The 69,714-nt window shown below is 51.2% G+C and overlaps 3 protein-coding genes across 5 annotated transcripts; all 3 read right to left on the reverse strand.

Moving 5' to 3' along the window:
• Window positions 1-19,121: 19,121 nt before the first annotated feature.
• On the reverse strand, window positions 19,122-22,065 carry LOC120394255 (protein S100-A16-like). Of its 3 annotated transcripts, none has more exons than XM_039518492.1 (4): window positions 22,036-22,065; window positions 21,209-21,281; window positions 20,320-20,489; window positions 19,122-19,661 (listed from the first exon to the last, which is right to left on the reverse strand). In XM_039518492.1, exons 1-4 carry the CDS (start codon window positions 22,048-22,050, stop codon window positions 19,521-19,523), a joined length of 399 nt encoding a protein of 132 aa, XP_039374426.1. In that variant the 5' UTR covers window positions 22,051-22,065; the 3' UTR covers window positions 19,122-19,520. The 3 variants fall into 3 exon arrangements, with proteins under 3 accessions (XP_039374426.1, XP_039374427.1, XP_039374428.1); XM_039518493.1 differs by lacking the exon at window positions 22,036-22,065 and adding an exon at window positions 21,530-21,589; XM_039518494.1 differs by lacking the exon at window positions 22,036-22,065 and adding an exon at window positions 21,530-21,556 and having other exon boundaries at window positions 21,209-21,362.
• A 5,277-nt stretch (window positions 22,066-27,342) lies between these two features.
• LOC120394257 (protein S100-A16-like) lies at window positions 27,343-30,670 on the reverse strand. The gene is made up of 4 exons (XM_039518495.1): window positions 30,614-30,670; window positions 29,624-29,696; window positions 28,678-28,847; window positions 27,343-27,997 (listed from the first exon to the last, which is right to left on the reverse strand). Exons 2-4 carry the CDS (start codon window positions 29,664-29,666, stop codon window positions 27,857-27,859), a joined length of 354 nt encoding a protein of 117 aa, XP_039374429.1. The 5' UTR covers window positions 29,667-29,696; window positions 30,614-30,670; the 3' UTR covers window positions 27,343-27,856.
• Window positions 30,671-36,015: 5,345 nt separating this feature from the next.
• On the reverse strand, window positions 36,016-45,398 carry LOC120394246 (C-type lectin domain family 2 member D-like). The gene is made up of 5 exons (XM_039518483.1): window positions 45,302-45,398; window positions 44,540-44,635; window positions 39,602-39,789; window positions 38,322-38,425; window positions 36,016-36,205 (listed from the first exon to the last, which is right to left on the reverse strand). The coding sequence occupies exons 1-5, from the start codon at window positions 45,396-45,398 to the stop codon at window positions 36,016-36,018; spliced, it is 675 nt and encodes a 224-aa protein (XP_039374417.1).
• Between the last annotated feature and the right edge of the window lie 24,316 nt (window positions 45,399-69,714).

Raw genomic sequence — 69,714 nt, forward strand, 5'->3', positions numbered from 1 at the left:
GCAGATGCTCAGGTTGCTCCTCTCTTCACCCTCTTCAATCTCCACACCCAGGTGGCCGGCAACGGTGCCGCTCAATGCCCTGCCAGCAGGGCAAGGGTAGACACCAGATATCGAAACTGGCTGTGAAAACAATACAATGCCACTAGCGGAACGTTCCTGGGACACTCCATAGCTGTACCCGGGCCACCTCCATTTGGGCCCAGAAGGTGCCTCAGGGTCAGCTAGGGAGCTGGGGTCTTCCTCCTCCTCCAGAAAGCCAGAGCTGGGAAGTGCCAGCAGGACTCGATTCCCAGTCTCCCTGGCTCTGAGTGGGACCTGTTGTAGTGATTGACGGATTTGCTCCTTGTTCCCCATCCAAAGCCAATAACACATCTCTGGGTTGGCAGTCATGAGTTAGACCCTCTCAGCACCCTTCTGTCTCCTGCAGCCCTCAGCTGTTCCTTGGATTGCGGTGGCTTGGACGGTAACAGGAGTGGATATTGTTACTGGCTCACTGGGTGGTTCTAGCCAATGAGGGTCTCAGTCTAGCCTCAGAGGCCCACACCCCCAGACACTACAGGTCAGGGTGGATTGATTTCATTCCAAATGTTTTGTACTTGTATTTTTGAGTTATTTTCCTAATGAGGGATTGATTCTCATGAAATTCTTAGTGGTGGCCGATGACAGAACACGGAGCAATGGTCTCAAGTTGCACTGTGGAAGGCTTAGCTTGGCTATTAGGAAACACTAGTTCACTAGGAGGGTGGTGAAGCCCTGGAATGGGTTCCCTAGGGAGGTGGTGGAATCTCCATCCTTACAAGTTTTTAAAAGGTCAGCTTGACAAAGCCCTGGCTGGGATGATGAAGTTAGTTGGTCCTGCCTGCAGCAGGGGTTGGACTAGATACCTCCTCAGGTCTGTTCCAGCCCTAGTCTTCTATGATGCTAGGAATAGGGATCCATTCAAACATGTTGACTTGCTGGTTTTGCAGGATACAGAAAAACAAAAAGGTTGACTCAACCATTTGGTTTCATTTCAAACAAACTGAGGTAAAGAAGTATCTCTAGTTCGTGCCCTGAACTGATTGTTCCTGCTCATAATGTCCTTCCAGATTTTAGAAGTAGTAGCTCACACCTCCTCCTCTCTAGCCTTTATTCATATTTTACAAGGGGAAAAGAAGCCTTCATCCTTTTCGAACTCCCAATCAGTTTCTTACATTTGAATGAAGTAGCTGCATCAACTGGAATGAAGAAAATATTCTTTCTGCACCCGCAGAAGAGGCTAGTGCTGCCAAAATCTGGCTGAGTGTTTCAATAACTTCTGGATGCCCAGGTGCTTAGGCAATGACTTCCAACAGTTCAGTGCTTTGACTTCCTCTGACACTTGGCAGCAAACATGGACTTCTTCATATATGTACTTATTTAAATTACTTTAATAGGCTGGAGCAACTAGAGGCCTTAACATCACTTGTCATCATTTCAAATTTTCAATATAAATTTAAAACACCCAGTTTAAATAAAAATAAAATCTCTTTTGGGGGGATTGGGGTTGGGCTGTGAAAAAGCCACTGATTGGTCTTGCCCTTGATTTTAAAAGAACTACTTCATCTGCGAGAATCAGAAACTGCTTGTATTCTAGTCAAGGAGAGGAGGCAGCAAAATTCATCCTAGCAGTAATCTGTTGGGCCTTATTTGCTCAGCCTCAAACAAACAAGCGTGCAAAACTCTAGCTAGTCTCTTTTATGTAGGCCCAGCTAAGAGGTGGTGGGAGGGGCAGGAATGCTGTCTCCGTCCCGGATCCAGTAGCAATTGCACAGGATATTGCCTCAAAACCTACATTTTACTGCCAAACTCTCTAAGCCATTCCTCTCCTGCGCTTCCTGGTTTCTAAGTTTCAAATCCACAAAACCTTCCCCTTGACAGTCACTGCCCAGGTGGTGCAGCAGGCAGAGGAACCTGAGCAGTAACATTGTGACACCAGAGGTAACTCAGCCACCTGTCGCTCCCTGACTCCACTAACCCGGAGCATAAACCCGAAGCCTGAGCCCTGCCTTGGGCATCGCTCCCACGGAAACCTGCAGGCTCATTTACTGACTTATGCAAATCACCTGTGGAGAGTTAGCACTGACTGGCTGAATTCACTCTCAAGTCACAATGCCCTTCAGCTTACAGCACTAATGGAAGGGGCACAGGGTGGAAATCAGGCTTTTCTGGTGACCCGTTTTCCAATTGAGAAGAAGGGACAAGAGGGAAGGAGGAAGAGGGAAGCAAAATGGCCACATTCCAAACGCCCCCAGCGAGTCACAGATTAATTCCAAACCCAGAGGAAACCACTGTCGTCTGACTTTCTGTTTCACTTCGGCCATAGAATGTGCCTCAAAATAATTCCCATAGGAATTAGAACAGGTTTTTAGTAAAACACCCACGCTTGATTTTAAAAGAGGCCAGTTGTGGAAAATCCAGCACAACCCTCAGTGAATTGCTCCAAACTCTGATGTTAAAAATGCTCCTCGCCTTATTTCCAGTGTGTATTGGTCTAGCTTCAACTTCCAGCCATTGTCTGCTCATAACCTTTAACTGGTAAAGGGAAGATGGAGGCTTGCTGCAGCAAGGCTCCAGGGCTCTGCGAGGTTCCCCCTGCCCCGCATCCCTGTCCTGCCTGGCTGTTGGCAAGGGAGCTCTGTGAGGTCACAGATGCCTCACTCATAGAATCATACCTCAGGAGGTATCTAGTCCAACCCCCTGCTCAAAGCAGGACCAATTCCCAACTAATTGTCTTTGCTCAATGGGCTGAGTTCCTGCCAAAAGCTTTTGTGAAGTCACTGCCACACCCACCTTTCCCTGGCAGGCCTGACCTCTGCCCCTGGCCAGCCCAGCTGGATGTTTGAGCTGCACCCTGGATCACCCCACTTGCTCATTATTGATTCTGGGGAGCAAGCAGGCCACCCAGTAAAACAGCAGAGTCTGTTCCGCACCCCACGCTGAGTTTTTCATAGAGGCATCGGTTGTGAAACAATTCAGTCTCCTGATGTGGCCTCTATTTCACGGGCTATGAAATTTCACACTCTTAGCACCCTATTGAGCCCAATTGCTTGTAATTCACTAAAAGGCACCTTCCCAACCAGTTATGATGGTAGGACACCAGGAAACAGAGACTCCACCTCTCCCCAGGGTAATTTCTTCCAGTGGCTAGTCTCCCTCACTGTCATAATTATATTGGAAATTGACAACCTCTGATAAGGGCCCAATTTATGACAATCTTTTAAATAATTTAAATAGAAGAGAAAAAATAACATTCAGTAGAACATGTTCACTGCCAAGCTTTTCAGACAGTCGCACCACTGATGTGATAGCTAAGGCCCCGGAAGCAAAGTAGCTGAAATGCTAACCCAGCTTTGGGCAGCAGTAGCTTCCTTGAAAGGTGCAGAAAATATTGTCTTCCTTTCAGTTTATTCAAATCGTTCAGTTCAATCAACTAGTTTGTTGAAATTCAAGGAAACCATTGGGAATTCACAAAACAGGCAAACTTGTTTTCCTCCCTCAATCTAGGGATAAAAACTAGGGGATAGATCTACTGGTTCATCAATCTAGAAACTCGTGGAGACAAGAATGTATCATTTCACTTCACTAACCACACATCAAATTGCCTTTGTTTAAGAAATTTGTTAGTTTGAAATGCAAAACATTTTGATACAACTTCTTTCTTATGCTTCTCTTTCTAGCTCTGGCATGCCCTTGCTGTGTGACCAGAGAGGTCACTTCTTTCTCTTTCCTCGGTATCATGGGGGATGGAGAAAATTCTCTCAGCCCTAGCAGGAGAGAGATTTGAGCAAGTCAGGCGCGTTAGGGTCCTCGTGCTCTAAAGGACAATGGGCGATTGTTGTTTGGGGCAAGAATCCCAACAGATTTGTTACTTGTCCCCCAACCAAAGCCAATAACACATCTTTGTATTTTCAGTCATGAGTTAGACATTCTGTCTCCCTCAGCCCTCAGCTGTTCCTTGGATTAGGGAGGCTTGGATGGTAAGAGAACTGGAATTATTTTACTGGCTTCTTGGGTGTTACTAGCCCATGAGGGTCTCAGTCTGGCCCCCAAGGCCCACACTCCCAGACACTAAAGATCAGGAGGGGTTGATTTCACTCAAAGTGTTTTGTATTTGCGTTTTTGAATTATTTTCCTAATGAAAGATTGATTCTCACGAAATCTTAGAGCTGGCAGATGACAGAACAAGGAGCAATGCTCTCAAGTTGCAGGGTGGAAAGCTCAGATATTAGCACAAACTTTTTCCCTAGGAGGGTGGTGATGCCTTTGAATCTGCTAGGATAGAGTCCCCTATCTTGTATTTAGAGCCTGTATTTTTTCTTACCTTCTACACAGATGACAATATCTTTGTGGTTCTCCTGGCTGAGGGGAATGAGAAATGAGAAACACACAGAAATGAGAAACACACGCACAGACTCTCTCCTACAGCAACTGTCTCTGAGAGACCACGAGATGGAGGCTTGCTGCAGCAAGGCTACAGGGCTCTGCGAGGTTCCCCCTGCCCCGCATCCCTGTCCTGCCTGGCTGTTGGCAAGGGAGCTCTGTGAGGTCACAGACGCCTCATCATCTTTGCCCAATAGGCTGAGTTCCTGCCAAAGGCCTTTGTGAAGTCACTGCCGCACCCACCTTTCCCTGGCAGGCCTGATGTCTGCCCCTGGCCAGCCCAGCTGGATGTTTGAGCTGCAGCCTGGATCACCCCACTTGCTCATTATTGATTCTGGGGACCAGCCAGGTCACCCAGCAAAACAGCAGAGTCTGTTCCGCACCCCACACTGAGCTTTTCATAGAGGTTATGAAACAATTCAGTCTCCTAATGTGGCCTCTATTTCACCGGCTATGAAATTTCACGCACTTTGCACCATATGAAGCCCAATTGCTTGTAAGTCACTAAAAGGCACCTTCCAGAATGACAGGCAGTTTTGACGACAAGACACCAGGAAACAGAGACTCCACCTCTCCCTGGGTAATTTGTTCCAGTGGCTAGTCTCCCTCACTGTCAAAACTGTGTGCCTACATCTCATTTGAATTTCTCTGGCTTCAGCTGGCAGCTGTTGGTTCTTGTTGTGCCTTTTTTGGCTAGATCGAATTAGCCCTGCCCTGTGAAATCCGATCTCCCCGTCCTGCTGGACCCCTCAGCCAGGAGAACCCAGTAGGGGCCTCTTAGCTGTTTCTCTGCCCGGCTGGGGACAGGACTTCCTCTCCGTGGGGATATCAGACGCACCTGCAGAGGCAATGCAGAAGTGAGTGCGCTGCATCAGCCCGGCGTTGGGCTCAGGGCTTTGCTCTTGGCAGTTCTGCTCCACTCACGTCTCTGGGTGCCCGGACTCAGAGCTTCTGGCCCCCTGTGGCTGCAGCCAGTGCTGGGGCACCGGGCTCAGGACTTTCATGCCCTCCCCACTCCTGCTGGCGCCTAGGTGCCTGGGCTCGGGCTTCTGCCTGGCCTCTGCAGTGAGTGCTCAGGGCTTCCCTTGCAGTTCTTTCTGGGGCTCAAGGGTCCATTTCTCTGGATGCCCCGAAAATGGTAGGAGCCAAGGTGCTCCCAAGTAGTCGGTAGGAGCTGAGGTGCTGCCAACAGCAGGGCCCCACCTGCACATGTGGGAACCTCCTCTAGCTTCAGAAAGGTTGCTGGCTGCTGCCCTTGGAGCCCAGGTCTGAAGGCAGCACAGAAGTGAGGGTGGCAATGCTGTGACCCCACCACAACAACCTCTGAACTCCCCCATTCTCCCAGGTTGATGGGACCCCCATGGTTACAATACCATGAAATGTCAGGTGGAAACATCGAAATGGTGACGTTGGTCAATTTCAAGGCCAGAGGTTTGTAAACTAGTCAAAGTGAGCCCTGAATTTGGTAGGGACCTGGCTATTATGAAGGCCTGAGCAGGTTTGCACTCCCAGTTCTCCTGAAAGGCCATGGAGAATTCCTGCTGCCTGAGAAACTTTCCAGAATAAGTTACCAGGACTGGGAGAGAAATGAAGGAAACCAACCAAAGCCTGAGCTAGGATGGAGAGCATTGACCCAAGCCGTGTTTGAACCTCCACCCCCACCTGCCTGCCTGCGGTGAAACGGACCGAGGGGCACTGATTTCTAGTTGTGAACTTGTTACCGACCGTGGGCTTCAGCACAAGCCGTACAGCCCATACTCTGAACTCTTGGATAAACAGCAAAGCTGGCTTTTCCGAAACCTTTCCACCCCAGTGCCCTGCATCCACTTGGGATTGTGCCCAGCAGAGGCTGGTGGAGGGGAGGGGAAGGGAGAGGAGGCCATGCAAATGTTGTGGCATCTGCACAACCCCCCAGACACACACAGCAATGAAGGGCATAATATCCAGGACAGTAACTGATTTGGCCATAACCTACCAAATCCTCAGTGTTGAAAGTCCAATTTCTCTAGAGAACAATGGGAGGGAGGGGTTAGAGAGCTGCAGTAACCACGTGGACTTCCGGTCTCTGGCCAGGCACATCCCCCTCTGCAGAGTTTTCACTGCTATTGTCTCCAAACTGGTCCTCCTGATCTGATGTGAGGTCACATCCTGGCCTTTAGGCCATTGGCAGGATCTTCCCTGTTCCCAGCTGCAGCATCACCCTCATTATCCTGCCTGATAAGGATCCCACCAGGGCTCAGCTAAATGGCATGTGGCATGACAGGCTCTTTGCTGGGGGCCTTGGCAGCACTCAATCGAGATCTGAATCGGACGGGCACGGGCAGGTGTGTTAGGTAAAAAGCAAGTTTTACTTACCTCTTTAGCACCCGAGTTCGTGCGGAGTTGGTATAGGGCTCAGAAATCTGTCAGAGACCAGACAACAACTCGTTGATCAACGGGCTTACACAATCCTTAGCTTAAAAGCAAAGCTTCGGAGTAAGTGTGGCAAGTTTATTAGGGGTGAGCATCAATGTTTATACACAGAAGTAAACAAAGTGATTAACAGATTATAATGGTTATGCATAATCAATCAAGATTCTACAGGATAAAACAGGTTAAAATGTAAATTGGAGAAGACAAAAGAGGAGATGGCTACTTATGGCTACTTATTGGGAGGAGGGTCATGAGTAGTTCGCAGGTCAGAGCTTTTGATTAAAAGTTTCAGATAGAGACATGAAGTCTGAGTTAAGTTTCAGTTCATAAAAGTTCAGACTCAACAGGTGCATTTCCTGACTTTTACTGGAGTCCTGGACCCTCTCATGCTGCTGCTGCAAATGTTCCTTCTCGCTCAGCGCTCAGCAGCAGAATGCTCCTTGCCCTTTGGCTGTGCAACATCCAGACGTCTAGTCCTGCTGCTCTGAAAGAAACCGTCTTCACAGCTCTAATCCTGGCAGATATTGATTAAAATCTTGCCGTGCTCCTCTAAGTGTATTTGTGATTGGACGTGCTTCTTGCTAGGGGGGATTTTCAGATACATGAACTGCATAAAACAGAGGGAAAGACAAAAGGAAGCATCAACATGTCTAAGAACTTGAACAATATTTGAAGACCATATATTGGTGTCTAACTACCTCCTGCTGCCAGGAAATGCAACTGGTATTTTAACGACACACTCACTCCGCTTGTGCCTGACTTGTGATTCAGAGCTCTGAGGAATTCTGTCCCCTGGTGTTGGCAGAACAAATAAACCCCACCTCCCATTACACAATCCATTTGAGTTCAAGAGAGCGAGATCTCTATCTTGCAACAAGCTTTAACATTACGGGGCAAAGACTAAGATGAGAGGTCAATTTTTCTTGCAGTTCTAATACCCGAGGAAAACTCCAAAATCCATTCTGTCAACCAAGAGAAAAGATTGTTTTTCTGTTCTCAAAGTGCTGATGCTTTTGACCCCAAAATGTTGTCTTCGTTTTCTTTCACAAAATAACTTGCAGTGAAATGGGACCAACTGCCTAAACTATCCTGAACGCTGCATGTCAGAGTTTGGGAATATCAGGACAGATCATCACCTGGCATCAGTTGTCACGGATCCATCAGCATCAGCAGAGCTATGGTGATTTATACCAACCGCATGTCTGGTCCATTGTGCTGGAACGAGTTAAAAGATTTCATACGCTGTGCATATGAAGATGAAAATGTAGGGTGGAAGGGACCTCATGTAGTCGAGTCAGGCTCCGCATGCTGGGGCAAGACCCCTTGGTTTCAAAGAATCTTGTTTAATGGAGGGTTTTTCTTCTTTTTTCTTTCTAAAAAGGTGCTTCATTTATTTGAATATCAAACATTTTCATTTAAAATTTCCCAGAGTAAGTTTTGTGCTGGTGAAATATTCCCAGTTGACAGCTCTGGAGAGAGAATATTGTGAATAAAGACAGTACAGAATGGACTGCGCTTCCCCAGTGCACCATTCTCTGCCCCCATGGAAGGTCTCATGGGTTCGGGGTGGATACACACCAACAATGGAATGAAATCTCTCTTGCATAGTTGAGTTTTCTTCTTAGTTTGAAGCGGAGAAGGAACAGGATCATCAGGACCCACCTAGCTTCCAAGGGAATCATCTTTCTTGATGCTGTTTGACCTGCAATTCATTGTGGCCCATTAGGTGGAGATTCTCTAGGAAGTTGCTTTATGACTCTGCTAATGAACTATCTTCTGAGAAGGACAGACTGGTCCTGCCACTGTCTCCAGTCACTCACAGTAAATTATAGAGATTTGTAGCCATAGGTTGTACAGGATGATAAGATACTGCATGTGAGCACGGGAGAGAGGGAGATGTTTTACTTGGTATTCATTAGGGTCCTTTTCTTTGGAGGCGGAAGCTTTTCCAAACTCACTTGCTGTCTCTGCTTCCCCACTGCAGAACTCCAGTTTTAGGCTGTGCAAGAAGCCAGAGTAGGCATGAGGGTCTCACCCATAGTTTTAATTCAGCTCCTGCTGCTTAACTTGGCTCTTCATTCATATCTCTTCAGTTAATATACAGTGAACCAGTGTGAACATAATCTTACTGATTTCAACAAGAATGCTGATTATTGAACTTATCAGCGTTTATTCCTAGTTTGTGGTTTTAATTGACTTCTTATACGTAGCATAGCTCCTGCTTTAATTATGAAAAGGTGATAGACAGGTAGAGACTAGACAGACGGATGTTTTTCTATGGGGATAGATAGACAGAGACATGGTTATGTCTGGGGTTAGATAGACAGAAACACGTCATTAGACACACACAGGAGAAAGGAAGGATGGTCCAGAGGTTATGGCACTCATCTAAGACTTGAGGGGTCTGAGTTTAAATTCCGCCTCCACTGCAGACTTCCTTTGTGATCTTGAGCAAATCACTTAGGGCCAGATTTTTTAAAGGGATTTCAGTTCCTAATTCCCATTGAAACCAATGGGATTTATGTGGCCTAAATACCTTTTAAAAACCTGGGGTTAGTCTCCCTCTGTTTGCCACTTGTAATATGGAGGCAAGAGAAGGAACGTTGTAAGCAAGACACAAGAAGTGATTCTTCTGCCCTTACTCCGCACTGATTAGGCCTCAGCTGGAGTCTAGTGTCCAGTTCTGGGCACCACTTTTCAGGAAAGATGTGGCCCAATTGCAGAGAGTCCAGATAAGAGCGACAAAAACGCGAGTGCCATGTCTCCGTGTGGCTCACAGAAGCAGCAGCACATCCCCAATCCGGCTTCTATGCATAGGGAAAGCCAGGAGGCTCCACACGCTGCCTGTGTCCTAAGCACCGCCCCTGCAGCTCCCATTGGTGGGAACCACAGCCAATGGGAGCTCCAGGTGCGGCGCCTGCAGACAGGGCAGTTTGCCCACCCCTGGGCTAAGGGCACACAGTGTCCGCAGTTGCATGGCCCATGATGCTAACCCCCATCACGCCCTGGTTAAATCTTCAAACAAGCCCCTTCGTGCTTCCTCCCATTCTGCCCCCCACACTCGGGAGGAGCTCCCTGTAAACGTCAGCAAAACGACCTCCTCAACCCAGGGACTGTTTGACTCTTTAATTATTGCCTGTCCAGCAGGCTTGCCATCTCCTTCTGAACTTGCTGTTGCTCCTGGTTACCTCGGGGTCTACAACCGCCCGAACGCCCACAACGATTGGATCCAGGAGAACGTGCCTGGTGTGACTTTCAAGGTGGTGAACTTCACTACCACTGTCAGTCCGAATGGTGCCAGTCTGTCTGCCACCGTTCCCAGCGTCCTTCTCCTTGTTGTGTTTCTGCGACTGGTCATCTGAACCCTGTCCCCCCGCCTCCTAGACTGGCTCCCCATCACACCCCAGTTCTTCCTCATCTTTGGTGCCGACAGACCATGTGTGCAGTGACACTAGACCCCAGGATTCACACCCTACACACGACTGTAACAATCTTTGTGCAAAATACACATTGTGAGGTATCATTTGAAAACTGATAACTCTCTGACCATTCATATCCCTGTGGGATATATGTACGTGATGGGTGCTAAGAGTTATGGACATACACTGGAATGGTCACTACAATGAGTTCAAACTCCATATGCCGGGGGAGTTGTTAAACAGATTGATCCTAAGTGAAGGACTGTGTGTTTACCTCAGTTTACATTCAAGCCGCACACAGACCCATCAAAGCTCACACTGAGAAGCGGGGGACAAGACAGCCTGGTGTCTACGCCCAGCAGGAGAGAGAAGCTCTTCTGGGTTTTATTTTTCAGAAGGGTCCATTGCAAAGATTTACTGGTCTGAACTTCATGTGATAATCAACTGAATCAACTGACTGGATACAATAGTGCTGTGTTATACGAGAGTACGGGGTGAGGTTTTTCTGAAAACAAATGACCCCCTGGTGCTTAATATCATTGTGAAATGTCTGTATAAACACTATATGAGGAAATGTGGATACTTTATGATAGGCTTTAAAGTCTGCAGCCAAACAGGGAGACACAGGTTCTCTTACAGACTGCGGGGGAGGGAGGCGCTAGGTACCTGTCTCCCAGGGCCGGCTTTAGGAAGTGCGGGGCCTAATTCGAACAGTTTTGACGGGGCCCCGGCAGGGATGACTTAAAAAAAAAACACTTAAAAAAACCCACCTTTCATTTCTTACATGTATTATTTACTTTCCATGACTAGATACATAACAAAATGATATATTACTACATAATATTGTATATGGCTCTTTTCTTACTCCCACTTGGGTACTTTCTACCAATATCTCTTGATCTCTTGCCCATATTGATAGAAGTCACCACATTCTAAAAGAATATTAATTATAGATTTTCACTTTCATATTAGGAAAATAATTTGTTTTGATAGTTGTACAACTGATTTTCTTCAATAATGTTTATTTTATGCCCCCTCCTTCCCCCCAGCACTGCCCAGCCCCGTGGAAACACTGCCCCCACCAGCGCTGCTCGCCTCGCAGAAACAAACCCTCCTTCCTCAGCGCCACCCCATCAAAACAGCTGTGGGCCAAAGAGGAAGGTTTGAGGGGGAGGGGGGAGAAACGGCACCCATAGGCAAAAAGAAGTATTCCATTCTATGCATCCGAAGAAGTGGGCTGTAGCCCATGAAAGCTCATGCTGAAATAAATTTGTTAGTCTCTAAGGTGCCACAAGTACTCCTGTTCTTTTTGCAGATACAGACTAACACGGCTGCTACTCTGAAACCTGGCACACATAGGGTGACCAGATCACAGCAGTAAAATAGGACCCACCCCCTCCCCGCTCGGCCCCACCATCACACTCCTCTTCACCCCCTAGTCCCCCACTGACTTGCTGCGTCCCTCCTAGTCAGTCCCCCACCCACCACTCGCCTCCTTTCACTTTCTCCCTTCCCTGCCAGAAACCCCCATGCCCGCCCCTAAACCCCCTGCTGGCTCACTGCTCACCTCTGTGCCCACCTGCCACTTGCCCCCCCGCCGCCCCGACTCGCTGCTGCACCCCGCCCCCCAGTATATAGTCTTATTCAAAGACCCAGGGGTCACTATATTACTGCACACAGCAGTCAATCAATGGAGTTGTAGATAAATCGCTGCATTATGCATTTTTGTATAACTTTTACATGACTTTGTATTGAACCTTAGTAATATGTTATAGCAGGCCCCTAAGGAAGTGTAATTAAGGTAAAAGAAAAATGTCTTTTGCTAGAAGTAGAATAAGATCTTCTCTCCACTTTGTAATCAATTGCCCTATTGAATGAATGAGGTGTGAATGAGGAAGGTGTGGAAGGCAGCACCTCCAGACAGCTGCAACCCTTGGAGAGGGGCTGGGAGCCAGACCAAGGAGCTTTGCCCAGGGCTGAGTGGGACGGAGTTTGGGTGCTGGGTGCAGGCTCCGGGCTGGGGCACGGGGTGGGGTGCAGGAAGGGTGGAGGGGTGCAGGCTCTGGGAGGGCATGCAGAGGGGTGAGTGCAGGCTTTGGGACAGAGTTTGGGGGCTGGAAGGGGGTGCTGGGGGGAAGGGACTGCCATGTGGCTTCCTTCCTCCTGTCCCTCACCATAGCCTCAGTGGGGGATGGAGCTGCCCCTTGCTCAGTGTTTGCAGGAGTGGTGGCTGGGGGGAAACCCAGTCAAACTCTGGTTTTACTCTTTCGCTGATGGGTCACTTAAACCCCTTACAAACTCCTTCCTGCCTCTCTAACTCCCCTTTTCTACTGGGCTTGTTTGATCTTTTTGGTGGAGCCAGATGAAAACCACAAACCCCAGTGAGAGCAACAGGCAGGAAGACTAGACTGAACCCACCACCCAGCCTAGTCCATCCCAGAGCCCAGGACTGAGGGCAAATGTCCCCCACCCCCAGGGCACCTGCTTCCACTCCTGGCCTCCCAGCGCTGCCAATGATTCTGTGTGGCTGCATCGGGTGGGATTTCAAGCAGACCCCACAAACCCCGCTAAATTCACCCCTGTTTTGCGACCACTCTCCACCAAAAGCACCTACCTTCCCTGCCCTAAAGCTGCTGGATGGCTAGAAAGCTGAGCTGGGCATTTGATTGAATTTGATCTAGAATATTATCATGTCCCCCCCCACAAAAAAACCTTAATATCCACAAAGCTTTAGTGGGGGGGGCTATTCCCCCCCATCAAGCTGGTCTATTTCATTGTTGTAGGGCAAACGAAGGAGCCATAATTTAATGAAAATATTCAGCCCCTACAGCGGTCTTGCAGCAGGGAAAGCAGAGTTGATGGGAAGGAACTGGTTTGATAGGAGCCCCGTCCTCCTCCTTTGCAAATAATTTGGAGAGGGGAATCTGATCACTCAGTGCCTCAGTTTCCCTCCAAGGGGGTGGGGAAGGGAGATAAAGTCTCAGCCTGCCCTGTTGCAGACCTTTCGCATTCTCCTCTGGATGTATTTGATTTCTCCTCCCTCCCTCTCTCTCTCTCACCTGGAGTTCACAGCACTAAGTCCGGCGGCACCGAGTGCCTGGCGCGAGGCTCGGGCCGCGGGGAGTGCGGGCAGGAGGCGATTGTGGGGAAGGGGCTCCGGAGAGGAGTGCGGGGGTTGGGGAGCAGGAGGAGGTGCAGGGTTGGGGATCAGGAGAGGAGTGCGGGGGTTGGGGAGCAGGGGGAGGTGCAGGGTTGGGGATCAGGAGAGGAGTGCGGGGGTTGGGGAGCAGGGGGGAGTGCAGGGTTGGGGATCAGGAGAGGAGTGCGGGGGTTGGGGAGCAGGGGGAGGTGCAGGGTGGGGGATCTGGAGAGGAGTGTGGGGTGTGGGGAGCAGGGGGGAGTGCAGGGTTGGGGATCAGGAGAGGAGTGCTGGGTTGGGGAGCAGGGGAGGTGCAGGGTTGGGGATCAGGAGAGTGTGGGGTTTGGGGAGCAGGGGGAGTGCAGGGTTGGGGATCAGGAGAGGAGTGCGGGGTTGGGGAGCAGGGGAGTGCAGGGTTGGGGAGCAGGAGAGAGGAGTGCAGGGTTGGGGAGCAGGGGAAATGCAGGGTTGGGGGAAGGGGATCAGGAAAGGAGTGCAAGGATGGAGGAATGCAGAGTTTGGGGAGCAGGGGGAAGTGTGGGGTTTGGGGGAAGGGGATCAGGAGAGGAGTGCGGGTTTGCGGAAGGGGATTAGGAGAGTTGTTCAGGGTTGGGAGAGTGTGGGGTTTGGGGAGCTGGGGGCACTGCCGGGTTGGGGTGAAGGGGATCAGGCGAGGAGTGCAGGGTTGGGGGAGTGTGAGGTTTGGGGATCAGGGGAGGAGTGCAGGGTTTGGGGAGCGGGGGGAAATGCAGGGGTGGGGGACGGGGATCCGGAGAGGAGTGCGAGGATGGAGGAGTGGAGTTTGGGGAGCAGGGGATGTGTGGGGTTTGGGGGAAGGGGATCAGGAGAGGAGTGCGGGGTTTGCGGGAAGGGTATTAGGAGAGATTTTCAGTGTTGGGAGAGTGTGGGGTTGGGGGAGCAGGGGGGACTGCAGGGTTGGGGTGAAGGGGATCAGGAGAGGAGTGCAGGGTTGGGGAGTGTGAGGTTTGGGGATCAGGGAGGAGTGCAGGGTTTGGGGAGCAGGGGAAATGCAGGGTGGGGGGACGGGGATCCGGCGCGGAGTGCAGTTTGGGGGGGACGGGGATCAGGAGAGGAGTGCGGGGTTAGGGGTGAAGGAGATACTTGAACATCAACCTAGGCAATAGAAGGTATGGGCTGCAATAGTGGGGCCCTGTGATGGAGCTTACATGGAAAACGCTAGGTGCTGTATGAATCTGTGCTGGTGGCTAGCTCAGGATGGAGCTGTTGCTCCCCAGACCCTCTGAGCATTTGCCACTGGCTCTGCTCACACTCCCTAAACTGTTTGCAGGGCTGAGCCCTGGCAGAGCAGTGTTGCCAGTTGGGGCCCAGCCCTTCCCAGCACTGGGGGAAGAGAGGACACCTGGTGTTAAGGCTCTTGTTAAAGTTGCTAATCACCAGTTGTGTGTTTGTTAATATCACTTTTCACAGCAAGTCCTGGCAAATTAAGACCTGGATGGGGTGGGGATTGAGGCAGCGGGGGGCAGGGAAGATGGATGCAGGGCTGGGGGAGGCAGCAGAGGCCAGGTGCAATGGACGGGGGGCCCCGGCTACCGCATGGTCGGGGGGTGAGGATTGGTGGCTGGGGAGTACCTGCTGCTGTGTGGTCAGGGCTGGGGATTGGCATCCACTGCCATGTAGCCGGGGGTTGGCACTCGGGGTCCACATTTGCTGCCACGTGACTGCGGAAGGGGTAGGTATCGGTGTCCAGGGCCAGCATCCGCTGGATCCCAGGGTTGGCACCTGATGCCATGTGACCAGAGCCAGGGATTGGCACCAGTGGCCAGCACCCACAGGAGCTCAGGGTCGACATCCAGGAGCAGTGTCCAGTGTCAATGGTCAGGGCTGGGGATCGGAGGCGTGGCGGGCGTTGGCACCTGGGGCCAGCAGCCACTACCAGGGATGGTGCTTGGGGTCCACACCTGTTGCTGTGCAGCCAGGGCTAGGGGTCAGGATCCAGAGCCAGCACCCGCCGGAGCCTGAGGCCAGGGATCTGCACCCAGGGCAGGCAGCCAGGGCTGGGGAGCTGCTGGAGCCCAGGGACAGCACCCAGGACCAGCGACCATGGCTGGGGTTCGGAGTGTGCTGCCAGGGATCAGCACCTGGGGACAGTGGCTGCCACCGGGATTGGGGGTTGACGCCATAGGCGAGAGCCAGGGATTGGAGCCTGCGGCTGCGCTGCCAGGGGTTGGAGCCTGAAGACCCGTGGCTGAAGGCCAGGGCTGTGAGGCCAGAGAAGAGCTGGGGGTCAGTGCCTGAGAGCCTGCTGTTGGCACCTGACGCTCCATGGCTGGAACCCTGGTCTGCAGCCAGGCCCAGGCTCCCTAAGTCCCCACCACCCAACCACACCAGGGCTAAAGCGTGAGCCCCACTAAGTCCCCCTTCATCCCAGGTAGAGAACTTACCTTGCTCCTTCAGCGTCGTTCCCCACCTGTCTCCAGAGACAATGCAGGGGGGCGCATCCAGGAGCAACAGGGAGGGAGGGAGAGGGGCTGATGCTTTGCATGCTGTCAATGCGAGAAATGCTCATTCCTTTAAAACCGTTTCACCTTTGGTATGTTCCACACCTTGCTGTAGTCATTAGTTGCAGCCACAGTGGAATGCAATGATATCACGATACCCCAGTAATACAGTGCTGGGAGCTCACCATGAGTATTTATTCAACTCACATCTGCAGTAAAGCTGTGTTTCACAGTGCTCTGTATGAGACCTTTCCTCCTGGGTTAGGCAGCCTCTCAGTTGCATCTGCTGCATAAGTATGTACCCCTCAATGGTGAGATTGTTCGCATCCAGATCTATGCCCTCTGGTCAGACCTGATTTGCCCTGGGTTCATGATTGTGTTATATAGAGTCTTGGTGTCCATGTGACCTCCTGCTTGGTTAGAAATGTGTCTCTCTTTTCCTGGCTAGTTCTGCATATACTAATAATGACAACCCGCCACTAACACAAGAACTCTGTGGTGAATGGAAACACCCCCATCATAGGTGACCATAAATGATATCACTCTCCTGAGGCTAACACAGAGAGATAAAGACCGAATGTTGTTTGAATGTGACCAAAACCCAGGACCATTCGCTGCCATGCTTTGTGCTGCAATGATTCCAGACTACTTGCTACTGGCTTGGCGTGGTAAAGTGTCCTACCGTGGAGGATGGAACAAGGCAGCCCTCCCCGGAAACCTTCTGCAAAGGCTTTCAGAGTACCTCCAGGAGAGCTTCATGGAGATGTCCCTGGAGGATTCCCGCCCATCCCCAGACACATTAACAGACTTTTCCAGTAGCTGTACTGGCTGCGAATGCATCCCAAGTCTTCAGGGCAAATCAAACATTAAACACTATTGCTTTTAAACCCTGTACTGTAGTTACAAATGAGCAGAGGTACCTTCTCCAGCTTCAGGGTTGGGGATCCCACCTTCAGAGAGTATTGGCTCCAGGGTGATGAAAAGGTCCTGGCTGCTGGGGAGAATAGATTCACCTGCTGTGCATCCTCCTCCTCCTCCTCATCCACAAAATCCTCCTCCCTCTTGCGTGAGACTTCCCCCTTGCAGATGTCCACGGACAGTGGTGGGGTAGTGGTAGGGTCCCCCCCAGAATGCTATGCAGCTGATCATAGAAACGGCATGTATGGGGCTCTGACCCAGAGAGACCGTTTGCCTCCTTTGTTTTTTTGGTAGGCTTGCCTGAGCTCCTTAACTTTCATGCGGGCACTGCTGTGTGTCCCTGTGGTAGCCTCTCTCCATCATGCCCTGTAAGATTTTGGAAAATATATTTGCATTTCTTCTTTTTGATCGGAGTTCGGCCTGCATAGATTCTTCTCCCCATACAGCAATCAGATCCAGTGTCTCCCTTTCGGTCCATGCTGGAGCTTGTTTGCGATTCTTGGGGGACTGCATGGTCACCTGTGCTGCTGAGCTCGCCACACTGACCAAACAGGAAATGAAATCCAGAAGTTCCTGGGGCTTTTCCTGTCTACCTGGCTAGTGCATCGGAGTTGAAAGTGCTGTCCAGAGGGGTCACACTGGAGCACTCTGGGATAGCTCCTGGAGACCAAATACATCAATTTGCATCCACACTACCCCAAATTCAACCCAGCAAGGTTGATTTTAGTGCTACTCCCCTCATCGGGGAGGAGAACAGAAGTCAATTTTAAGAGCCCTTTAGGTTGAAGGAACGGGGTTGGTTGTGTAGACGCAGTCATTTTAAAATTGACCTAACGTGGCTAAAACCGACCTAACCCCCTAGTGTAGACCAGGGCCTGAGGGATATGATAGAGGTCTATAAAATCATGAGTGATGTGGAGAAAGTGAATAAGGAAAAATTATGTACTTGTTCCCATTATGTAAGAACTAGGGGCCACCAAATGAAATTAATGAGCAGCAGGTTTAAAACAAATAAAAAGAAATTCTTCTTCACGCAGCGCACAGTCAAATTGTGGAACTCCTTACCTGAGGAGCTTGTGAAGGCTAGAACTATAACAGTGTTTAAAAGGGAAGTGGATAAATTCATGGAGGTTGTTAATTAATGGCTATTAGCCAGGCTGGGTAAGGAATGGTGTCCATAGCCTCTGTTTGTCAGAGGGTGGAGATGGATGGCAGGAGAGAGATCACTTGATCATTACCTGTTAGGTTCACTCCCTCTGGGGCACCTGGCCGTTGTCGGTAGACAGATACTGTGCTGGAAGGACCTTTGGTCTGACCCAGTATGTCCGTTCTTATATTCTTATGTTCTTATGTCATAGACTTGTGGATTCCAAGACCAGAAGGGATCACTGTGCTAAGCTAAAATGACCAGTATAACACAGGCCATAGGACTGCCCTGAATTAATCCCTGCTTGAACAAGAGCCGATCCTCTAGAAAAACATCCCACTTTGATTTTTAAAACTGTCAGTGTGACGGAGAGCAGGCTGTAGGGGGTGGGGAGAGATCCCAGTGACGGAGAGCTGGGTCGTAGGGGCTCCCATGCCAGAGCCAGTGGGGAGGTAGGTGACATGGAGAGCAGAGGCCAGGGCAGATCTGGGTGTACGGGTGACTCCCAGCAGTGGGGAGAGTGTGACAGATTTTTGTTACCAAGCTGCCTGAGGCGTCAGGTGATCAGGCTGAGGCTGCAGGATCGTTAGGGGAGGAGATGACGGCACACCAAGTGTCTAAGTTTTAAAGCTTTATTAATAAAACAGCAGCAGAGAGCACTGGGGGTTCCCATGTCACTCAGAGGAAGGAAGAAAGCGTTAGTGCCCCAAGCCCTAACCCCCTTTCATACTCACACCCGCACTACCTGAGGCTGGCCAAGCCGGGTGTAATGTAAGAAGAAGAGGGGAGGTGGACAGGAATTCTTGTCCCATTTACGTGTTGTCCAGGGTCTGCTGTTTTTCTCTGACTTGCTTTGGCTCTCGGGAGCGCTTTTAAGTCCTGGGTTCTTTTGGGGTGTTTCGCTCAGGGTCCTCTGTTCCTGGTGCTCTTTGTACCAGTCCAAACCGGCTTTCTGTAGCCTCCTCAGCTTTCCCAAAACACACCAGCTCCACGGATGTGAGGCTGTTTTCCCGCCGCTGACCTTGCCGCCTCGCTGCTTTTGCAATCTCTGCGGCCCTGCTCAGCTTGTCGAGTGCCTTGACCTTGGACTGAGGCCAGCATCTTCTCTTCGGAGTTGAAGTGTCGAGGTAACCTGCTCTCTGCACTCTTCCTTCCTCCCCTTTGGCCTCTCGCAACCTGCAAAGGAATCGCCCACTCCACTCACACCTTTAACCCTTCCCAAAATGCCTTGCGATGCTTGCAACAACGTTAGCAACATACAGTGCTGATCTGCCTCCCCAAGGGACCTGAGGGAGGGGGCCATTGGGTTGTGACAAGGTGGGGAGCATGTGAGCAAAGACCGAGGGGTGATCAGGGTGGGATCCAGACAAGGGGGACAGGGGCAGCTGCAGAAGCATGAGACATGCGGAACGGGGAAGGGGGTGAGGGGTCCCAGCAAGCAGACAGATTAAGGTCGCTGAGTTTAGTGGGGGTGTTTAGCAGACAGATTACGGTTTAGTGGGGGAGGTGCAGGTTTGCTTTGAGTGCATCAGGCAAAGGATTTGGGGGCATTTCCCGTTGAGGCATGTGCCTCGGTTTCCCCACCAGACACAGCTCCCCGGTCACTACTCATTATAATGGCTGCGCTGGATCACTCGGCAGATCTCTGCGATGAGATCCCAGTACTCGTCGAAGGAGATTTTCTGATCGTTGTTGGCATCCACCGTCTTAAACATGTCCAGCGCTGCCTTCCGGTCCTCTGCGTTCTAAGCTCACCAAGGAAACAGCAAGTCACTGCTGGGGACCCATCGGGCACGTGGATCAGTAACGGGCTTTACTGCCATGTGTGTGTCTGTGTGAGTGTGTGCGCGCTGCTGCCCCCTGCTGCAGGGGGTCAGACTAGCAGGGCTCCCCACACACAGGGTGTGTGTGTGTGTGTGTGTGTGTGTGTGTGTGCACGCGAAGGAGAAGTGAGATACAAGTCAAGCTTGAGGCCCATTGGCAGGGCTGTGGGGAGCCTGGTCTGGCATAGCAGGGGGGTCAGTGGGTCAGGATTTAGTGCCATTGGCAGAGCTGTGCAGAGCAGCGCTAACTCCTGGGAGAGCAGGAGGATGTGGGCCGGGACTGAGGGTCCCCAGCAGAGCGTTGTGTGTGGGGGGGAGCCAGGGCTGGGCTCATCGGGGTCTCTGGGTTGGGAGTGAGGGGCACCGCAGAGTTGTGGGGGGATCCCCGGGCTGGGACAGCAGGGGGCTGTAGGTCGGGATTGAGGGGCACCAGTAGAGCTGGCGGGGAGCCCAGGGCAGGGGCAGCAGGGCGCTGGAGGGCAGGGCTGAGGGTCACAGAGAGACTCCCCCCCACCCCCTTTGCTAGGAGCCAGTGGTTGATGTCTCCAGTTGCCTTGGGGAGCCAGTAGCCGGGTCTCACCGTGAGCTGATGGCTCAGCTCATTGCTGAGCAACGTCTGGAAAGCCGCCTGGTCCAGCTCCTTGGGTCCCTCGGAGCCCTCGGCGTATCTGTAGAAGCTGCCCACGATGGCATGGAGGCCCCTTTCCAGCTCAGAGCCCTCCTCTGCCATCTCGGCCGGCTCCCTTCCACCTCCAAAGCAAAGGCAGCTGCCGTCAGTATGGGCCCACCGGCCCCAGAGACCTCAGCTAGGAGCCCCTGTCCTGGGAAGGCTGGGGAGTACCTGCTGCTGGGGATACCAGACCTGCTGCTGTCTGTGGGAGGGAAGGATGGAGGTGTGGGGGGCTACAGAGAGAGATGTGGCCCAGCTCTGCTATGGTGATGGTTGAGCATCATTTTGTGCTAAAGGTCAGCGACTCTACGGGCTCTAAAATCTACCTATGAACTCACATTGTCTTGATATTTTCCCACCCAGCTCCACATCTGAACCTTCATCTCCTTAGGCCTCAATAACCCAGCTGTAAAACAGGGGAAACAGTCCTCCTCTTGTCTAGTTAGATTGTAAACTCCCTGGGGCAGGGACTGTCTCTCCCTGTGTGTCTGTGCAGCGCCCAGCACAACGGGGCCCTGATCTCGCTGTGTGTCTGTGCAGTGCCTGGCACAAAGAGTTGTCTAGCTGTTACTCTAATACAAATATCGTAACAGCAAGTGGTGGGTGAGTGTGGCTGCAGACGATGGGTTCTGCGTGGGTCTGACAGATTCAGAGGGGAAAGGGGGAGGTTACAGAGAGAATGTTGCATTACACTGAAGAGAGACCCTAGGACTTGGGCCATTGTTATTGGCTGATGTAGTGAAGGCTCCGTGCAGAACCAGGGCCCAGAATGGTCCGATTAGTTAACGACGCCTCTTACCGCTCCTCTCCCCGGACGGCTCCGGCTGCAAACTCTGCCCCATGGGCCCGCAGGGGAAAGTGCTCCTGGGTTGCTAGAGAGACCAGAATCGGGCATGAGTGAGCACCATGATGATTGCTCAGCAACTCTGTAAGGCTCAGGCCAAGACAGTAGCCTTGAAAAGTAACAAGAGTTAGAAATGGACAATATTGCAAACTATGGCTGTGGCTGTTAAATGGTTAAGATAACCCGCCGGGGGCTAGTAACAGGGACAGAAAATGAGTGAAAAGAAACAAGAGACACAGCAGAGCCCGGGAAGCCGGCAGTGCAGAGACATGATACCTTACGGCAGGTCCCGGGACAGCGCAGACGGTTGGAAACAGCTGCAGAGAACCTGGGAGAGAGAGACCTGCCGCCCCCTGGTCTGGTCTTGCTGGGCAACAACAAACTCTGGGCACTTTTGTAGTGTTTGAACAATGGGGACAGGAAGGGAACGTGGTGGCCAGAGCAGAATTAAAAGCTGGAACATGGAATGGCTGGAATGGGGCTGCAATGGGGACATTGGGAATCACCCGAACCAGCCACCTAACAAGCCACGGGCAGGGGCCACCCGTAGGATAAGATCCAGGCTCCGGTAAAGCCTGAACCGACACCTAGGCCGAACGGGAGAAGTGAGTGCCCAGGAGGGGGAAGCAGCAAACAACACTGTCACTGGCTTGGTAAATCAGATGAGGTTAAAAATGGTCCAGGTGACAGAGCTCATGAGGAGACGGGAGCTGCGATTCGATCACAGGGGAGTGATAACAAAGAACTTCCAAGTGGAACCCCAAGAGCGAGCGGGTTAACACCTGGGGTTGCTGCATTAACGCACGGAGGTGCCCAGAAACAGTTAACTGCAGCCGGCCAGGGCGCTCCTGCAACCCAGCTGGCAGGCAGACAAAAGCAACAGACACTGCGGGAACAAACAAGTTTTTCATGAGCAGGCAACAACCCCCACTCGAGTCGCCGCTGAGAGCCAGGATCAAAACCAGGGGTGCAGGTTCCCATCGTGTTTCACCCCCTCGCTCACAGCTCGTCATATAATCTGCATTCTACCCCACTGGTTACGTTTTCCTTTAGATCCTCTCTCCATTTACTACACTCTCTGCTGCTGCCTGTACTTTACGATAACGTGACCGAGTTCGCTAATTTCCCTTGCTTCTCACCCCGGTCCCCCCACCTCCCCTCACTTCTGCCCTCTCTTCCTTTGAAAAGTGAAAAGTTACAGTTATTACAGATGCCCCCATTGCTGAAAAAGACGAAGCAACCGAAAACAAAACAAACAAACAAACAAAAAGAAAACAAGCTGAAAACTTTCTTTTTAATAAACCCAACGAATTAATTTATTTTAATCCTTCAGGAATGCAACAGCTGGAATAACTCCTAACTTTTGTGAAGATATGGTTGCCAAGCAACAGAAAGGCAGACTCTGCTTCTAATCCTAACCACTGACTAAGATTTGAAACATGGGCTTTTCTTATTTCCGTGTAATAGCATTTTTAAAAACAATTGCAAGTTTGTTTTGCATGTCACACATGTCATCCTGTGTTGTATGTTGTTTGTGTCATGTGACTATTTAAAAAAAATTGTTGCAACAAAAGTCAGTTTTGTACTTTCTTTTAATAGAAGTGGTACTGCATTATTTTAATATTATGGTTGGCATATAACACCTATTAATTCTTTTGCAAAGCTCAAAAAGGCCTGAGTGATAAATAGATGTATATATAGTTTTGCCTCAACAAGCCATGTAATTGCAAACAAAAAGCATTTTCTTTTATTAATCACAGGTTTTTTTATTCAAAGGAAACAGCGTAAGGGGAATCTTCAGCATTAACGTCAAGGTAATATTAGCAAAATGTCAATTTCGGGGGGTTATTTTATTAGGGCTGTCAAACAATTAACAAAATTAATCATGATGAATTGCAGTTTTCATCAGACTGTTGAACAGTAATATAATACCATTCTGCTAACCATTCATATGCCCCTTCATGCTTCGGCCACCACTCCAGAGGACATGCTTCCATGCTGCTGATGCTTGTTTAAAAAATAATGCCTTAATTTGTGACTGAACACCTTGACGTATATATTTCATGTTACGGCAGTCTCGGATGATGACCCAGCATATGTTGTTCGATTTAAGAACACTTTCACTGCAGATTTGACCAAACACAGAGGAAGTACTGGTAGGAGATTTCTAAAGCTAACTACAGCACTCAACCCAAGGTTTAAGAATCTGAAGTGCCTTCCAAAATCTGAGAGGGATGAGGTTTGGAGCATGCTGTCAAGAGTCTTAAAAGAGTAACACTCCAATTAGGGAACTAGAGAACCCAAATCCCCCCAAAAGAAAATCAACCTTCTGCTGATGGCATCTAACACAGATGATGAAAATGAACATGCGTTGGTCCTCACTGCTTTGGATTGTTATCGAGCAGAACCCGTTATCAGCCCGGAAGCATATCCTCTGGAATGATGGCCAAAGCATGAAGGGGCATTCAAATGTTTAGCATATCTGGCATGTAAATACCTTGCAATGCCGCCTCCAAAAGTGCCATGTGAATGCCTGTTCTCACTTTCAGGTGACATTGTAAATAAGAAGTGGGCAGCATTATCTCCTGCAAATTGTAACCAAACTTGTTTGTCTGAGCGATTGGCTGAACGAGAAGTAAGACTGAGTGGACTTGCAGGTGCTAAAGTTTTTGAGTGCAGTTATGTAAAAAAAAATTCTTCATTTGTAAATTGCACTTTCACGATAAAGAGATTGCACTCCAGTACTTGTATTAGGTGAAATGAAAATACCATTTCTTTTGTTTCTTTTTACAGTGCAAATATTTGTAATCAAAACTAATATAAAGTGAGCACTTTACACTCTGTATTCTGTGTTGTAATTGAAATCAATATGTTTGAAAATGTAGAAAACATCCAAAAATATTTATAATAAGTTTAAATTGGTATTCTATTATTGTTTAACACTGTGATTAAAACTGAGATTAATTGTGATTAATTTTTTTAATCGAGTTAATTAGTTTTGAGTTAATTGCATGAGTTAACTGCGATTAATTGACAGCCCTTGTTTTTATAAACTTGTTTGTACCTTCAGATATAATCATAAGAATGTTATAGCAAAGATGTCAAAAATATAACAATATATACTATGCCTGTTTATGCAACATGTTAAAGTTAACCAAACTATTTCAACAGGATTCCATCTTTGTCTACCAAATACAAACAAGTATCATGAAAGTTTTATACCCTCAAAGTGTTTGCATAGACCTGCATTTACTATTCATTTTGGTGTAATTTTTATACTCTTTTCTTTTATGTTATGTTGAAGGAAAGCAGTGGTCGGTAAAGTCTGTGCTTCTGAACAGTTAATAAAGGTGGGATTGGGATCACAAGCAAATTAACTCTAAAAAGCTTGGGTAAAAATTCTGTTCTTAACTCTTTTTGCTAAAACAGAGTGCTCAGCCGGGGAGAGCCGGACACTTTCTCACGGAAGATTGAGAACACCCATTTTAGCAATCAAGCACTATGCTTACTATGAAAAAATTGGTAATGCACACGTTAAGGGAAAAGGAATATCTATGCAACAACTGCAAACGTATCTAAAACAGGTCTGTCTGTGCTAAAGACTTGGGAAAATCAGAACAAAAGCAAAGCTTGTGTTATAAAAGACTTGGTCCCTATTTCAGTGCAAACGAACTAAATTAATCCGTGTATTAAATTTGGGTTACTGAACCGAAGAGAAAATGTGAAGCAAAGATGCTATTTGTTAACCAACATAAGCTGTTGAAGGGGGCATCTTGCAGAAGGAAGACACCAGAAGATATCAGTGCACAGTGGAAAAACATCCGGGCATCAAGAAAGAGCTTTACAAATAACAGACGGATCAACTACCCCTCAGTTTACTGTATATGGATACGAAGTAGGCAATCAGCTAGAAACCACTTGCTGGGCCAGATCTAACTGGTGTTTAAAGACGTGTATTACTGAGTTCATGTGGCTGTGGTTTTAAATCACTGAGATAAGGATACATTTGGCCACAGTGTAAAAGCCACTGTCTGATTGCTGTAACCTTCTCTGTGAAGAGATGTACTAGCCCCTTATCAGAACTGTGCCCAGGCCAAAGTGGCTGGGTAGAGATTATTCCACAGTCTGGGATCTCTCCAAGTAGCAGACTCCAAACTCTAGCTGGAATGATGGGTCACATTTCGAGATGATCCGAATCTGAAGGCCAATTGGAAACAGGCTAGTATGAAAAATATATATTTTCTATGTACGTAACAGAACATTCACGAGTGTGACCAGCAGGCAGGGGAAACTGTCTCTACGCCTGTAACTCCCGGCATTAAGGGCTGGCTACCAAGGAGCCGCCCTCTTACAATGCGTGACATCGCTGAACTGTTTAACCAAACGCAAGCAAACGTGAACCAACTCATTGCCGCAAACCACATAAAGGCCAAGGGGAAAACAAATTGGGAAAGAAGCTCTTGGTGCTGCTGATGGCAGTGCCATAGTAACTAGAAATTGTGTGGACAAATCCCCCCCTTAGTACCAGTCCCCGTTTGGGGTCAATGACACTGTTTCAAACAGACGCGTGTTCTTCAAAACACTCGTGTTCGGTGTCTGGGTACCAATATGAAATCCTGACATAGCAATGCCTGATGAACTGGTCACTGTGTCCATTCAGCAGGTTCTCTGGCAGGCAGCATCTCCAAGAAACAGCTGGATCTACGTCAGCTACTGATGTATCACGCAGCAGGGCGAACCTACACGGCATCACCACTCCAGCGTTGTCAGCTTTGCGTGCGTGTCTGTCTGCCCTCTCTGTATGACGCGCCGGCCCTGCAGACAGCTGGCTCAGCAGACCTCCATCGATCTGCCCCGAGCGACCACACGCTCAGTTCAGTGACGAAGGCGCTCGGCCAGGTTAATTGCCGACCAAGCACGGTACTAGTGCCCTGTACATGTACAGGTGCACTGAGGCGTGTCTGCCCGTGACACTGGACCAGCTCAGTCAGCGGCGGGACTTTCCACTGCCCCCTAAGCCAGACAAAGATCCCCCTCCTCTGAATCGCTTTTGTACCCAGATCCAAACAAGTGGTGCAGCAGGACCCGCGTGACGCGGTTAGTTACTCCCCTGCACCTTGTACCCGTGGGCTCGACCAAAGCAGCCGTATCCATCACCCTGGCCTCCGCTTTCCTCGGGGTCGTGTGCTCCTGTACCAGCTGCCAGGATTGTGCTTCTGCCCGGCTTTGTGCTGGCCTGGGCCTGGCCCAGCCTCTGGAGCATGAGCCCATGAACACCCAGCGCCTGGTATCGCTATGGGGCGCCTGCGTTTTAGCAGCACCAGCGATACTGCTGCCAAGTGCCTGTATCGGACACTGAACTTGGAGGCATCCGCTTTGACACAGGGCCTGGCTTTGGGTCACAGCACGGCCACGGGTCTTACCCCAGGCCCTGTGCGCCAGGCTCTCTCGACCACGCCAGCGGTGACAGTCTGAGTGGCGTGCACCCTAGGGGCGCTTTGCTGGTACGATGCACCAGGCAAGTGCTTCTGGTGTAGACGCAGCCTCTCCCGCTCTGACTCATGTGAGCAGGAGCTCCAGGTTCAGCCCACGCCCTTTACCTCTGTCTGCTGCACATCTGCCCCGTGCCCCATCGTATAACAGCATGGCCAGACCATGCCAGCCCTGGCCCCGCTGCTGGGACCCAGAGGATGCCGGGGCGGAGGACAAGGGGATGCCAGGGTGGAGCAGGGGAGAATGCCGGGGCGGAGGACGGGGGGATGCGAGGGCGGAGCAGGGGAGGATGCCGGGGTGGAGGACAGGGGGATGCCAGGGTGGAGCAGGGGAGGATGCCGGGGCGGAGCAGGGGAGGATGCCGGGGCGGAGGACGGGGGGATGCCAGGGCGGCTGAGAAGGTCCCAGAACTTGGCCTGTCGAGTCCCGCCTGCAGTGTGACAATGATGTGCCCAGCCTGGGAGCGCCCCACTGCCCTCTGCTGGCTCTGGGCTGTACTGCGCGTCCAGGCACCAAAACCGACCCGTCCAATCCAGGCTGCAGTAAGAACAGACACGCAGACGGAGCTCAGAGCAGACTCTTTATTCAAGCCATGTTACCGAGTGACAGTGGGTGGCGGAGGGAGGGCAGACTGTAGGAGGTGGAGGAGAGATCCCAGCGACGGGGCAGAGATCGGCGTGGGAGCCCAGCAGCTGGAGAGATGGGTGGGGTGGGGGTCCCATGCCAGGGCTGGATGGGGGCGTTTAATTGTGAAGGATCCTGGCAGCAGGGTAGCAGGGTAGGGGGTGATATGGGGAGCACAGGCCAGAGTGGATTCGGGGTGTACGGGGTGACTCCCAGCAGTGGGGGAGTTGGGCAGCATGGAGAGCAAAGGCCGAGGTGTGATCAGGGTGGGATCCTGGTGGTGGTGGTGGGGGGAATGGGAGCAACATGAGACATGCAGAATGGGGATGGGGGTGGAGGGATCCCAGCAGGCAGATTAAGGTCACTGGGTTTCCAAGAGTGGGGGAGGTGCAGATTTGCTTTGAGTCTTTCAGGCAAAGGATTTGGAGGCCTTTCCGGACGCGGCAGGTGCCTCGGTTTCCCCACCCGACACAACCCCCCCAGTCACTACTCGTTATAATCGCGGCGCCGGATCACTTGGCAAATCCAGGCGATGAGTTGCCAGTACTCGTCGAAGGAGATTTTCTGATCTTTGTTGGCATCCAACTTCTCAAATGTGCGCATCACGGCCGCCTCAACCTCTGTGTTCTAAAACACGCCAAAGAAACAGGGAGTCAGCGCTCGGGGCAGTGTCTGGCACGTGGATCAGTAACAGGCTCTACTGCTGGGATGGATGCAATACCACCCCCTGCTGGAGGGGATCGGCCTAGCAGGGCTCCCCCACACACAGACGTGTGTATAAAGGAGAGGTGAGATACAAGCTCGAAGCCCATTGGCAGAGCTGTGAGGGCTGTGGGGAGCCAGAGCTGGCGTAGCAGGTGTCAGTGGGTCAGGATTTAGTGGCATTGGCAGAGCTGTAGGGAGGGGAGCCAAGTTCTGGGTTAGCAGGGGGCTGTGGGTCGGGATTGATGGGCTCCGGGGGAGTTCTGGGGACAGGGGAGCCAGGGCTGGGTTAGCAGGGGGCTGTGGGTCGGGATTGATTGGCTCCAAGGGAGTTCTGGGGGCGGGGGAGCCAGGGCTGGGTTAGCAGGGGGCTGTGGGTCGGGATGGATCGGCTCCGAGGGAGTTCTGGTGGTGGGGGAGCCAGGGCTGGGTTAGCAGGGGCTGCAGGTCGGGATTGAGGGGCACAGGCAGAGCTGGGGGGAGGCCCAGGACTGGGATAGCAGGAGGCTGGAGGGAAGGGCTGAGAGGTATCGGCAGATCCCCTTTGCTAGCAGTCAGTGGTTGATGGCTCTGGTTGCCTTGGGGTGCCAGTAGCCGGGCCTCACCGTGAGCTGATGGCTCAGCTCATTGCTGAGCAGGTTCTGGAAAGCCGCCTGGTCCAGCACCTTCGCTCCAGGCGGGCCCTCGGCGTATCTGTAGAAGCTGTCCACAATCACACAGAGGCCGTGTTCCAGCTCAGACCCCTCCCTGGCCGTCTCAGCCGGCTTCCTTCCACCTCCAGAGCAAAGGCAGACGGTGTCAGTGTGGGCCCACCAGCCCCAGAGACCTCAGCTAGGAAGGCTGGGGAGTACCTGCTGCTGGTGCCACCAGACCTGCCGCAGTCTGGGGCAGGGATGGATGAGGGGTGTGGGGGGGGTTAGCTAGATGGGGCCCAGCTCTGCTATAGTGATGGTTGAGCGTCACTTTGGGATTAAAGGTCAGTGACTCGAAGTGCTCTAAAGTCGACCTGTGAACACACGTTGTCTTGACATTTTCCCGCCCAGCTCCACATCTGAACCTCCATCTCCTTAGGCCTCAGTCACCCAGCTGTAAAATGGAGAAAACAGACCTGCCCTTGTCTAGTTAGATGGTAAACTCCTTGGGGCAGTGACTCTCTCGCTGTGTGTCTGTGCAGCGCCTGGCACAAGGGGGCCCTGATCTCAGCTGGGGCAGGGACTGTCTCTCGCTGTGTGTCTGTGCAGCACCTGGCACAACGGGGCCCTGATCTCAGCTGGGGCAGGGATTGTCTCTCGCTGTGTGTCTGTGCAGCGCCTGGCACAATGGGGCCCTGATCTCAGCTGGGTCACTTAGCTGTTTCTCTAATGGCGGCAGTTGGTGGGTTCTGGGTGAGTCTGACAGATTCAGGGTATAAGGGGAGTGTGCAGAGAAAATAATGCATTACATTGGAGAGAGACCCTAGGACTTGGGCCATTATTATTGGCTGATGTAGTGAAGGCTCCATGCAGAACCAGGGCCCAGAATGGTCAGGTTCATTAGCGACGCGTCTCTTACCGCTCCTCTCCCCGGACGGCTCTGGCTGCAGACTCTGCCCCATGGGCCCACCGGGGAAAGTGCTCCTGGGTTGCTAGAGAGACCAGAATCGCAGTGAGTGAGCACCATGACGATTGCTCAGCAAAGAGCTCTCCCCTGCTACAGACTCAGGGCGGGGAACGGGACGGGAATAGGGTGACCAGACAGCAAATGTGAAAAATCAGGAGTGGGGTGGGGGGTAATAGGCACCTATATAAGACAAAGCCCCAAATATCGGGACTGTCCCTATAAAATCAGGACATCTGGTCACCCTAGACGGGAAAGAGAAGCGCAGGGGGGCTGAATTTCAATGGGAGGGGATAGGTCGCTGGTTTGACGGAACCAGATGGGCATCCCCTTCCCCGGCAAGTTACGAGAGCCCAAGGGCTGGAGCCCCCTTCAAACCCCATTTGCGCCCCAATGCAGGTGCATGGGCTGGCTAGACAGGGTGCATCAAAGCCGCCCTTCCAGCCCTGCCCCCGGCCTGCGTCCAAAGAACTGCCCTGTGCCCCGCGATCCGTGGAAAGGCTGGAAGGGTTTGTGTCCGGGGAGATCCCAACTCTGGGCCCCCAGCCTGTCTCTGGTGGCGTGTGAAGCAGGGTCACGTTCTCCAGGCCAGAAACCAGCCGTGGTCACGCAGAGACTACGAGGACGTCTCCGCTGCAGTCAAACCCTGGGGGCTGGGCCGTGGCTGATGACTCCAGCTTGGGCCGTGGGGTGCAGCAGGGGGAGGGGCTCAGACCCCAGGATCCAGAGTGAGCCGGAGCGGCTGCACTGCAGTTGAACAGCCCCACGAGCCTGCGGCCGCTGACAGGTCTCGCTGGGCCAGGGTCTGGGCTAGACGCTGGCAGTGCTCAAAGGCCTGGGAAATAGGCTCTGGCGCTTCCCACTGTCAGCAAACTGCCCGGGGTCCTGGTGACTGGGGGCCCAGTTGGGCTGGGACATTTAAAGCCGAGCAGGATGCTCACTCACCTGGGTGGGGGCTGCTGCTCCCAGGGACCGGGAAAGCCTGAGATCCGAGCGGGCCACAAACAGAGGCCGGGTGTGGGGCAGGGCGCCGGGGGCTATTTCTGGGACGGTGCCTCATCTGGGACGAGACAGCTGGTCCCGGAGTGGCAGGTGGCAGGGTGACGGGGACTGGGCTGCCGGGGAGGAGTCTGGGCACCGACACAGGGGCCTGCTCTGACGCAGCTAAAGCAAGGGGACGGGGGGGCTGATCCGAACCCTCCCCTCCCAGCAGGGTCCGTGATCGGTGACAGCAGGAACACTGCTCAGGAAAGGAGGGAAGCCTACTGGGACACACGCGTAGACAGAGGGACTCCTTAATCACAACAGAGCCTCTGGGGTTTGTCTACACTGCATTGTAAACCCGGGTCTGTGGGATCCAGACTGGAGCATCCACACTGCATTGTAAACCCAGATCTGGTCTGTAGGACCCGGCCTTGAGTGTCCCCATTGCATTATAAACCCAGATCTGGTCTGTGGGCCCCGGCCTTGTGGACATGGTGTTTCCAAGTCTGTGCTTGCAGTGTGAACCTGGGCTGACAACTGCTGGCTCTGGGTCTCACAGCCATGCGAGCCGGTCCACACTGCACCACACAGACCTTCTGACTCCGGTCTGTGACTTGAACTGTGTCCACACTGAAAAAACGACAGGGGCTCAGACACCCTTGAATAAAGACCGTAGGCCATGCTGACAGGACGGGGGACTTTATCCTGGGAAGCAGCGACAGAGAATGGTGGCAGATAATGAGCTGGACATGAGCTCCCAGTGCGATGCTGTGAGCAGACGAGCTAATGTGCCCCTGGGATGTATAAACGGGATCTCGAATAGGAACCAGGAGGTTATTTTACCTCTGGATTCCGCCCTGCTGCGACCGCGGCTGGGATTCTATCCTGGTGCCTGCCAGAAGGATGTTGATAAATTGCAGAGGGCTCGGGGAAGAGCCACGAGAAGGATTAAAGGATTGGAAAACCTGCCATACAGTGATAGACTCCGGGAGCTCAAACTACTTAGCTTAACTATGGCCTGGTCTACACTGCGGGGGGGAGGTTCGAACTAGCAGACGAAGTTCAGCTACGCGAATTTCGCGTAGCTGAACTCGAACTACCTTAGTTCGAACTACTTACCCGTCCTGATGGCGCGGGATCGAAGTCCACGGCTCCCCCGTCGACTCCGCCACTGCCGTTCGCGGTGGTGGAGTTCCGGAGTCGACGGGAGCGGGTTCGGAGTTCGATATATCGCGTCTAGATGAGACGCGATATATTGAACTCCGAGAAGTCGATCGCTACCCGCCGACCCGGGCGGGTAGTATAGACGTACCCAAAGAGAAGGTGAAGGAGAGAGTTGATCTCAGACTGTCAGTACCTACATGGGGAACAAATATTTAACAATGGGCTCCTCAGTCCAGCCCCCCTGAACGTCATTAACGGCCTCTCCTGGGGCCTGAGAGGGGGCAGCTGTGGCAGGGGCTGCAGGGAGCAGGAGGTTCTTGACCAAGGAGTTGGGCTGGGAAGATGGAGCCAGAGGGCGGAGCAGCAGGGGGGGTTGGGCAGGGAAGATGGAGCCAGAGGGCAGAGCAGCAGAGGGGGTTGGGCAGGGAAGATGGAGCCAGAGGGCGGAGCAGCAGGGGGGGTAGACTAAGGCTGGCTGGTGGGCTTGTGGGCTGAGTCCCTGGCAGAGTCTGGTCCCCCAGGAAAGGGGCAGATGCTGCAGGGGGAGTCAGACACTTTCTCAGCGGAGCACCACTTGCCTGGGCACACTTGGGTTAGGGGCTCCAGGAGAGTCAGAGCAGGAGCGACGGTGTTGCCGGCCCAGAGGGCCCGAGGGGGGCAACAGCGGGGTTCGTTGCCTGGTGTGCTTCGCTCCAATAAACACACCAAGGTGGAGAAGCAGACAAAGTTTATTTGAGATCTCAAAGCGGGATGCTAGGAGACAGACACGTCTCAAATCAAGCACCCAGCTACAGGCAGCTTTTCTCTTTTTATACATAACTTTAGCTAAGCCTTTTCTATTCCCCCCCACTCCCCCTCTTCCCCCCTTGTAGTAGTTACACTGTGCAATAGCAATCACATTAAGCAGTTAAGTCATACTTGGCGGCAATCAATCTAGCTTGTTAGTAACTCTTTTTTGAACTGTTATCTTGTCTTACTTTCTTTGATCTGTTATTTTGCCCCTTAGCCAGGAGCAAGCAGGCCTCATTATAGCAGGACTCATTATTACCTTCTGGTACAGGTGTTGCAACTGATAACTAGCTGTTACACATTCCATTCTCTGTTGCTGGCCTGTTAGGTCAATTAAAGTTCAAACATGGACGGGCTTTGGTTAGACATGGAATAACTTTGGTTCATTCAGGCCTAGTGCAGAAAGGCTTCATTGACACTTGTGGTCTTCCACCCTCCCGAGTTATCTAGTTACCTAGATTTATGCCTAATGACACCAACAACGGGGAAAACACTGGCCCGATTTTTCCTTTAATAACAGGAGCCATTTAACCACGTGCTCCGGGCTGTAGCTTTGGGCTCCAGTCCCCCAGCCTCTGCAGCAGCCCCAGGTGCACTCGCAGCTTCGTCTCTTCCAGGTTCTCGGCCTAGCTGCGAATCTGGGATTCCTGCCGCATGGAGACGCCAAGACGCGGCTTTGATGGCTCCCATCGTCGCTCTGGCAGGGGTGTTCCCAGCCCTCCCTGGCCCCCCCAGCTCCATGTGTCCCATCCCCCCACCTCTGTCCTACTCATATTTGCTCCCCCTCCCATCTTCTCTGGCTCAGTGCTTGGGTCATAAACTATTTATAGAGGAGACAGTGTCCAAACTTCCCTTTGGCTCTGGTTACAGCTGAGTCACGAACCCCTGGCACTGCCTTGGGTCTCTCTGCTGAGCCCCTGGCCTGGCCTGGCAGGGGGGGTCTCTTTAAACAAGCCTTCCTCAGAGGCAGTCGCTCCCATCTCTGGGGCTCTGGTGCCACCGAGTGGACATCTCTGGCTCCTGCTTCATTGAGAAGAAAACCTTTCCCTGCCTGGTCATTGCTCTGGCGCAGGTGTTTGCACCCTCTGCTGGGCCCCTGCTCCCCTCTGCCCAGGATCTAAGCAGGACCCCCCAGCCTGTCCCATTTTAACAACCCGGGAAGAGCAGAGGTGACTTAAACCCTGCACCTGCCCTGGCTCTGCAGGGATGCAGGTGACAGCAACACACAGGAGCTGGTGTATAGGTTTTAAGGCCAGACGGGACCATTTGCTCAAAGGCCCAGGCTGGGACTGTCAGAGCCGTCCAGTGGAGTTGGACGCACAGGTCCCAGTAAATTTCAGCTCCCTTGGGTCTCTTTGAAGCCCCAGCCACCCCCTGTAACTGTGAAAGTAGATGCCCCGGGAGGATGCTCAGTCACTTACCTTGGGGCCCAGCTCCCGGAGGGCGGCCTGGTTGTCTCTGCTTCGGCCGGAGGTTTAATACCGTGTAGCCCTCTTTGTCCTCCATTGGCCAAGCGCGGCTGTGGTTTGATTTCCCAGCAGGTGCTCAGAAGGGGGAAGGAGCCCGCCCCCCCCCCCTTAACTGGCCCTCAGAGTTGGTGAATAAGTTTCTCTGCCCCTAGTTTAGCTGTGATGGACACTTGATGATTTTACACCCTCCATCAGCTGGTTTTTAATCCCTAATTAGTTACCTTAGAAGTGACTGTGATGCTGTTTTGAAATTTCCCAGATGCACATCTTGTGTGCAGGACAGACCAGAGGAACTCTGAATACATTGGAGAATAATGGTACCAGAATCATCAGTAACAGTGAATGCAGCTCCTGCCTGGAGGATTTCCATTCTCACTTGAACCCCACCACAGCAGCTTGGCAGGTAACCCTGGCTCCTACTGTCCCAGAACCAGGAGTCGCTCTCTCTGGAAGAGGTTGCAGGACTCACTGTAACGGAAAACACAGTCACCATGCTAAAGGGACACTGTCAGCTTGAAATACAATAGGCCAGATTCTCATTCGCACCAAGGCCCCTTTATTTACACCGCTCCAGCAGTGCCATCCCCTGCTGTTCAAAAACCATGCATAAGGCCCTCAAAAATCATGAGAGTTTTAGAAAAACACTTTGGGGTTTTTTGGTTACTTTCTGGTTTCTGGGCATCTAGGTCGCACTAAAGTCACATTTTCAAACTTTTCTGCCCAACCCTTTTTTAAATGAGAATCTTGGTTTGTTTAAAATCACCTGACTCCAGGAGCTGGGGCTTAAAGGAAAAACACCAAAAATCATGAGACTTGTGATAAAAATGTGAGAGTTGGTAACATGGGCAGTGAAAAGGAAGCTAAATGTGTGGGAAATTTTTATTTCCAGGGTTATTTTTATTTCAACCAAAAACTGGAAAATTTCAACTAAAGTTTTCTGCTGTGATTTTCATTCTGGAAGAAAGGCAAGTTTTTGTCAAGTAAAGTGGCTAGAAAATTTTCAATCAATTCTGCTCATAACTACAGCAGGAGAGCAATGTTCAGCCAGCAGGGTGATTTGTAAGTTGATGGGACACCTTCTAACACTTTAGGTGTAGCAGTGATGTGCTGTACATCCCCAGCACTCCTGTCGTCTTTCCTTTCATCAGTCTGGTAGGTGCAAGATCAATGCTGAGAGTGCCTCTGACGCTACCAAAACAGTTATTTTACTCTTTCCTTGTCAGCCTTCTCCTCTTTATCTCCACCTGGTTCTCACCATGTTCTGAGTGGGAGCTCTTTCAGTAGGAGCTTCCTATGTGTATGCACAGCACTTAACACAAAGGGGCCCCACTCCATGACTGGAGGCTCCCACCAATACTGTAATACTAATTATTAGGGCTGTCAATTAATCATGGTTAACTCACATGATTAACTCAAAAAAATTAACAGTGCCATGTGAATACCTGTTCTCACTTTCAGGTGACACTGAGCAAGAAGTGGGAGCATTATCTCCTGCAAATGTAAACAAACTTGTTTGTCTGAGCAAGTGGCTGAACAAGGAATAGGATGGAGTGGACTTGTAGGCTCTAAAGTTTTACATTGGTTTAGTTTTGGATGCAGGTTTCTTTTGTACATAAATCTACACTTGTAAGTTCAACTTTCATGGTAAAGAGATTCACTAATACAAGTACTGTAGTGCAATTGAAAATACTATTTCTTTTATTTTTACAGTGCAAATATTTGTAATAAAAATACAAAGTGTACAGTGCTCACTTTTCTTTTATTCTATGTTGTAATTGAAATCAATATATTTGAAAATGTAGAAAACATCCAAAGTATTTAAATATATGGTATTCTGACGAACGGGGACATGGCTCATTCAAGTAGGTGAGAGTTGTATCCATGTCATTTCTGTGCATCTGAAGTGGGGTTTTATACCCACGATAGCTTATCTGTTAGTCTTTAAGTGCCACCGCACTCCTTGTTATTTCTAGGAGGCTTATTTTGAGCTCCCTTCCAGTGCGTTCCTTTCCCCATCACATACACCTCAGGTTTGCTACAGATCCACCGTCTTTCCATGTAGCACCGTGAGTTGCTGACCCCTTTCTCATCATTCAGATACGCGCAGTCACTGCCTCCTCTTATCCGAAACCTGCAACACAGAAGCCGGAGAGCTGCAGTCAGGTGGAGCCTGAGCATTTCACACCCGTCACAGCCAGGGGAGCCTCTCTCCTCAGTGCAGGCCTGAGTGCGCAGCAGCTCCTCTCACAGCCCCTCAGGAGCAGAGCGGAGCAAATCGTTCATTGTTCAGCTCAGGGGCCAAACAGAAATATAGTTTGGTTCAAACCAAAACTGATTTGTTTCCCCCTCCCCCCCCCCTCACTGAAATGAAAACTCTTCATTTCAGCTCAAAAGACGCCTGAAAACAAAATGAAACAGAAAAAAAATTGTGTTGCATCAACCGACACGTTTCATTTAACCCAAAACCAAGTTTTTCATTTCAATTTTGGGTGTTTTTCAACTTTTGTTTTTTGGGTTTTTTTTTTTTAAAGAAATTTCAAAAACAAAACATCAGTTCAAAACAAAAAGTCAAAATGTTTAGATTTCACTGTTATTTTTTTAACTTCATTTTCTCCCCCCAGCCAAAACTATTTGCTGGATTTGCAAACAGTTACATTGCCCCCAAAATGCACTTTTTGGGAAAGTTACTATTTGATGGAGAAAAAAAATATTGGCCTGACTATTCAGGATTCTCCCAACTGCACAGGCAGATCTAAGAAGATGGACTGGTCGCCATGAAGATGGGTGGATATTTTGATCCCACTCCCGGCTCACTCCCGCCCAGCCTGGGTTAGGACGGGCCCCTGCAGGTCCAGACTCCCCAGCACAACCCAGCCAGGCTGCCCCGGGGCAGAGACTCCAGAGGCGTCTGCACGGCAGGGAGCAGCTGTAACCACCAGGTGAAAGAGCCAGATGGGGGCTCCCTGGACACTTTCCATTGGCCCGTCAAGGCAGAGGCCTCTCAGGACAGACTGCACCGAAGTGGCAGCAGCACAGGGACTGCAGCACAAACACAGCAGTGTTGTGAGATGACATCAGCTCTTGCAGTGCCTCACGTTAGCGCTGGAGGCAGCACTTTGGCCCTGGGTGAAGGGCAGGATCAAGGCAAACCCCCCACATGGGGCTCCCCACGTTCCCATCCCAGCTAGTGACAGGTCACATACACCAGTCATCTGCCAGGGGGGCCAGCGCCACTCTGAGCAGACTAGGGTCTCCCCCTCCCCCAGTCTGTCTCCAGGTGGGTTGGGTCCATCCCAGAGAAGGGAACACCCTCCCACCTGAGCAGAGGACTCTGGGTGGGATCCCCCATTGACATTATCTCAGTCAAGCCTTGAGGAGGTGGCAGCAGCCAGGACTCCCCATGAAGAGTCCTCTACTGGGATGGGCTTGGGGGAGCCCCCCAGGGCAGCAAGTTTCAGAGTTAACATCCCATTGAGATGCATGGAGCAGTTCCCCCTTCTGAGCTATTGGCTCAGGCTCTCTGCAGACTCAGGCAGGTGCTGCTATGTTGGTTACACTCAGGTCACATTTCCCAGCAACCACAAGGAACAGAGACTTTTGTCTATGTGACTGTACTGCAATCACATGACTCCAGGATCTGAGGCCCCAAACATGCACTATAGTGCCTGGACCTTGGTCAGGGCTCTCTGGGCATATAGAGTTAGGTTCCTAGATTTATACTGGGCACCTGAATGGCAGTGGCCTGTGACAGTTTGGGGAATACATACCTGCATCAACTCCTGGGTCCCTATTTGTTTTGTGACAGACCATTTGATCGCAAATTTTAACATCAGTGCCTTGTTGCAGATTCAGAGGCCTCACCGACCAAGTCACTCAAACCTGCTGGCTGCAATCCTCCGGCTCCCTCCTTTTCCCAGGAGTGGGGGTGGTGTCAGACACCCCAGGGACCTTGCTGAAGAGGGCAGGGGAAGGACAGCAAGTGTCCCAGCTGAAATCCCAGCGCGCTGCAAGGGCACCTCTGGCTGTGGCGGGCTCTGTCTCCGGCCCAGCACCACGCTGCGGGGTGGAGCCGAGAGTTCTGGGACACGCTGGCTCCCATCAGTCTCTGATACACGCAGGACATGACTGGACCAGGTCGTGTCTGGTTGTTTCAGTAGCACTGAATGGTGGATCCACCTGAACTTAAACAGCTCAGATACCAGAAACCCCAAGCCCAGGGAATTAGTAAACAGGGATGAGAGACTTACAGGCGGTTGAATTCGGTGCCATTGGTCCATTTCCAGGGCTGCCCCTGCTCCTTCTGGAGGCCAATCCAGTGGTCATGGACACCCTTATAGCGCAGCAGGAACATCTTAAAGAAAGCCGAGGGACATTATAGATCAGTCCCAGCTCTGGTGCCCCCTCCCCCCAGGGCTCTGTGCTGCAGAGAATCCCAGTCACACATTGAAGGGGCTCAATTTATTTTCAGAAGGACGCTGGATTTCCCCCTCTCTCGTGCAAAGCACAAGGTCTCCAGGCAGTACTAACCTTCCCACCGCACACAGCAGCCCCGCCCCTGTGCTCCCAGTCACCCGCACCCCAAGTTCCCCTGGCCTGGGGGCAGCTGCTGGGTCTGAGCTCTCTGCAGAGACGTCTCTTCTCACAGAGCAGCCGCAGCTCACCACAGCAAGATAAGAGGAGGGAGGGAGTCAAGGGAGGGGAGGGGTCAATCTGAAAAGGGAGTGGTCAATGCTGAGAGGAGGCCCCCAAATCCCCATCCTCAGCCAAGAAGGGGAAGTGTGAGAAGACCCTCTACATCAGTGGTTCGACCAGAGGTACGTGTACCCCTGGGGATACACAGGGGTCTTCCAGGGGCACATCAACTCATCTAGAGATTTGCCTAGTTTTACAACAAGCTACAGGAAAAGCAGTAGTGAAGTCAGTTCAAACTAACATGTCATACAGACACTGACTTGTTTATACTGCTCTATGTACTGTACACTGACAAGTATTTTCAATATTTCTATTCCAATTAATTTTATAATTATATGGTAGAAGTGAGAAAGGCAGCAGTTTGTCAGTAATAGTGGCTGTATTTGCAAGCAAGTAGTTTAAGTGAGATGAAACTGGGGGTACACAAGATATATCAGCCTCCTGAAAGGGGTACAGTGGTCTAGAAAGAGTCACTGCTCTACATCCTCAGCCAGTGAGAGAGGAGCCACCCCCCCCAATCCTCAGCTGGCTGCTCCTTTCCCACCCCCAAAGCAGGAGCACTGGCTGTGTTCTCCATCCCACTCCAGGCAGCCCAGCCCTAGACAGGGGCTGTCTCCTACAGAAGGGTGGGGGCAGCTGAGAGTGGGTGATCTCTAGTGTTTGGGTGTGACCATAGGGGAGCCCTGGGTCTAGCCAGGGCTGGGATTCAGCTGCTGGTTGTTCATTCGCTCCATCCTCCCAGCACAAGAGGGCTCAGAGCTGCTCCTCACCCCCAGGTCCTACTGCAGCTGGTGCTGTGCCAAGGCCAGTGTATCGCAATTGGAGAGTCTCTCACCATTTCCTGCTCACTGTCGATCCCAGCCAGGGAGGCGCCAAGGGAGGAGCAGTTGCTCCGGCTGTAGGTCCAGTTCCCTTCAGTCTCAGAGAAATAGTAGCATTTCCCTCGGTACCCGACCCAGCCGTCCGGGCAGCAGGGCACAGCAGGGGGCCCCCGATCAGTTGACTGAAGCTTAGGTCTCGGCACTGAGAATGAAACAGTAACATGTGGTGTGAGTGGGACCTGCTGCCCGGCCATGAGGAGAACACGGGGAGATGAGCCCCTGAGCCCCAGGCTTCTGAGACACCTCGAACCCTGGCAGGTGCTGGGAGGGAGCCAGGAGGACACTGGGAATCCAGCCCCAGAGGGGGGTTATCTGACCCTGGCCTCACTCTTGGGTTCCTATTCAATAGGGATGCAGCTGACAAAGAGCTCATGCCATGAAACCCAGCACAGAGCTGGGCCCAAGCTCAGTGTTAGAGCAGGGGGTGGGCAGGGAGCTGCAGAGGGAGGGGACAGTTATCGGGATTGGGGGCAATAATTAATAGATAAGATCAAATCCAAAATGATTTGGCAGGTCTGTTACCCCGAAGAATCCTGCTAGCCTGGGGCCTGGGCTGCTTCTCCCCTCCCCCTGCTCTGCGCTCGGCTCCCCAGGAGAGGCAGGTTGAGATGAAGATGGGAACAAACTCCCTTCCCTTCCCCAGACTGAACACCCGCTGCCCGGGCCCGTCCAGCACAGCCAGATGCAGGGCGATGGAGATGTTTGCCAGGTTATGTTTGCCTGGCAGGAAGGGACACACCCAGCCTAGGGGTGTCACAGCTCACAGCATTTCATCCCAGGCACAAGACCAACAGTCGCACGTTCAGAGGAATAAAGGCAGGTGAATAGCTGAGGGATGTGAAGTAATTTCAGTCGGACACAAAATGGCCACTAGGAGGCATCAGACCTCAAGCCTGTGACACTGACAGACCAGGAACGTTTTAACTTGATTCATCTCTTATGTAGAGCCATTTCTTCTCCCACATAGCACTGCAAGAAGGAAACTCGTTGGAAACCCTCACTGGAGCCCTTTCAATGCCCCAAGAGCACAGCAGCAGGGTCACCCATGTACACCATGAAGGAGACCTGTGAAAGGCCAGTGCAGTTGATGAGTCGCCAGAGACAGAGTTGTTAGGGTCACTATGGTAAGAGCTGCTAACCCAAATACCCCAAGACAACCTGCTTCAACACAAAAGTAAGACACCCCCCCAACCGCACACCCTGAGTTATCAGCCCACACTGGAACCCATGTGCGGTATCATTAAACAGTTACAACACATACTCCGGGGGGACCACATCCTGAAAGATCTTTCCTAAACCCCCTCTTCTGGCCTTCAAACCCTCCAACCTCATCATCAGAAGCAAGTTCCCCACAGATCAAGACACAAGCACTCAAAGCGACACTAGACTCTGCCAGGACAACAGATGCAAAACCTGCAGTCATAGCTTCACCACTACGATTATCAACACAACACACCTTTCAAGATCCATGGATCCCACACATGCCTATACAACATCTGGGGTAACCTCAGCCAATGCATCAAATGCCCCAACAACTATGTGGGTGAAACCAGACAATCATGACACTCTTGAATGAACTCACACAGAAAAATTATAACAAAAAAAAAACCCACTATCACTCATGGTTGAACACTTGTTACAAAAGCAGCAAAGAATCCTGTGGCATCTTATTGACTAACAGACATTTTGGAGCAGGAGCTTTCGTGGGTGAATGTACTTGCATCCGACGAAGTGGGTATTCACCCACGAAAGCTCATGCTCCAAAATGTCTGTTAGTCAATAAGGTGCCACAGGATTCTTTGCTGCTTTTACAGATCCAGACTAACACGGCTACCCCTCTGATACTTGTTACAAAGTAATCACTTGATATCTGACCTCAGTACTCATCCTCAAAGGAAACCTGCCCAACACCTTCAAAAGACAAGCCTGGAAGCTTAAAGTCATAACTTTGCTAGACACTAAGAATCCTGGACTGAGACACTGGATTTATGGCTAATTATAATAATCTGTGACCCACTAGCCCCCTTGTTTTGTTTTATGTCTGCAGAGGTGTTAATGAGCCACTCCACCTTGAATGGTCCCTCAGAATGCATGTTAATTACTTATTCTAAACAATCTGTTCCACCTTCTGACTCCCTGAGAACCTTTGCAAGACCCGAAGAAGAGCATCTGTGTAGCCCAAAAGCTTATCCCTTGCACCAGCAGAAGTTGGTCCACGTGATGGGGTGTCTGCCCCACACAAGGTTGGGAGGGGTTAAATTGGCTAAATGGGCCAATTAACTGTCCAGGCTGCACCTGGAGGAAGAGCCAGGCAGCAGGGATTGATTAGATGAGGCACAGCCAGATGGGAAGAGGAGAGGCCTGTATAAAGCAGAGGAACTGAGAGCAGAAAGGGGCTGCAGGGACATTTCCTGAGAGGTGACCACAGACTGAGGGAGCGGGGGTGGGAGGATATATATAGGCAAGGCAAGGCCAGGTCCAGTGATAAGCAGATTAGTGCAGAGCTTGTCTAGGGTCCCTGAACTGGAACCTGGAGTACAAAGCAGGCCCAGGTTCCCTACCAGCCACTGGGGAAGTGGCACTGGGCAGGCAGTGGAGAACAGATTGCCTGGTCACGAAAAGAGAGCTGGAGCTCCTGGAGAGAGAGAACAACGGGTGGAGAGACCACCAAAGGAGGAACAAAAACAATGAGGCATACTAGTGGCACCTTAGAGACTAACAAATTCATTTGGGCATAAGCTTTCATGGGCTATAATCCACTTCATCAGATGCATGGAGTGGAAAATACAGTAGGAAGATCTATATAACAGTACATGAGAAGATGGGAGTTGCCTTATCAAGTGGGGGGTGGTAGAGACAATTCAATTAAAGTGGGCTATTAACAGGACAAAAAGTCACCTTTGTCGTGGTAATCAGGGCGGCTCATGTCAAACAGTTGACAAGAAGGTGTGAGTAACAGTAGGAGGCCCAGCACCTGGAAGGAGCTGATCCCCAGAGTGACCAGCAGGAGGCACCCTCTGTGGTGAGTGGACCCCCATGGCAGTCCAGTAAAACGTATTACCTCACTCACCCTGGCTCTAAATTTGGGAGAACATTAGGAGCTGAAGCCTTTGTGATCTAAGAACAAGCAGCATGTGCACAAGGCATGTATTTCCCTACAGATAATGGTGCAGACCCATGCACTCATGTACATGGAATGGAGCAGAGCAGTCCATGCATAAGACATTTTATGGCATCTCTTCAGTGTATAATTTGTATCACTCATTTTAGGGAGTAGCTGCAGCTGAGAGCAGCACAATTTCAAATTTCACAGCCTCTGCAGAGTTCTGGATATGTGACTGTGTAGGCCCCCCAGGGGAGGGGCTGCCAGGCCTACTAGGCCCCTTTAAATATTGCACAAGAGCAATACAGCAAGGAGCTTTCGGTTCTGGGGCCTCTAACTGGTGCCCCCTTCACCCTGTGTCCCCATTGCAAAATGCTACAGGTTCTGGGGTGCTCCCTGCACCTGTAAGTGCGCAACCCCAAACTCACAGATGCTGCCTTGCACTGTGTGAGCCAATGCTGCCCATTCCAACAGCCTGTCATTACAGCAAGGAGCAGGGCCTACCGACAGCAGGGCAGTTTGCACCAGTGCACTCTGGGTGAGATAGTTACACCAGTGCACACCCCTGGTGTAGATGCACTGGAACCAGAGCGAGCCATGCGGCAACTTACTGCTGCGAGCTGCACCAGCTTGTCTACATTAGCAGTTTGTACCAATTCACCTCCACTGACATTACATCAGCACAGAGGATTCCTAATGCAGACTGACCTGGATTCCACCCCCTCTGCCAGTGCTAAACCCTCCTGGGGTCCAGTGATCCAATCCCAGGGAAAGAGAAATCCCCTGCTGGGAGCATGTCACAGCACCCTCTTCCCCAGGCTACTGGGCAGCTACAGCAGGGTTCACATTCACCACGAACAGCCGCCCTCTGCACTAACATGCACTGTCTGTGCAAACCGGGGGAAGTGAATGGAGCTAAGCAGGGCCGGCTTTAGGCCAATTCCCCCGAATCGGGCCCCGCACCTAAGAGGGCCCCGGGCCCAGTGAGAATCTCTTCCCTGGCTAGAGGCACCTTTTAAATTTTTACTCACCTGGCAGCGCTCCGGGTCTTCGGCGACGGGTCCTTCGCTTGCTCTGGGTCTTCAGCGGCACTTCAGTGGCACTGAAGGACCCGCCGCCAAAGACCTGGAGCAAGTGAAGGACCCGCCGCCGAAGACTCGGAGCACCGCCTGGTGAGTACAAGCCCCATGTGTTTTTTACATTTTTTTTTTTTAATATAGTCATCCCTGCCAGGGCCCCGTTGAAACGGTTCGAATTGGGCCCCGCACTTGCTAAAGCCGGCCCTGGAGCTAAGGGACCCTTCACTGCCACAGTCCTCAAGGGGTGAGTTTCAATGCTGCAATAAGGAGGTGTCGACACTGAATTCTGCGGCTCATTTCAGCCTGGCCCTGGGCATGACCCGGCAATGCAGGAAGGCCAGGCTGGTACCTCAGGGTGACATGCTGCAGGCAAAGGGCTCATTGTTGCTCTGAATCTTGTCCCCTCAACCACCCCCAGGAAGTGACTGCTCATGGGGCATGGCAAAGGGGACCTGGGCCCAAAGTGCTGCAAGTTCTGCGGGTGGGAGCTAACATGGATCCGCTCATCCCGATGCACAGAGAGAGGCCTCACATGCGGGTCTCTGGGAAGGAGCGGGAGAAGGGTCTGCAAGGAACATCCTCCAGGAATCCTCTGGCCCAGCTGCTGAAGCTAGACAGGCCATGAGGAGAGACTGACTACAGTAGCTCCAGGGAGGCAAAGACAGGGCGGGGGGGGAGGGGGAGGGAGGAGAAGGGCACTGGAAATTCACCTGCCAGACAAGCGATCAGAACCAAGATCACGGAGGTGAGGACGACAGCTACGATGATGGTACGTGCTTTGTGTGTCTTGCAGTTACGACAAGGTTCTGAAACACAAAGACCCGTCAGGCCGGGCCGCGAGGACACGTCTCACCGACAGCACCATGACAGAACCATGCCCCGTTCTGTCGATGGCTCCTCCTGTCAGACGCTCTGGGAGAGGAGCCCAGAGGCTCAGGCAGGCTGGGGCTGGCAGAACAGTCCCTCCTTCCCCTCAGCCCAGTGCCCTCCCTAGCACCCCCAGCCAGGCTGTCACGGGGCCTGGTGAGCTATGGGGCACAGAGACAAGGACCTGCATATTCTGCTGGCAGGAGCTCAAACTGCCTCCCATCCTCACCCCTGCTCTGCCCCCTGCCGAGCGCTGGCTGGGCCCACACTGCCGAGTGCGCCTGTCCCCGCACACTGGGGTCTCGCACTGGCCACACACGGCAGAAGGGGGGAGAAGGAACCAGGCAGAGCTGGGCCAGGGCTGTCACAGGGGGTCTGACACACCCAGCCCAAAAGGTCCCTGCCCAGCCCCACGGCCACCGCTGTGTGCGCCAGGCAGCAGCTGTGAGCCGGGATCGGTGCCCTGAGAGCCCCGGGGGGAGATCCAGTCCCTGCTGCCCACAGACAGGGGGTTGCTGGGCACTGGCTGCTGCCACTGAGAACGTGGCCCCAGTTGGGCAGTCTAAGTGTTTCCAACTTTTTCCCAGGCAGCAACAACCCATTACCTGGCTCCCTGCAAATCTTCTGGTGTCCACTACAACCAATACAGGACACGCGCTGCAGCGGCTCTTCGCTCTCAGCAGCCCCAGCTGCTGGCCCCATGGTCTCAGCCACACTCAGGCTGTTGCAGGCACTGGGCTGGGGTCGCCTCTTCTCGGGCTGATGTCCTGGTCTTGGCTCCCGTCCCTGCTCTGGATTCTCCAGCCAATCTGATGAACCAAACAGGACAGGTCAGGGTCGGGAGTGAGTCGTGGTTTCTTGTTCCCGGCGCAGCCAGGCTGTGCGAGGCTGCGAGATGCAGCCATGCCTCTGGGGGAGCCCGGCGGGGAGCCGGGGGTGGGTGGGGGTGTAGAGAAATCTCTGTATTAACTATCTCTATAAATCTTTATGACTTTGCATTGTATTAAGTGTTACTGTATTACCTGTATTACTAATAAATGTGGTGCTTTGCCTTAATCCCCCTGAAAAGATCCTGTATAGTACTTTGAGACCACGGGGGGGGCGGGGCCCAGCCAGCCCGAAAAGCGCGGGGGGCGGGGCCCAGCCAGCCCGAAAAGCGCGGGGGGCGGGGCCCAGCCAGCCCGAAAAGCGCGGGGGGCGGGGCCCAGCCAGCCCGAAAAGCGCGGGGGGCGGGGCCCAGCCAGCCCGAAAAGCGCGGGGGGCGGGGCCCAGCCAGCCCGAAAAGCGCGGGGGGCGGGGCCCAGCCAGCCCGAAAAGCGCGGGGGGCGGGGCCCAGCCAGCCCGAAAAGCGCGGGGGGCGGGGCCATACACAGTTGTAGGACCCCCGCTGGGCCCGGGCACAGCGCCCCCAGTTCGCCTCCTCCTGCCCGCACCGCCAGGACGCGTCTAACGGCGGCTTACCAGGAATCTGTCTCTCTCGCTCCTTCCGTCCCTCCGGCCCAGGACAGCGTCTTACCGGCTCCTGACACTGGAGCGTCCAGGAACCTCCGGGCGGGCAGCACCTGCAGGACCGGTGCCTGGATCGCTAGCGACTGCGGCCAGAGCCGAGTTCTGCCTCCCACTGCTGCGGTTCGTTCTCTCTAACTAAAGTCTAGCGCCTTCGCCCTGGGCTTTATACCGGGTCGGGGCCCGCCCCCAGCCAACCCGAAAAGCGCGGGGGGCGGGGCCCAGCCAGCCCGAAAAGCTCGAGGGGCGGGGCCCAGCCAGCCCGAAAAGCGCGGGGGGCGGGGCCCAGCCAACCCGAAAAGCGCGGGGCCCGCCCCCAGCCAACCCGAAAGCGCGGGGCGGGGCCCAGCCAACCCGAAAGCGCGGGGCGGGGCCCAGCCAACCCGAAAGCGCGGGGCGGGGCCCAGCCAGCCCGAAAGCGCGGGGCGGGGCCCAGCCAACCCGAAAGCGGGGGGCGGGGCCCAGCCAGCCCGAAAAGCGCGGGGGGCGGGGCCCAGCCAGCCCGACAAGCGCGGGGGGGCGGGGCCCAGCCAGCCCGAAAAGCGCGGGGGGGCGGGGCCCAGCCAACCCGAAAAGCGCGGGGGGCGGGGCCCAGCCAGCCCGAAAAGCGCGGGGGGCGGGGCCCAGCCAGCCCGAAAGCGCGGGGCGGGGCCCAGCCAACCCGCAAAGCGTGGGGCGGGGCCCAGCCAACCCGAAAGCGCGGGGCGGGGCCCAGCCAGCCCGAAAGCGCGGGGCGGGGCCCAGCCAGCCCGAAAAGCGCGGGGCGGGGCCCAGCCAACCCGAAAAGCGCGTGGGCCCGGCTCAGCCAACCCGAAAGCGCGAGGGCGGGGCCCAGCCAACCCGAAAAGCGCGGGGGGGCGGGGCCCAGCCAACCCGCAAAGCGTGGGGGGCGGGGCCCAGCCAACCCGAAAAGCGCGGGGGGCGGGGCCCAGCCAGCCCGAAAAGCGCGGGGGGCGGGGCCCAGCCCGCCCGCAAAGCCCGAGGGCGCGGGGCCCAGCAAACCGGACAAGCCCGTGGGCCCGGCTCAGCCAACCCGAAAGCGCGAGGGCGGGGCCCAGCCAGCCCGAAAAGCGCGGGGCGGGGCCCAGCCAACCCGCAAAGCGTGGGGCGGGGCCCAGCCAACCCGAAAGCGCGGGGCGGGGCCCAGCCAGCCCGAAAGCGCGGGGCGGGGCCCAGCCAGCCCGAAAGCGCGGGGCGGGGCCCAGCCAACCCGAAAGCGCGAGGGCGGGGCCCAGCCAACCCGAAAGCGCGAGGGCGGGGCCCAGCCAACCCGAAAAGCGCGGGGGGCGGGGCCCAGCCAACCCGCAAAGCGGGGGGGGCGGGGCCCAGCCAACCCGAAAGGCGCGGGGGGCGGGGCCCAGCCAACCCGCAAAGCGCGGGGGGCGGGGCCCAGCCAACCCGAAAGCGCGGGGCGGGGCCCAGCCAGCCCGAAAAGCGCAGGGCCCGCCCCCAGCCAACCCGAAAAGCGCGAGGGGCGGGGCCCAGCCAGCCCGAAAAGCTCGGGGGGCGGGGCCCAGCCAGCCCGAAAAGCGCGAGGGGCGGGGCCCAGCCAGCCCGAAAAGCGCGGGGGGGCGGGGCCCAGCCAGCCCGAAAAGCGCGGGGGGGCGGGGCCCAGCCAACCCGAAAAGCGCGGGGGGCGGGGCCCAGCCAGCCCGAAAAGCGGGGGGGGCGGGGCTGTACACAGTTGTTGGACCCGCACAGCGCCCCCGGTTCGCCTCCTCCTACCCGCACCGCCAGGACGCGTCTAGCAGGACGCAGCCTGCAGCCCCACGGTTCTCTGTCCCAGCGGGCGCAGGGCCCGGCTTCTCTCCTGCTGGGCAGCAGGTGGGCCCCACGCCTGCCAGGGACAGAGAACTGGGCTGCAGGTGCAGGTGCAGGTGTTCTCTGTCCCTGGCAGGCACGAGGCCCACGTACTGCCCAGCAGGGGAGAGAAGCCGGGCCCTGCGCCTGCTGGGGACAGAGTACTCTGGGGCTGCAGGCTGCGGGCACCAGTGTTCTTTGTCCTCCCAGCTTCTCTCCAGCTTCTCTCTGCACTGCCCAGAACTGGCGCCAAAAAACAAAACAAAAAAAACCCCACTCTGACTCTACAGAATGGACAGAATGCCGCCCTGTAGCATGTGCTGCCCCAGGCACGTGCTTGTTCCACTGGTCCCTGGAGCCGGCCCTGTATGTGAGTAATTGCTGGCGCCTGCCACACTCTTCTGTAAACATGAATGTGCTACTGGCCACAAAAAGTTTGGGGACCACTGCTGTAGGTATTCCACTCCCCTATACCTTTGATCAGACATTTCTGCAGCAGTGCAGACCATGCATGCACAGAGCATCCCTCCCCCCCTCCCCGAGTATACCTCTTAGCGGACATGCGTGGCCCGTTTGCTCAGTTCCTTCTCTGTCGTCCCTGGCTTGAGCCGGAGCTCAGCAGACTCATTAAATAATTTCTTTCCTCATCTTAAAATAACTTGTAGTTAGCTAGTTTCTTATTAGTTAGTGTTACTTACCTTTTTTCTACCATTTAAAAAAAAATTCTCTCAGTCCCAGCCACTTCCGACATACCTGGCTCCACAGGCTTTAAGCGCTGCTCTTCCTGTAAGGAACCTATTCCTCTTTCGGATGGACACTTGCAATACATAAAATGCTTGGGGGAGACCCACATCCACCCAAAATGTGCCCACTGCACTAAACTAAGCTCCAGAGCGAGAAAAGACAAGGAGCTAAAACTTAAACTCATACTACTTAAAAAATCCTTAGGGTCAGCCTCAGACCCTGGTGCGGATTCTGCCTCTGCTCTCCACCACAGCTTCCCCCACTTCAAAAAGGCATAAGAAAATGGCAAAAAGAGGGCACCTTCTGTCAAACTCAAAGGAAACCCTCAGACACAAACCTTCTCCAGTCAGAGCTACTATTTCTTTACCTGTGCTCCCTCGCTTGAGCACTTTTGACGAGCCGGGCTCCACCCATTTGGAGAGTCTCTGAGCTGAAAATGCTGTACCTTTTGGCCTATTTGCAATGGAGAGGAAGAGTCCCAGAGATTTTCTAAAAGCTCCTGTCCTGTCCAAATGGAAGGCCAAGGTTCTCCCCACATCAAACGTGAGGGATGGCTTCCCTATTATCCTGATGAGGTTTGAGATAAAAGGGTTGGAAGCTGAATAGGTTCATATGAAATGTAGAAGTCATCTTGGGAGTGAATTTTGTATGGGGTCTGAGTGTGACTTGGTCAGGGAAAAACACTGTGATGGGGGGATGCGCCATCAGAGCCGTTGTCTCCCCACCCTTCTTGCTGAAGTGATAGCGATCAGGAACATTGTCTTCATGGAAAGGTGAGGTTAGAGAACAAGTGGCCATGGTTCAAATGGTGGTGTAGGCATTGGGACACAGCTTTAGGAACACAGCCCTGGGAAGAGCGTGGAGACCTACTGTCCTGTGGGAGCGGAAATAAAGTCTGTGTGCCAAGCTAAGCAGCAAATTCTGTCAGGAAGGTGTTTTTGATATTACATTCTCAGAGTCTCCGGGGCACAGAGTTTTTCCAGATTACTGGCTGAGGGCTCAAGCCGGTTCTCTCCTGTGGTTTTAAAGAAACTCCTAGATGCTGACTGGCACCCTTGTTGCTGCTGACACCACCTGGCAGAGTGGTTACATAATTACAGCCCAAATCCTTCTCCCTGATCAAAATTTTCCCTCAAAAAAAGTTGGACACGGGTCAACCTTAAATATGCCAGAAAACCCCCTCCACGCATTTCCCCCCAGCCCACCACTCATTGCGCAAACTGATGCACCCCATGCATGGCCGTAAGGGCTCCTTGTGCCCCCAACAGCAGCTGGGAGCCCATTGGGAGAGCCCAGGACAGTTCAGCCCTTCGGGATCAGCACCCAAAGAGCCCCTGCCCTGGTACCAACCCAGGTGGGCTCTGGGTAGAGATCGGCTCAGCTCCCCCTGGCCTCAACCCCCCTCTCATCCTGGACCGCTCCTCCTCCCATCCCATCCCGCCCCCGTTCTCCACATAAAACATCAAATCTGAGTGAGTGACATGGTTAACACTGCAGTGTGCAGACAAGAACCACAGCTAACCCATCAACGCAAAGGCAGAACCTGGGGCTCAGTGGTTATTGCCTCATGCTGCATTCATAGTAAGTGCGCTCATTTTACAAGTAAAACTGGTTTGTTTACTGTCTACCCGGCCCACACCACTAAGATTTGAGAATCAAACTGGTTTCTTCCCCATTTGCATGTGAGGATGGGTCTGCAGGCTGAACTCTGCCTTCAACGGCACTCGGCAGCCCGACTGCTTGGAGAGCTGTAACTGATCGGCACTGCAGTAAACAAGGCTGTTGATACACAAGGAGCAGGAGACTCCAGCTCACAGCTGGGATGTGTGGTGTTGTGTAGGGAGCGTAGGCCTAGGGGCAGCAAAGGAGGGTCCCTGGCAGTAAGGAGGCAGGGTGGAGTGTGTGTAGGGCACGGGGGAAATTAAGAGGAGTTTCCATTAGCAGCAGGTTTAAAGCCCCACCACTCAGGTGACAGAAATTATCCTGATTCCCAGCACAGCACACTGCCAATGCCACCCCTCCCCATCCCTTAGACAAACTGCTTCCCAGGGGCGGGGAGTCCACCTGTATCTCCCTGGAGAGACTTTTCCTTTCATCTGTCAAGACTGGAATGCTGAGATCTGCCCCTTCACAATTCTTTACCTGAACGTTCACAAGAATGTGGCAGAATTCTTAAATGCATTGAGTTATTCTGTAAACAACTGGAATAAAATATGTATGACTTTACTGTGCAATACTGAGCTGTTTACTTCTCTCCACGTTAAAAGCAAGGCCAAACACGATCCAATGGCTGGAAGCTGAAGCTCAATAAACAGATTAAAATTAAGGTGCAAACCATTTTATTTATTTTTTTAAACACTCAGAATAATTAACCGCTGGAACAGCTGGCCTAGGGCCATGCTAGATTCTCCATCTCTTGGAGTTTTTATATCAGGACTGGATCAGTCTTTCTAAAAGACATGAACTAGCTCAACCAAAAGCTATGGGCTAGATGCAGGTATCACTGGGTGGGATGCTCTGGCTTGTGCTGTACAGGAAGTCAGACTCGATGACCCTAATGTTCCCTTCTGGCCCTAAAGTCTAGGAAGCAAGGAATAAAATACATCTACTTTGGGGGAAGTTTTCTAGTGTACACAAAAGTTAAATTGTTCCCTTGTTGCTGCTCACTGCGCAAGACAATCTCCTCTGCCTCTTTCCTGAAGCCCCCAGCCGCCCCCTGACTAGGGAAGCCAGAGATCTCAGCAGTAGTATCACCCCTGGCTTGATCCCATGTGGAAGCTCAAAGTGCTCATGGCCTTCAGCCCTGGGCTCAGCCTCTGTAGTGTTCCATGTCTCTGCTGATCAGAGAGTGAGGGGCAGGGAATTAGGCATGGGGCTTCTGCATGGTCACACCATGCATTAATTGCCACTTCCAACATAGGAACTGACAGAGGCCAGCACCAGCTGCTTGAGTGGCACATGTAAGAACCCTGCAGTAGCTAATGTGGAATAATTTGTCCCCTGAAGGTCTCATCCTGTTCTCTACTGGATTGACTTAGACCCCAGTGCATGAGGGTATATATCCCTTGCCATTTTTCCCCTTTGATCAATTATAGCAAGAATATCCAGAATTGCTATTTATTGTTCAATCCCTTCTTAAACCTGACAGGTGACCAAGAAAACATTCCTGATTATGTTGTCTGGGCCTTGATGCAGAGAAGGCTGGTCAGTGCAGTTACATCAGAGGAATTCTGGAGGGTCTAGGAAAAAACAAAGTTACAGGCTGAACAAAACCCTTTTGTAAGATCCATGCAGCCAACACAAATAGCTGCTCTGAACCTATTGGCTTCCTGAGATTCCAAGTGCCTCCTCGGAACAGCAGAACAGCAGCCCTTTGCACCAGCGATCACACATGGCTGGGAGATGATACAGATATGCCTATAGGCAGCTGGGCTCAGAGCATCCACCAAGTCTAAGAGTCAAACCACAGAGAGGCAGGATAAGTTTTCGGGCAGATTTTACATGCTCTTTGTCCATGCTGAAGGGGTTTCCAGACCCAAGAATGGAAATGGTACCACAACTGGAGATATTTTGGCACATGCAGGGCCTCAGTGCTCCCCAATCTCCTAACTCTTGCCCCCTTGCCCTCAGCTCTGACAGTGCCCCTGAATCCCAACCCACAGCCCCTGAGGATGACAGAGACTCTCTCTCCTCACCCACACCCCACTGAGAACGGAGCTCTCTCGAGTACCACATGAATCCAACTTGGCAAGGCTCCAACAGGGAGCCATAAACCCCACTGAAGTCTGAGCCCATTGTCTTAGGCACACAGCTGCCCTTTTCCAGCTGTAAAGCTGTCCCAGGCACGGTTTGTTGTCTCAGGAGCGTATCTGTCTTGGGGAAAGAAAAAAAAAACAACCCCATCCAAGTGCAGGCAGAGGGTTCAGTCAGAGACCTCCTTGGGCCTGGCACCTGATGTGCTGAAATTACCTTTGAGCCCATTTTCCCTGCCACTCTGGACCCCCCCGAACTCTGCCTTGTTAAGCCAGACACACTAGCCTGCCCAACAGAGAGCCAGGGTCTGGGCCATGCTCCCAGAGCTGCACTTAACTTTCTGAGCTGTTTTCAGTGATCTGTTTCCAGCACCCCAACACCCAGCTTCCAATGGGATCCAAAAAAGTCATTTTACTCTGTATAAGCTTTATACAGGATAAATTCATAAATTGTCCGCCCAATATAACAGATTGGAACATCTGTTTGCTCCCCCAGGCATTAATCACTTACTCCGGGTTTATTAATAAACAAGTGATTTTATTAAGTATAAAACGTAGGATTTAAGTGGTTTCAAGTAGTAACAGACAGGACAGAACAGGTAAGCTACTAAATAAAATAAGTCAAATACAAGGCTAACAATACACTAAGGATTTAGTTGCAAATACTAACATCTGGGGTGAGTAGTTCTCAGGTACAATACTTTTCAGACCAAAGCTGTAGTTTACGGCCTGGTTCTGGCAATCACTCACACCTCTGTGGTTACTGTCCTTTGTTCCGGTTTCTTTCAGATCTCGAGCCAGCTGAAGACAAAATTGGAGGGGCTTCCAGGCCCTGTTATATTCTCTGCCTTGTGAGAGGAAACCCCTTTGTTCTTCTGTGCAAAAGCAGCAAAATGGAGTTGGAAGCCACATGGGCAAGTCACATGTCCATGAATGATTCAGGTTTTTGCAGGTGAACACCATTGTTTTAGTTAGTTTGAACATTCCCAAGAAGGTTCACTAGATGTGGATTGGAGTCTCCCAAAGTCCATTGTTAGTTAAGTACTTCCAATTACTTGAATAGCCTCTTCACAATATGTTGGTCAAACCTCCCTCCCACAGCAAACACTTCAAATACAAGCATAGAGCCCATGCTGATAACTTCAGATATAAAATGACACAGACATACAATAGGATGAACATATTCAGTAGATAACTTTTGCAAAGATATGTTACTGGGCATATTTAGCATAAAGCATATTCCAGTTATGTCATATTTACATTCATCGGCATATTTGCATAACGCATATAGAGTGCGGTGACACAGGCTCATCTCAAGCACAGTGGGGGGGGTGACATGCGAGAACAGAGAATGTTCTGCTGAGGGGCTGATGCAGTTGTGTCCTTTTCCTCCTGCATCTCTCAGAGCCCCAGAACACGTGGGACTAGACCCCCCATTTCACCAGCTTGCCCAGTGTTATCCCCCAGACATGGCCCTTGCCCACACACAATGCAGTGCCCTGGAGGTCGGGAGGGGATGGAAGCAAAATACTTCTGTCCTAAAGATTTCCCAGTGCCCTCCCCAAATGCAAGATCCCCAGCCTGGGAGAGCTCCCTTAGCACTTGCTGCCGTGTCTGGTCCCATGGCAGGGTCCCTGCTGGGCAGGAGGCTGGCGGGAAGTGGGACCTGGGAGGAGGTGAGTGACACGGAGAGGAGACTTCGGTGAGGAGCTCAGGCCAGAGAATTTTACTCTAATTTCTGCACCAAGCCCATCTGCCTGTTGGGCTTTCAGCCAATCCGTTCATTCAGTCTGTGAGCCACGGCCTGAGCCTCTCCCCACATCATTTACTGCAGCCAAAGAACTGTGCCAAAGCAACGTGGAGGCTGCAAGTCGAGCACCCAGAAGTTAGGAAGGAGCAGAACTAAGGCTGCCTGAGGCACCTGCTGCCAGGAGCAGCCAGGCAGTGCCTTAATAAGGGCAAGACAAGTGAGGAACTTGCCTCAAGCACCTGAAGCTGAGGGGCACAGAAAGGCCCCATAGCGTCCCTGCCAGAACGAAAGCTGCTGCTGCCTTGGCAATAGGATGCCAGCAGGCAATCGGCTGCTGCAGCTGCTGCACGTCAGTCAGGAGGGGGGAGGCACACATGAGCTTTGCAGCCCCCCCGCCCCCACCTGGAAGAGATGCCGAGGGGGCGTCTGGTGAGAGACCGTCCAACAGGATCATCTGCAGCCAGTGGATCTCACTCACCTGTGCAGCTTCTAGGGCTTTGGTGAGTGTTTGACCCTGTGATCCGCTCCCGCCCCCTCGCCTTCCCAGCCACCACTCCTGCAAACTGGGGAAGGGGCAGCCCCATCCCCCACTCCCAGTGAGGCTACGGTGAGGGGCAGTAGGGGAGGAAAGAAGCCACATGTAGTGGCAGTCCCCTCCCCACAGCACCCACCACCCCCTCCCAGAGCCCACACTCTCTCTCCAGCCACCTAACTTTCCCAGAGCCTCCCCCAAGCCCTCCGCACTCCCTCCCAGAGCCTGCACCCCTCCACCCAGCCTGCACCCCCACCCTGTGCCCCAGCCCGGAGCGTGCACCCAGCAGCCAAACTCCCTTCCAGAGCCTGCACCAGACTCCCTCCTGGAGCCCAACCTCTCAACCATCCTACACCCCAATCTTCTGCCCCAACCCAGGGTCTGCAACCCAGACCTCCTCCCCCAACCCAAACTCCCTTGCAGAGCCGTAGGCAGGTGTGGGGAGAATTTGGCGGGGGCCTCTGGGCGCCACCAAAATTTCTACAAACCTGCCAACCCTGATACTTGGGGGGTGAGGAGCCAACTGGCGAGTTGGTGAATGGAGGAGGGCCCCCCATTTTCTGTATTTTAATTGTTGGTACTGCATTGATTGACTGCTGTGTGCATTAATAGAACAACCCCCTGGGTCTTTGAATGAGGCTTTATACTTGGGGCAAATGGCCCCAGTCCTCCCATTGAAATACTGGTACTTTCTTCTGGCACTTCCCTGTGCCCCAGCCTAGAATCACACTGCAGGCTCCTGAGGAGAGACAGACTCAAGATCAAACTAAAATGAAAACACTTCACAGCTCTGGGAAACTTACAAACTCAGGGAGCATCTGGGATCAGGGGAGCTACAACGTTGGCTGGTTTGTAACCTTCCCCAGAGCAGCTGCTCCTGCTGCAGCACCCGAGACCCCAGGGGTTATTCTGACAGGAACTCACCCGATCCCTGACTGGTTCACCAGTGGTCACCCGAGCCAGACACCATCTGCTGGAACGAGCTGGTCTCTGAACTGAACCTGAAGGGGGAGAGAAGAGATCCTCTAAAGAATCAATCAGCTACAGAGCCAGGACTTGGCTCAGTGTTTCAGTTCATTTGAATTAGAGGCAACTGAATACGAATTATACTTATCTGATAAGCCAGTGCTCAGGGAGAGTTCGTCCATATGCCCCAGGGACCTTCCTACAAAGGAAGTAACAAACTGTTACTAAACAAAGTCTGTTGGAAGGAGACGTCCGGGGTGTTTCCAGATATACCTAGTAGGGATAAAGGGAACTTGGGCACCAAGGTCCAGAGCCGCAAATGGACTTGGGTGTCTAAAGTCCAGATTTATGCACAACTGTGATCCACAACCCCCTGCTCGGCTGTCACCTCACCCTGTAGGCGCCTACGCTCACTCAGTGCCTATATTGTCCCTGTCAATGTCCTCCAGCTGCTAAGTTCCTGCCTCTGAGCATGGGCCCTGCTCCCTTCCATGTGACTTATCCCAGGGGTTAGGGCACTCACCCAGGATGTGGGAGACCCAGGTTCAAGCCCCCCCTCTGCCTGAGGAGAAGCAGGGCTCTGAACAGGGGATCCACACCTCTCAGGGGAGCGCTGTAACCACTGAGCTGGGGCTGGTCAGATGAAGGGGCTCCCTTGGTCCCTGCTGAAGTTGTTCCACTTTCATTAAACAGTAGTTGAGCCAGAGCGGGAGGGGGAAAAAAAAAAGTGAGATGCGCCTTACAGCCCAGTGGTTGGGGCACTCAGAGAGGTGGGGAACGCTTAGTCAACTCCCTTCTCCTCGTGCGGGGAGGGACATGAACCAGGTCTCACACTGCCTGGCTGAGTGCCCACAACCTGGCACTACAAGTGAGGTGTCACCTCCTCCCCAGCAGCTCTGTGTGGAGCGAGGCAGGTGCCTGAACCATTCTCACAAGAAACGACCTGGGCAGCTAAGCAGCCTGACTCCGGGAAAGTCCCAGCTGTGACTCACTAGAAGCTCTAGCGCCGCCCTGCTGCCCAGACTTAGGTGCTGAATTCTGGGATGGATGGGAGGGGCTTTAGCCACACTCTCTTCACTGGCCTCTCCCATTGGCTCCCTTAGGCAGCTCCTCGCCTAGGTGTGCTGGCTTCTGTGAACCCCATTCTTAGGTGCCCTGCTCCCCCCAGTCCTTGTACAGGGACCTGGGCACCTGACTCAGGCTTGGTGGATCCCAGTGATTTCCCGGGCACCTATTGCAACGTCTCAGTCCCTTTGTGGGCCCTGGAATTTTATTGCCCAAATGACAAACTGTCTAGTTCAGAGAAGGAATCTTAGGGCAAATCTCACTCATTGTTTTAATTCATGCTAATTCGAGGGCAGTGACCCCCCCGCTCCTGGACTATAGGTACATGCTGTTCTTACCATTAATTGTGGTGGTCCCCAATGCAAGACAAAGACAATAATACTAAAATGGTCATAATTCATAGAATAAAAACCAAACAATGCACACAGCCAACAAACAGTAGTTACCTCAGTTACATGCCTGGAGAGCTAGGAACGATTTCCCCTCTGAGAATGGAGCTGCTCTGGTGGGGACACTTCCCTTTAGTTACATTCACAGATTAACACCAGAAGGGACCGGCAGATCATCTTGTCTGACCTCCTGGATGCCTGCATCCAGCACCTAACTCCTGTATGGAAAAAGATGCAATATTATCCCATGTCACATATGGGAACTTGAGCCCCAGAGAGAGAGCGCGCGAGTGACTCTCCCAAAAATTACACACAAGGCGTTGGTAGCAGAGTCTGAAAACGAACCCAGAGCTATTGAGTCCCTGTTCAGAGCCTGAATTAATTAGATATACTTATCTCACAGAGCTGAAAGGGACCCTGAAAGGACATTGAGTCCAGTCCCCTGCCTTCATTAGCAGGACCAAGTACTGATTTTGCCCCAGATCCCTAAATGGCTCCCTCAAGGACTGAACTCACAACCCTGGGTTTAGCAGGCCAATGCTCAAAGCACTAAGCTAGCCCTCCCTCTTTAAATTAAAGCCTCAGCTTTCTTCTCTGGTAGAACCCAGGAGCCCAACTCCCAAAGTTAATATATTTTGTGTCTTTAGTGTCTCAAAGAACTAAAGCAGTTCATGGAGGGGCAAAGGGATTTAATTTGAGGGTTGGTGACTCCAGTGAAGTTATCCAAGATAAACACAGGTCATGAATGGGTAGAGGTAAGCGAGTTAACGAAGTTCTATGAAACTGAAGAGAGGGTTTAATTTACTTAAAAGAAGCCATTCAAGAGTTACTCATTTAGAATAGCAAAGTTACTTATTAAAAAAAAAAAAAAAAAAATCAACCAACTCACTTCAAGAAGCTGCCTTGAAGCAGGCCAAAGGATGAAATTATTTTTCTAATTAAATCTCTTTGGTTTACAAAGGGTAACTTCTTAAACACCAGATTGTTTTGACCCTGTAGGTATAACGAGAGATCACAGAAAAACAGTCCAGCCCCCTGCCCTCATGTCAGGACCAAGCACCATCTAGATCAGGGATCCCCAACATGATGCCTGTGGGTGCCCTGGCGCCTGCCGGATCAACTAAGTGTGCCCGTGTCCTGGCCAGCGACAAGCATCCGCCGAAATGCTGCTAACAAGAAGCAACGTCAATAGGTGACGCCGCCGAAATGCTGCTGATTTTCAGTGGCATTTTGGCTGCAACACCGTCCTCCAGAGGCATCACCACCAAAAACGGGTGGCATTTCAGCAGCAACGCCTATTGACATTGTCACTTGTTGGCAGCATTTTGGCAGATGTTCATCCGCCGCCATGGTCCTCTGTGGCTCGTCCAGATGAAAAAAGGCTGGGGACCACTGATCTAGATCATCCCTGATAGATGTCTATCCAACCTGCTCTTAAATATCACCAGTGATGGTGATTCCACTACCTCCCTAGGCAATTTATTCCAGTGTTTCACCACCCAGACAATTAGGAAGTTTGTCCTAATGTCCAACGTAAGCCTCCCTTGCTGCAATTTAAGCCCATTGCTTCTTGTCCTGTCCTCAGAGGCCAAGGAGAACAATTTCACCCTCCTCCTTATAACACCCTTTTAGATACTTGAAAACTGTGATCATGTCCCCTCTCAGTCTTCTCTTTTCTAAGCTAAACCCCAATTCTTTCAGTCTTCCCTCATGTTTTCTAGGCCTTTTATCATTTTGCTGCTCTTCTCTGGCCCCTCTCCAATTTCTCCACATCTTTCTTGATATGTGGTACCCAGAACTGACACAATTACTGAGGCCTAATCAATGCAAAGTAGAGCAGTAGAAGGACCTCTTGTGTCTTGCTCACAACACGCGTTAATGCATCCCAAATCAGGTTGCCCCCCCCGTGTCACACTATTGACTCATATTTAGCTTGTGGTCCACTATGACCCCTAGATCCCTTTCTGCCGTACTCCTTCCTAGACAGGTTCTTCCCGTTCTGTATGCGTGAAACGGATTGTTCCTTCCTAAGGGGAGTACTTCGCATTTGTCCCTATTAAACTTCATCCTGTTTACCTCAGACCATTTCTCTAGTTTGTCCAGATCATTTTGAATTATGACCCTGTCCTCCAAAGCACTTGCAGCTTGGTATCATCTGCAAACTTAATTGCACTCTCTATGCCAACATCTAAATCATTGAAGATATTGAACAGAATTGGTCCCAAAACAGACCCCTGCGGAACCCCACTTGCTATGCCCTTCCAGCATGATTGTGAACCATTAATAAACTACTCTGAAGATTTTTATCCAGCCAGTTTTGCACCCACCTTATAGTAGCCCCATCTAGGTTGTATTTCCCTAGTTTATCGCTAAGAAAGTCATGTGAAACTGTATCAAACGTTTTAGTAAAGTCTAGGTATACCATGTCCACTGTTTCTCCCTTATCTACAAGGCTTGATATCTATCAAAGAAAGCTATCAGATTGGTTTGACATGATTTGTTCTTTACAAATCCATGCTGGCTATTCCTTAATTACTTGCTCCATTATCTTCCCTGGCACAGAAGTTAAACTGACTGGTCTGTAGTTTCCTGGGTTGTTCTTATTTCCCTTTTTATAGATGGGCACTATATTTACCTTTTTCCAGTCTTCTGGTATCTCTCCACTTTCATGACATTTCGAAGAGGATAGAGGAGGTATCTGTGCCTTTAGCTATCAGCTCTGAATAGGATGCATTTCCATCAGGCCCTGGTGACTTGCCTAACTTTTCTAAGTAATTTTTAACTTGTTCTTTTTTATTTTAACTTCTAAACCTATCCCATTTCCACTAGCATTCACTATATTAGGTGTCCTGTCACCAACAAGCAAAAACTGAAGCAAAGAAGTCATTAAGCACTGCTGCCATTCCCAAGTTTCCTGTTATTGTTTCTCCCTCTTCACTGAGCAATGGGCCTACTTGGTCCTTGGTCTTCCTCTTGCTTCTAATATATTTGTAGAATTCCTTCTTGTTACCTTTTATGTCTCTAGCTAGATTGGGCTAGTTTTGCCTTTAATCTTGCCCTGCATCTTTGCAGTTTGCTTATATTAATCCTTTGTAATTTGACCTCATTTCCACTTTTTGTAGGACTCCTTTTTGATTTTTAGATCATGCAAGATCTCCTGGTTGAGCCAAGAGAGTCTCTTGCCAGACTTTCTATCTTTCCTATGCAGCAGAATAGTTTGCTTTTGCGCCCTTAATATTCTTTGGGGAAAAAAACTGTCAACTCGGTGTAGTACCTTTAATAAAAGTCACGTGTTTGTACTTCCTTAAAATTACTTAAAACATAACTAAGTCTAATCCTTTGGCAGTACATCTGCAAACTCCATCTCACCCATGACAGTGGACGTCTCAGTGACATTACATTGCAGAGCCCAGGCTGCTTATTTTTGAGGCTGTGACATGGCTTTTGTTTTATAGGATTTTTTCTTGTTGCAATCTCCCTTTGCTTGGATGAGATGAACCCATGGAGCTGAGAGCTAGAGGAGGGGGCTTAAGGTTAGTATTGTAATCCAGTGAGATTTAGATTTGCTTTATTTGTATCTTTTCAAGGAATGTCATAAGTAACCAGAGCCTGGGCTGAACTTAAATAGAAGCACCATGTCAGATGTTTCACAACCATGGGTTGTACTGATCAAACATCAAAGCCTGGGACAACATAGTCTTCAGCTCAGGTCTGTGCAGCAGTTGCCTTCATTCACCAACTCCTCCTGAATCTGTTCCACAATGCCATGCCTGGCATCTGGCGCCTCTTCGGGGGCTTAGTTCTGTTTTGCAGGGCTTTGGAGCTGTGCGCTGGCTCTGGAGCAAGCTCCAGGCAAAAACCTGCAGCTCCACTGCTGTTTTGTTAGGTGAAAGTCACCTTAAGACTTTGTAAGAAAAACTGGAACTACTGCTTGGTGGGAAGAGGCGATTATCTAGCTGAGATCCTGTAGTGTGTTGCTGGGCAAGTCCTTATGAGCTGCATGGTGGTGCCTGGCTTCCGCTGAAGAACATGTTACATGCCTTAAGTACAGCTTTTTATTTATATTGTGGTGGAGCGGCATAAACAGAACCACCCAGGTAGTTACTGGCCTGTCAGCCTGACATCACTCCCGGGCAAAATAAATTTAATTGAGTCCTATATCCATTAGAGTTATAGGAGGGTAAATAGGCATTAATTATATTTTTCCTTTGCATCTTTAAGGAAGTGTCACTCAAAGTGCACTGGAGCCTGAAGCACTGCAAGGAACATAGGGATTGCCAGTTTGGACATAGGGCAATTGGATCAGGCCCAATCTCCTGCCTCTGACACTCTCCAGGATCAGGTACTACAGAGGAAGGGGTCATAAGAATGTAAGAGCGGCCAGACTGGGTCAGACCAAAGGTCCATCTAGCCCAGTGTCCTGTCTTCTGACAGTGGCCAATGACAGGTGCCCCAGAGGGAATGAACATAACAGGCAATCACCACTGATCCATCCTGTTACCCATTCCCAGCTTCTGGCAAACAGGCCAGGGACACCATCCCTGCCCATCCTGGCTAATAGCCATTGATGGACCTGTCCTCCATTAACTTATCTAGTTCTTTTTTCAGACCCCCTCAACAGATGTGGGATGATCTGCCCCCCACTTAGGTTTCATCCTGCACTCTACTAGTTAGAGATCAGATTGAGCCTTCAAGCAAGCACAAGGTTTAATATCCCTGCCCCAAAACAAAACAGAACAACCCCCACACACCAAAGACAAACTACTGTCATTAATGACAGCAAGTCTGGATATTCTTGGTATCCATAGAAATATCCAATCCCTTTTTGCAATTTCATTAAGTTCTTGGTTTTAATGGCTTCCTGTGGCCAAGTGTTCCACAGTCTGACCATACCTTACATGAAAACATATTTCCTTTCATCAGTTTGGAATTGGCTGCCTTTTTAAATTCACCGAATGTCCCTGCATTGTTATGTCAGGGAAAACACGCGCTCCCCATCCACCTTCTCTCGAGTGGGATCTCACATGAAACTTTTTGGTGGCCTCAGAGTGCAGCCACCAACTCTTGCTGTTGGCCACTCTGACAATATTTCCTAAAACACTTAATTAACTTTAGGAAAAAAATAAATATGCACATAAATTATGATTTGGGCACGTCTATGTAAATTTATATTGCAGACTCGGTAATAAAAATTATGTACAGTTGTCGCTATTCTTTACTGGACCTAAAGTGAACGGAAACAAACAGTGTGCTTTGCATGTTCTTTTTTGTTGTCTCTTGTTTTGATTGCTTTTTTATTTTTTTAAAAAAGACTTGCTAGCTAGTAAGTCTTTTTGTGAAAAGTTATCGTATGTTTTTTTAATCACTGTTTTGCGGCCCCTCCCCTCTCCCCTGGCAATCACCACTCAGGAGGCTGTAACCACATGAAAAGCCCATGGTGGTCACCAGTGGCCGCATTTGTGAAACGCTTTTAGCAACTCCTACCTGAACTGTCTCCTCTCTAGGGCCTGGTCTCCACTTCAAACGGAGACCAACATTGCTCAGTTGTTAGTATGTAGCACCGGTAAGATAGACATGCCCTAAACTAACAATGCCCATCTTTTCAGTCTTTCTCCATAGGTTTTGGAGATGGTGACCAGACTTCCACACTCCATGTGAGGCTGCACCATGGATTTATATAAACATATTTTCAGTTTCTTCTCCATCCCATTCCTTACGCTTCCCAACATCTTCTTTGCTTTTCTGACCGCAGCCACTCACTGCGCATAATCAGCTGTCCATAATCACAGAACCATAGTGTTAGAAGGGACCGCAAAGGTCATCTAGTCTACCCTCCTCCTCCCACCCCCACCAAGATGGGTGGATTTAGACACAACAAATTCCGCCTAAATCATCCAAGTCATACGCAAGCAGCCAACCAACATCACCAGACAGGCACTGCAGTGGAACCCCCAAGGCAAGCGGAAAAGAGGCCGCCCAAGAAATACCTGGCGACACGACCTTCAGGTTGATAGCAAAAAAATGGGCTATACCTGGAACCAGCTAGAGCGAATGGCCCAGGATAGAAGACTATGGAGATCTGTTGTTGGCGGCCCATACCCCGGTTGGGGTGACGGGCATGAATGATGAATGAATGATCCAAGTCAGATGACTACCCAGCCTCCTTCTGACAACCTCCAGTGAAGGAGGTTCCATGACCTCCCTGGATATCTGTTCCACTGACCTACTGTTCTTACAGTTAGGAAGTTTTTCCTTGAGATTTAATTTAAATCTGCTATGCTGTAGTTTGAATGCAGGTCCTTTCCCTAAGCAGACACACAATTTTGACTCTAAGGTGCGAATAGTTTTATGGTTTGCCTCCAATATGTTACTTTGCATCTAGAAACACTGAATTTTATCTGCCATTGTGTTGCCCATTCACCCAGCTTGTTCAATCTCTGAAATGCCTCACAGTCCTCTCTGGTTCTGACTAACCAAAATAACGGTCATCTGCAAGTGTTGCTACCTTACTCCTCACCTCCTTCCCAGATCAATAACTATACTGGACAACACAGGACCCAGTATGGAACCTTGATGTCACCACCCATGATCTTTTTGCCATGATGGAAGTTGATCCTTTAACTCTCCTTTTCCAGGCCAGTTTTTGATCCATGACAAAACTTTGCCCCTCACCCTGTGACCACTTCACTTCTTTAGCAGCCACTTGTGAGGGACCTTGTCAAAGGCATTTTGGCAATCTAAATAAGTCATAGCAGATAAAGGAGAACCAGGTGACATCTCATACCTGAGCTCTTCCAGAACTCTTGCATAGATCATCTAGGCCTGGTGCCTTGTTAGTCAGATGATCTGTTTGCTTCCACACCTCTCCTTCTGTCACTTCAGTCTCTGAGAAGACTTCTCCTTGGTTTCCAGAAAAGATCCCCCACATCTGGCTCCTGGACTCAGTTCTCCTTTGGATTGGTTGCTTGGGAGAACTTCACAGGCCATATTCAGCCCACTATGGAAAGTCTGCCTGAAGGAAGACTGCAGCAAAGTGCATAACTGGTTGGATAAACATCCACATTCAGGCTGGAAGGGCATAATGAGTAGTGTTCCACAGGGATCAGTTCTGGGTCTGATTCTTTTCAATATCTTCATCAATGATTTAGATAATGGCATAGAGTACACATATAAAGTTTGAGAATGATACCAAGCTGGGAGGAGTTGCATGTGCTTTGGAGGATAGGATGAAAATTCAAAATGATCTGGACAAACTGGAGAAATGGTCCGAGATAGGCAAAGGCCCTGGAGATTTTTTGCCTTCCTCTGCAGCATGGGGCACGGGTCACTTGCTGGAGGATTCTCTGCAGCTTGAGGTCTTCAAACCACAATTTGAGGACTTCAGTAACTCAGACAGAGATTAGGGGTTTGTTACAGGAGTGGATGGGTGAGATTCTGTGGCCTGCGTTGTGTAAGAGGTCTGATTAGATGATCATAATGGTCCCTTCTGCCCTTAAAGTCTGAGTCTATGGATGAAATTCAATAAGGACAAATGCAAAGTACTCCATTTAGGAAGGTACAATCAGTTGCACACATACAAACTGGGAAATGACTGCCTAGGAAGGAGTACTGTGGAAAGGGATCTAGGGGTCATAGTGGACCACAAGCTAAATAGGAGTCAGTGTGATACTGGTTGGGGGGGAGAAAAAAGAAAAAAAGCAAACATTCTGGGATATATTAGCAGGAGTGTTGCAAGCAAGACACAAGTAATTCTTCCACTCTACTCCATGCTGATTAGGCCTCCTCAACTGGAGTATTGTTTCCTGAAATGTGGCACCCAGAACTGGACACATTGGACAAATTGGAGAAAGAAAGATCAAGAAAAATGACGAAAGACCTGAAAACCATGAGGGAAGATTGAAAGAACTGGGTTTGTTTAGCCTGGAAAAGAGAAGACAGAGGGGACATAACCACTTTCAAGTACAAAGAAAAGGAAGAAAAATTGATCTTAATCTCTGAAACTAGGCCGAGAAGCAATGGGCTTAAATTGCAGCAAGGGAAGTTTAAGTTGGACATTAGGAAGAAAAAAAAAAAAGTCAGGGTGGTTAAGCACTGGAATAAGTTGCCTAGAGAGGTTGTGGAATCTCCATCATTGGAGATTTAAGAGCAGGTTAGACAAACACCTGTCAGGAACGGTCTAGATGGTGCTGGCCCTGCCATGAGTGCAGGGGACTGGCCTTTATGACCTCTCAAGGTCCCTTCCAGTCCTATGATTCTAGGTCACAGTGAGGATACCAAGGGTCCTAAATAAATGCTGGGAATTCCCAAGCGAGTCATCTGAAAGACTGACTTGGTAACATCAACAATAACTTCACAGGCCAGGGAAAAGAACTTAAGACAGAAGAGATGCAGATTACCAGAGATTCTTCTTTATTATTATTAACTTTGGAGTAGTCCCTAGGAGCCCTAGTCAAGAACTAGGACCGGGTTGAGAGGTGCACTGTACAAACAGAACGAAAAGTGGCCCCTGCCCCAAGGGGCTGTCATTCTAAGGAACAGCACCACACTTCTAACTTCTGGTACCAAAGTACCTGTGACTAAAAACGTCACAGCAGAGGTCCCCTGCCAGGAGCATGAATAACTTGAGAACTGTAGATTCTCAGAACATTACAGTAGCTTCTGTGGTGACAGCCTGTTTGGATCAATGGCCTCCACTTTAAACAGATGCGCCAGAGACATCAGCTGGTAGGTCCTTTCAGCCACAAGAGAAGCTTCTGCGGGACAAAATGTTAAGAGTAACATACTACGGTGTCTCTGCACAAATGTAAGAAAGATGCTAAGTGACTATGATTTACTGGACCTAATAGGAATTGCTTACATCTTGCACCTCCCTTGCCTTGTGCCTGTTCTCCAGCTACCCACTGATTCCCAGCTGTATCGACACCTATCAAGCTGCACATCTGATCTACAAAATATTCCACCTTCTTGGAGGCTCTAACACATTACTGGGCTGTTTAAACACAAACACACCAGAGTGCCACAGCAACCCTTGTGAAACTGCCTTCTCACCCTCCTATGGTCATGGTCTGCACAAGAGAGTTACACTAAACAGGCAGGAGTCGTGCAGCAGCCTCCCTACCTTGCTTTCTTTCAGGTGCACTCAAATACTGCAATGCAGCCACAAGTATCCAGATCACCACTGCTGTTGTACCACTTTGCTGCACCACAGCAAGTCCCCACTGGGTGTCAGCATTACACCACACTCTAGACCACTAGTGGTCATCTCCCCGCCCCGCCCCTCCAATCTCTTTTCTAAGATGAAAGGCTGTAATAAGAATGTTCTCTCTTCCTATGAAAGCTGTTCCATACCCATGATCGTCTGTTTCCCTTCTCTGAACCTTTTCCTGTGACCAGAACTGGACCCAGTATTCCATGGGTGCACCATGGATTTATAAAGGGGAATGATATTGGGTCTTATTTTGACCATCTAAAAATAGAACTTCCAGCTAAATTAATCACGGAAAATAAATTTGTCCCAAGCCCTGTACAAGAAAAGAGTACTAGGAAGTTAAGTCCGAAGTGGATCAAGCTGCTCTCACTTCCCCAGTGATCACACTCGTATGTATTCCTTTGTGTATGGTGCTACATTAAATACATTCCAAATTAACTGACTGACATCTCATATCATTAAATCAGAACAGGCAGCACTTGCGGCCTTACAATCTAGGATGGTTTAATGCCTTTGCTATCCATTGAGAGAAGTAGACCATAAAGGTAGGAGGTTCCATGTTTTCAAGTCTCACAAGAAGTGCTACTGTCAACAGGGTGGGGGAGAGGAGAGGCCTAATTCTGTGGTAAATCACAGGGTATTTCCTAGGGATTATGGGGAAAATGCTACATGCATTAAGTATTGATTTTATTGGGGGAGGGAGGGATTGTTAGAGACAAATTTTTTTCTCTTTATACAGTATAGCGACCAAATAAACCGTAAACTGCAGAATTATGTAGCTCTGGTTCCTGTTGCTGCTGCCCCATTCTGTGCTCCTTGGATGCAGTTTTACTCCTTTCTTCCTAACTCCCTTGGATTAGTCTGCAGGATGAGCTGGTCGGCAATACTGAGCCCACAGTTACACTGGCAATAGGTGCTTGCCTGGACCACTTGTGGAGCTCTGCAAGGTTTCTGCAACCCTGGCTCCACTCACAGGGCCTATAGCGGGGCCAGCACAGCCCACTGATCATATTGAAGGTTTACTCATTTCCTCTCTAGATTAATACCATACCAGCAAGAAAAACTTGAGTAACAGAGCAAATAATGTGTGGGTATTTCTATTGCCCTGCCCTCAGCATTCTGCTGCAATGTACGTCAAGTTTATTCATAGTGACTTAGCCATAGACCAATGTGCAAAAATATAAAAAGTCACATAAATACAGATTAAAGAGATCAATTAAACTATACAGAATCACCATGCCACTTGTCTTTTCCTCACTGTAGCCGCTGACCATGCAAACAAGGCAGCTGCTAGGATCACAGTTCACTGTCAGTTCCTAACAAAATGTTCTATTTTCTGAGTAGTTGCTGCAATGTTGAGTCTCCACAAGGTGTCAGCATTGAACAACATTAAATTCCCCTGCTTGTTAATCAAGGACCTTGGCTACACTTGCAAATTTGCAGCACTGCAGCAGGGTGTGAAAACACACCCTCTCCAGCACTGCAAATTGCAGCGCTACAAAGCGCCAGTGTGGTCAAAGCCCCAGCACTGGGAGCAAGTATCAGAGGGGTAGCCGTGTTAGTCTGGTTCTGTAGAAGCAGTAAAGAATCCTGTGGCACCTTATAGACTAACAGACGTTTTGCAGCATGAGCTTTCGTGGGTGAATACCCACTTCTTCGGATGCAAGCGCGGCTCCCAGCGCTGTACGTTATTCCCCACAGGGAGGTGGAGTACCGACAGTGCTGGGAGAGCTTTCTCCCAGCGCTGGCGCTTTGACTACACAGCGCTTTGAAGTGCAAGTGTAGCCAAGGCTCAGAACAGAATGATCTTGTTCCATGTAACTTCATTTTAGGAGTTCCAAGGACTTTTCAAGCACTAACAGATTCAGCATGTTCACCCTACTCAGTGCAGAGCATGAATAGAGTGAAATGAAGGTAGAAGCAACAACCAACAGCCAGCTGTGGTAACAGAAGCAGTTGGGACTAGGAATTGGCACCCTGACTCAATGCTCTGCTTTAACCACTGTACAACACTTCCTCTCAAAACCGTGTATAAAATGTACTCCAACCATTAGGAATCACTCCTCTTCCAGACCAGGGCATGGACCCCAGAGCTCTTTCTTACTCCTGAAAACCTTTTAGCCACCTGAAGTGAAACAGTAAGTCTGCCACAGCAACATACAACCCAGCAATTACTTTAGTAGAGGTCATGGTTTTTAATTTGTTCTCTAGACCCTGGTTGGTACTTTGCCTCTCCCCTTCCTCAGGTGAAGAGGGCTAGATGAATGCTCCTTCCTGCTTATCTTCCCCTCATACTTCACAATGTAATTTCCCTTGGGAATGGGGTGAGTCCCTCCCCCAAAAAGGTGCAGTGCTGTGGGGAAAAGAGGGTTCAGTAGGGATGTCTTTGCCATAACAAAGACAGAGAAACAGGTACAGCTCTAGATGTCCTTCCCACTTAAAAAAACCCCACACACCTAACCTCAGTCCATATTTTTCCTCCGGCTTCTTTACAGCTGTTCGATCTGGACACAACTTCCATTAAAATTAATGCAAGATGAATGCACAACACGGCTGTTATCTCAGTTGGGTCATCTAGGCACTGCTGCAATACAGATAATTTTGTATCTAAATCTCCTAGGTTGTTTTTGAAAATCTCAACTCAGGCCTTTCCATTTAACAAGCCATGCCCAACCTCTTGACTAATACACTGGCAACTGATGTCACACCTAGCACACAGGCTCTATGGATTTTGTGCCATGCTAAATACTTTGCCTGCCCCCTGTGTTAACTGAAGGGAACTGCCTGTGGTTTAAGTTACTAGCTCTGATGTCTCTTTGTCCATGGTCCTGTTTCTCTGGCAGAGGATAAGAGGGTAGGGGAGTGTCTGCTGGTGGATAGGGTTGCCAATTTTGGTTGGATGTATTCCTGGAGGGTTCATCACATGACAATCTTTAATTAAAGATTCATTTTTAATTCCTGGAGACTCCAGGACAATCCTGGAGGCTTGGCAACCCTATGCTGGAAGGGCACCTAAAATGGTGGCTATTTGTGAAATGGCTGCCAGTTCTGTGCTGTGGATTTTTTTAAGTCGCCAGGGGGCAGCACAGAAACCACAAAACACAGAGAGACCCAGCAGCTATAACGTCCTGTGAGAATTTCACTTCAATTTAAAAAAAATAAAGTTTCTAGTCCCTGTGGATACAGAGAAAAAGCTTGAGAATAAGACCCATTTCCTCCTGGAGGCCCAAAAACCAAAGGGCAAAGAACGCCTCTTGGCAGAACTCCATTTACAATTTTTATAGTTTTGACAGATAATTGGGATGT

This window comes from Mauremys reevesii, unplaced genomic scaffold (assembly GCF_016161935.1).
Source record: "Mauremys reevesii isolate NIE-2019 unplaced genomic scaffold, ASM1616193v1 Contig44, whole genome shotgun sequence".
In the NCBI taxonomy this organism is placed as follows: Eukaryota; Metazoa; Chordata; order Testudines; family Geoemydidae; genus Mauremys; species Mauremys reevesii.

Bases quoted from the DNA above. Each gene is read 5' to 3' on its own strand.
- LOC120394255 (XM_039518492.1), bottom strand. The intron at 20,490-21,208 runs GTAAGAGGCGTC...TTTGCTTTGGAG, and splicing joins GCCGTCCGGGGAGAGGAGCG to GTGGAAGGGAGCCGGCCGAG. The intron at 19,662-20,319 runs GTGAGACCCGGC...TGGTGAGCTTAG, and splicing joins AGCTGAGCCATCAGCTCACG to AACGCAGAGGACCGGAAGGC.
- LOC120394257 (XM_039518495.1), bottom strand. From the start codon at position 29,666: ATGGGGCAGAGTCTGCAGCCAGAGCCGTCCGGGGAGAGGAGCG. The intron at 28,848-29,623 runs GTAAGAGACGCG...TTTGCTCTGGAG, and splicing joins GCCGTCCGGGGAGAGGAGCG to GTGGAAGGAAGCCGGCTGAG. The intron at 27,998-28,677 runs GTGAGGCCCGGC...GGCGTGTTTTAG, and splicing joins AGCTGAGCCATCAGCTCACG to AACACAGAGGTTGAGGCGGC.
- LOC120394246 (XM_039518483.1), bottom strand. From the start codon at position 45,398: ATGGGGCCAGCAGCTGGGGCTGCTGAGAGCGAAGAGCCGCTGCAGCGC. The intron at 39,790-44,539 runs GTGAATTTCCAG...TTTCATTCTCAG, and splicing joins TCTGATCGCTTGTCTGGCAG to TGCCGAGACCTAAGCTTCAG. The intron at 38,426-39,601 runs GTGAGAGACTCT...GCTTTCTTTAAG, and splicing joins TCGACAGTGAGCAGGAAATG to ATGTTCCTGCTGCGCTATAA.